The sequence below is a fragment of the Mandrillus leucophaeus genome, unplaced genomic scaffold, assembly GCF_000951045.1.
Source record: "Mandrillus leucophaeus isolate KB7577 unplaced genomic scaffold, Mleu.le_1.0 Scaffold159, whole genome shotgun sequence".
NCBI classification, from domain to species: domain Eukaryota; kingdom Metazoa; phylum Chordata; class Mammalia; order Primates; family Cercopithecidae; genus Mandrillus; species Mandrillus leucophaeus.
Window position 1 is genome coordinate 5,182,005 of NW_012101576.1, and position 71,272 is coordinate 5,253,276.

Sequence of the window (71,272 nt, forward strand, 5' to 3'; positions counted from 1 at the left end):
AGTGGCTGCCATCTTGCACAATACAGGTCCATATGACCTTATCCGGCTTTATCACGTTGCTTCTGTATCTATCTCCTGTTACTCTTTTCAACTTCCACTTTGCTCCAGCATCACTGGCCTCCTGCTGTTGTTTAGGTATACTAGGCATTTCCTGTTTTAGGGCCTTTGTACCTCCAGTTCCCTCTGTTTGGAATGCTTTTCCCCGATAGCCCTGTGGTTAAATCTCTTACTTCTTTTGGGTCTGTGCTCAGATGTTACCTTCTCAGTGGGTCCACCAAGCCCCCAGCATTCTCTAGCCTTCCTTGCATCCTGTTCATGTAGTGTTTTTTTACCAGCTGGCGTACTATTTATTTCTATTAGTGTGTTTTCTGTCTCTCCCCACTGGAATATGTGCTCCATGAGAGAAGGGATTTTTGTGAGTTTTGTCCCCTGCTATATTTCGGAGCATGGAACAGTGCCTGACATACGTATATAAGAGATGGTCATTTGTTGAAGAATTAAGTGAAATTAGCTATTAAGAATGATTATTTTTCAGTAAGAACATTGCAATTGAGCATAATTTATTATTTCAGGATAGCTCGGTGTCATTTGCAACTAGAAGTTCTGTTTGGAATCAGGATATTTTAAAAGAGACCTCACAATGCTATGCAGATGCCCATGGCAGAAATGCATCCTGGATTATACTTACGAAATCTTGATACTTGTTTTTTAGTCACATCCACCATGTTCTGCAAAGGTTTTTGTTGAAATCCAGCTAATATATTTCAGTCAGTCTTGATATCAATCAGTTGTTCTTAAAAACTCATTGCAAAATTTAATAATTTTATATGTTGAATTTAATAAATGGGTTCACGACCCCGGAAATACTTCATTTTGGGTGATTTTAAAACAAGTTTTGATGTTCTATTTTGAGTGTGTGTAGATAATGAGATTTTAAAGATGACATCCTTACACTGATATTGGCAACACTATCATATAATGGCAGAAATGATTTCCAATTGCCCGTTTTAAAAGAACAATGGCTTTCTTACCCATTAAAAAAAATCAACCTTCACCATAAAGATACAGGGTAAGTATTTATTTGTTTGCTTAAAAATATCCATTAAGTAGCATTCTACTTACTGACACTCATTGCAGAAGAGGTCAGCACATTTTAGTACTCTTGTTTTCTGGTTTAAAAAAGTATAATTCCTCTTTTTTTTTTTTTTTTTTTTTTTTTTGAGACAGAGTTTCACTCTGTTGCACAGGCTAGAGTGCAGTGGCACAATGATAGCTCACTGCAGCCTCAAACTCCTATGCTCAAGCAATCCTCAGCCCCGCTAGTAGTGAGAACTACGAATGTGCTCCGTGATGCCCAGCTGATTTTTAAATTTTTGTAGAGACGGGGTTCTTGCTGTGTTTCTCAGGCTGGTCTTGAACTCCTGGTGTCAAGAGATCCTTCTGTTTTTGGCCTCCCAAAGCACTGGGACTATAGGTGTGAGTCACCATACCTGGCCTGATTCTTCTCTAAGTTGAGCAACTCTTTTAGATATTTTTACCACAAGATAATTAGTGACACTGTGGTCAGATGACGTTCAGGTCTCACCGTCTTATTACAAAGGACTGTTGTTTATTGTATTGAAGATGGTATCTTTAATTTTGCTTCACTGGGCAGATGTAAACTGTACTAAATCAACAGGCAACTGGGGGTGTCACTGTCTACCCTTCTGCATTTGGATCTCCTACTCAGACACAAGGATGCCTCTGGTACCTTAAATGACAGCAACCACCCAACACACAAATTGAAGGAGTGTGTCAGTGTCAATTCCTATATTAAATAATACTAAAATTTAATTTTTTGTGTTTCAGTAAAGTGTAAATATTCTAATATTTTCTTCTTCATCCTAGTGGATCTTCTTATACATGCCACATTAGAGGTGATTGCTCTGATTATTTCTTCTATAGTAACCTTGCCTCCCTAACAACCTTTAATTGACATAAAGGTTGAGTCTTGTCTTTTCTGTTGTTTATAGTACCTGACAGTGCTGAGTTTCACTGATATTCGTTGACTGAATAGTGCTGAGGAGTATCCCATTCTCTGACCTCAGCACCATAAGGTCGTATTTCTTGGACAACAAAGTCCAGTAGCAGATTTCTTTGGTGGCTGCTAGAGCCATTTCGTTAACAGTATTGAAAGCTTTTGTGATATTAGAGAAACAGCTCTGTGGTCCTGTTGCCGTTAGCTGTGCATCCTTCTGCATCTGACAGGTTGAAAGGATGGTGGCAGCTCTAGTCACTGCCATGCTGTCATTTAGGAAGTAGATGGTCGTGTACAGATGCTCCAGAAATGAACTGGCAGAGATTGCTAGAAGAGATGGCCATGGTATCTAGAGCAGCCAGCTCTCCTCTTCATGAGAGAGTATGTCTTTGATGCATTGTTTCATGTCTTCCATCAGTTTACATGCTGAAAATATTGGTGCAGATGTCTGAGATGTAAGCTTCTCCTCCACCTGGATAGTCCAGGAGGTATGTCAGCTGGACACATCTACTTGGTGTTGTTTTTCTAACTGCCCTGACTGGATGCACAATTTGAGAGATCAGCAGCTGGGATGAGAACTGCAGGCTGTGGCTGAGGAACAGAGGCCCCGTGCTGTCTTTACTGCAACAGAAACGTCTCCCAAGGTCCCCTGGACCCTGCATTGCTGAGTCAGGCTTGCCCTGGTGTGCTAGTCTTGCTGCTTGGACCACTGGTGAGCCCATCAGCATTCATGGATTGATGTGCATTTGCTTAGGCTGGCCTCTGTGAAAGATTCTGTCTTTTTCTCTTTTTGGATGTAGTGGGGTGGGGACGGAGAAGGAATGAGTGAGGTAGACAGATACCTTCACCTAAAATAGAGTATAAATGTGACACAAATGAAGTGTAAGATAGTGTTGTATTAGCCATAAATGGGATTGGGAGCTGGAGGATGTCTCTGGGAACACAAGGAAGATCTCATTCCACTTGTTTATGGCTGTATCCTCAGAGCCTAGCATGATGCTTGGACCCATCAAGTGCTCAGTAAATAGGTGTTTGTTAATAAGTAAGGATTCAAGGATGAGAGGACTTCACCTGAAAGTTCATGCCAGACCACAAAACTGAAGAAGGAAATGGCTTGTTGGCAGAAGGAGGTTGGGATGCTCAGAGAGTGTAAGTGGCAGAGGAGGGGCTGTGTGTTGGAGAGGTAGAGGTGGTCTTGCGAGGCCCTTGATCAACTTTCTAAGAATTTGGTTTTGGTGGCTCTTAACTTATTTTCCTGCCAGTTCATATTAGAAATTGCATGGATGCTATAATCTCTCCAGGAGAAAAAAATAGTAAGAGCCCACAATCTGGCATACACCATCAGAGGATTCACAGATCCCAAGTTACAAAAACCTGCTGTAGGGGATGGGTGCAGCGGCTCACGCCTGTAATCCCAGCACTTTGGGAGGCTGAAGTGGGTTGATCACCTGAGGTCAGGAGTTCGAGACCAGTCTGGCCAACATGGTGAAACTCTATCTCTACTAAAAATACGAAATTAGCTGGACATGGTGGCGTGTGCCTGTAATCCCAGCTACTCGGGGGGCTGAGGCAGGAGAATTGCTTGAACCCAGGAAGCGGAGGTTGCAGTGAGCCGAGATTGCACCATTGCACTCCAGCCTGGGCAAAAAAGAGCAAAAGTGCATCTCAAAAACAAAACAACAACAACAACAACAAACAAACAAAAAACCTGCTATAGGCTGGTGAGCCGTCAAATGCTCACTGAACTCTTATGATGGTGATAAGATGCTTTTTCTCCTGGAGTCTTTGGTACTTGCCCAAGTGCACTGAGTGGGCATTCTGGGTTTAGAGGGTGCTGATAAGCAGCAAGCACGACAGTGGTCCCGAGGAGCTTGGGAAAGCAGTGGGGAATGGGAGTGTGCACATTGACACAAATGGAGAGGTCCAGTGTTTGCTCCACTTAACAGGGGACAAAAATACCTGTTCTATTACTTGGAAAAAAATAGAAAAAAATTAACCTTTACAACTTACTGATTCAAACTATTGAATGTTTATGCTAAGTTTTTTTTCTGTGACATGTTTTCCAACTTAGATACCCACCCAAACCATAATGATGGATTCAGAGAGGCAGCATGTTACATTTGTGGGAATGGTGAGTGTGGAAAGGAGTCATTAGAGTTTTATATTACCATGGCATAGGGTTTGGAGAATTCCTTAGCTGTCCTGACCCTTCAGGGAGGGCTGTCTGGAGGAGGAGGCATTTCACAGGCCTCTTGGAAAAGCAGGAAGACTGGACTGAGGAAGGTTTAACATTGGATTTCTTTTTCCTGACATTAAATAGATTCCCATAAAATGTGTCTCTGTACCATCAGTTTCAAAAAACAAAAAAAGGCCGGGCACGGTGGCTCACGCCTGTAATCCCAGCACTTTGGGAGGCTGAGGTGGGCGGATCATGAAGTCAAGAAATCAAGACCATCCTGGCCAACGTGGTGAAACCCCGTCTCTACTAAAAAAATAAAAAAATTAGCAGGGTGTGGTGGCACGTGCCTGTAGTCCCAGCTACTCGGGAGGCTGAGGCAGGAGAGTCACATGAACCCGGGAGGCAGAGGTGGCACTGAGCCGAGATGGCGCCACTGCACTCCAGGCTGGCAACAGAGCGAGACTCCGTCTCAAAAAAAAAAAAAGATAAAAAACTTCCCATCCTCCAGGCTTTTGTAGTGCATCTGATACATAGCTAGGCTGTTTGGAGGGGAAAAAAACCAATGTGGGCAGCACAGTGTTGGCATTTCTGCCTTTGTGTGTTATAGGTAAGTTCCTTCAGTGGAAGGTGAGGTTGAGGAGTGGTAAGGCAATGCTTGATCCCAGTGAATGATGGTGACAATCAGCCCTGCACTGGCTTGTGCTTAGGTGCTTGGCCAGCACCAGGAGGCATCACTGCGGGTGTTGGGGGAGCTCCTGCGCCTTGAGAGAGATGGGGCCGACCGGGCTCTCTGAGGCAGCCACAGCTTGTGCATATTGCAGAGAAAGGACTGGGCAACTGAGGTTCCACTTTCCTCACCTCACTCATGGGCTTAGCAGGAATTTGTTTTGTAGGGAGGTTAGTCTGTAAGGGAATTTTAAAAGTTCTTTCAAGAAGAGCCTCTTCCGTTTCCTGCAGAGTAATGTTCAAAGTGCAGGTCCAGAGGCCATAATGGGTGAGATCAATTTAGCAGGTTGAGACCAGCCTTTAAAATATATATATAATGGAAAATATTAGATTGCATAGTACGTAGTAAAGATGAGTATTATTTCATGAAACTTTGTTTCAGTTTTATATATATATAGAGAGAGACATGTAGTTAAGTGCACATATATGCCTGTGCTGGGCTGCTGTGTAGCATTGATTTCCCACTATGAATCAGGGTCCAGAAAGTTTGAGAAACATTGTCCTGGAAGGATTTCTCTGCTCTTAGTGTAAACAGTGGGTTCCAGCCACTTCCCCAGAGGCCATCTCTATGGAGACAGATGTGGTGACAGGGCTCTTTTTAAAGAGCAGTCAGAGTCAGCTTCTGACAGTGTGATCCTAGGCTTGTCTGCAGCTGCTCACCCATGCCTGGTGCTTCCTGCTGCAGAGGAGCTAGGGAGAAAGACCGGGAAAACCTCAGCCAGGTTTAGGAGCAAAAGTCGCCTTCCCTGTCTTGTCACCAGGGTATGATTCCCTAGAATGCAGCAGCATATCCAGCCCCTTCGGTCTTCTCTTGGTTCCTGGCTTTATTAACTGTTTCTTTACCTTAGAAAGATTTTATCTTTTAGCAGCAAATTTCCTTCTTCCACACATACCAAAGCCATGGCAGGAAGAGGAAGGCCATCCCGACTGTGGTTTTGTCCTTACATTCTCTGTTTCTCAGGTTCGTTGCCTAGGGAGGGTGGAGTCCTGGCGATCTGGGGGCGGGGAGTAGGATTCGTGGTGGATCAGAATGAACTTGCTGTCACCTCAGTGATTCTACTTACATCTGTGATTCTCTGGCTCCATCTTTCCCCCCGGAGGAGAAGAGCCTTTCTTGGGTCATAGTTGCCTCTCCTTCCACCAGCTGCACTGACCGACCTGCAGAGTGTTGACCCACTTGTCGTACCTCAAATAGAGGTTTAAATTAGGGCCTTTAATCTGTAAGAGGCTTACAGCTTGTTGGGTGGCCAGCTGCTCTGGACTCCCATGTGGGCAGAGCTGGGTTTTTCCTGACTCTTTTGGGGTTTAGGGAATCATGGGGGTCAGTGACTTTCTCGCAGGTTCTGGGACTAGGTGGGCAGGATCTCTTGTGATGGAGTTGGGTGGTGGTGTGTCCTTGTAATGACAGAATGGGGAGCTGGGCCAGCAACTTGGGTGCTGGGCCTGCTTCTCTTGGACACTGAGCCTGGATTCTTGCTGATGTGCAGTTAGCTTTGCTGGCTCTACATGTGTTTTCATTTCACAGATATTCATTAATCCAGAGTTGTGTGCCCAGCATGGTGCTAGGTGTCACAGGGAGCACACAGAAGCATGAGAATCAGGCCCTCCTCCCAAGTTGCTTATTGTCCTTTTGAGGCTATGAGGCTAGTCCATATCAAAGCATTCACTCATACTATAGACAGAAAGGCAGGAGGGGAAGTATTATTGGAGAGACCTCAGGGCTTTCTCACCTGAGAAGGGAGAGAGCCCTGGGGTGGTCAGAGCTGGGCCCTGAGTGGTGGGATTTAGGATGATGGGAAGAGGGGAGGGCTTGGAAGACAGAAGAAACAGCAAACAGCAGAAGGGGGAATGGATGAGTGTCCTCCTGAGAGGACTGTGGAGATGGCCATGAAGCCTCTTCTTGCCCACTTCCTGAGATAGTCGTGGTTTAGTGCTAGAGACCCTTATTCCTTGGGCAATGTAGACCCAGCTCTATGGGTTCCCTGTTTTTTTCTTCTCTTCCTCCTCATTATTATAACAACAGACAATAATAATGATTCCTAGCTTTCAGGGAGCACATTTTGTATACCACGTTCTGTGTGCTTTACATGGATTGTCTCATTACAGGTACAGGAACCTTAGAGGTAGATGTTCTGTATCATTATGTGCACCTTACAGTTGGTGCAGCTGAGGTGTAGAGAGGTTAAATAACTTGCCCTTCGTGGGTGACATAGCAAGGCAGTGGTTGGGTGAGGAGTCTACCAGGGTATCCTGAAAGGCGGAACTCAGTGACAGCAGAAGGGCATGCTTTTAACCCACTACTTCCCACTCTTGTCTGAATATTAGAATCACCTGGGAATCTTTCAGAATTTCCAAAGCCCAGGCTGATTACATCAGAGTCTCTTGGGGTGCTGGGACACAGGCATCAGTTTTTGAAGCTTCCCAGGTGATTCTAATGTGCATCCAAATTTAAGGACCACTACTTTAACCTTCTGTGTTTTAGAGCCTTTGAATATTTGACTGAGTACATTTTTTACCTCCAAGATTCTCCAAAGCACTGCAGAGGGACCTTCCTCCAGTCCTACCCTGAGGATGTCTGTCTGTCCACTCACCATGCCATATAGTATCTGAGGGAGTAGGACCCCTGCCACCCCACAGCTTCTGTGACTCCCAAAGAGTGAAACCTAGGTGGTGTGGGGTGGTCTTCCTGGGATCAGTGGCCCTTCTCACTCTGCATGCCACCTTGAGGGCAGAGCCTCCATCAGAGCCCTGGAGACCTCCGACTGGTTTCTCACATCTTCTGCTCCCTGGGGCCCCTGACTTCGGCGGGGAAGGGAGAGGGTCACATGAGGGCAGATCTCTTCTGGACAAGTCCCATTCCTCTGTGTCTGTCCCTGACTGAACCTGAAATGGACACGAAGAGCAGAGTCGTTTGGGTGGCTGGGAACAGCACTAAATTTAGCAAAACTGTAGCTGGTGGGGGGCCGGCCCAGAGTGAGCCAAACCCAGCCCTGAGTGGACTAGATTTATAGTCAGTAACACAGTCAGCATCATCTCTGCTTGGGAAAGTGTGTGGTTACACAGGATCTTCCGATTTCCAAATCCCGGAAGCTTGTCAGCCTGTCCCGCAGGCCTCCCTGACTCTGCCCCTTGAAGACTTGGCTCCACCCCCACCACTGATGCTGCCCTTGGACTTAGTCTTCCATCCATCTGTCTGTCTCTCCCTTTTGTGTCTGGAATTTCCACTTCAGTACCTTGACCTTCTTTTATGCCTCTTGGCCAATGCTGCCAGCCTTGACTCCCAAGGCCCTGGAAGGCAAGACCCTAGCATTGGTAGATTTTCTTTAGAGTATCTGGCACCAAGGACACCTTTCAGTCAAGGTGGACAAGTGGAGGAAAGCGGGGAGCTGGGATGGTTAGTCAAACAAGTGTTGAGGGACTGAGATGTACTTTCCCTCCTCCCAGAAACTTAGCCAGGTAGATCGTATTTGTATACCCAACAACTGAAGTGCATTGTCATGGGAACAAAGTGGCTGTGAGACTCTTGGACAGTTGGGAGTTTCTCTTTGGTTGGCTGAGTCTCTGTCCTGGTGTCGATGTATCTTGGAAGAGGTGGGTTTTGTGGGATTAAAGAGTGGACGTCGGTGGGTGACGGGACATCTTTCCCTGCTGGCTCCCTCTCCCACTCCTCAGATCTGATGGTGGTGACTTGTCTGGAGGAGCTTCTGTTTCCTTAATCCCTGGGAGATAATGACCAGGCTAACTTTACTCAACTCTTTCCAGAGTGGGTGATTACACTATGAGGCCAGGACTGGGATCATGCCTATGAGTGTGAAGTCTTCAGGGCTCTAGCAGCCACTGGAAATTTAGCCTTGGATTTTGCTGATTGGGAACTGTGTCATCTCCTTGGTCTCCTTGGTTTTCACTTCCTTCACCCAGGACTGGGATCAAACATGATTTGTTAGTATAGGGCAGTGGGTCTCAACTAGGGGCAATTCTGTACTCCCTAGCCCTGGCTCCCAGGGGACATTTGGCAATGTCCAGAGACATTTTTTGGTTGTCATAACTGGGGAGCAGGAAGGCTGTTACTGGCATCTGGTGTGTAGAAAACAGGTATCCTGCTAAATATTATACAATGCACAGAACAACTGTCCCTACAACAGAGTTGTTGGTCCAAAATATCAGTTGTGCTGAGGTTGAGAAACCTTGGTACAGGGGGACAGTTTTGTAGAAATGGCCATGAGAGGTCGTTTCATCCAGCTCTTTGCTTCTATTGGAAATAACTTGAAACTAGGAACTATTGAGTCATTGCCTTCTCCCTTCATCGCTTGCTCCCCTCTCTTCTCAGTGTTTATGGGGGAACCTTGGTAGTGAAATACTTTAGCATCTAACAATATTGTCTTCAGGAAGTTGTTTCCAAGCCATCGCTAAAGCTGCTGTGGTACAGTTTCCCGTAGAATCCCCCTGTAAGCACACATGTATCCCAAGTCATCTGGGTGGCTTTGTGCAGCTGTGTCTCTGGTGTACCTAAGTAAACCTATGATTTAGGTGTTGGTACCTTTAAGATGAACTGTAAGGGCAACCAGGAAGCCATTCCAAGCAGGCATCATGTGGGAATGATCAGAGTCTAGCCTGGAGCTGTTTTCCTTCTCTTTCTCTCTGTAGCTAAATGTTTGTTCTGCCTTGCAGAACTGAGTTCTGCTTGCTCAAGTTCTCTTAAATTCAGGAAACACATACTCATTGCCCTGGAGAACATGATGTTATTTCCCAGGTAAAAGACCCAACCTGTGGCCAGATGCCTGAACAGCCTGGTGCATCTCTCATCTGCCAACACCATTTTTCTACAGTTGACAGGGCTGCTTGAAGGCCAGAATGGGGAAATGAGAAGTCTCCCAAAGTGAGGACCTTTGCTTGCTCTAGATACTGAAGGGAGGGTCACTGTGTGTGGATTCCAGAATGTGCTGACTTTTAAAAATTCACGACAAGTTTCAAGGTTCTCTCCATGTGACCCCACCACCTGGACTCTCTAATCATCATGTCAGAGGGTGAAGGTGTGACTGACACTTTATGATTCAGGGAAAGAAGAGGGTAGTGGGAGCGGTGGGAGAGAAGATTAGCAGGGAGAGGGACAGATACTCTCATTGGGTGCATTTGACATCCTTGCCTCCAGTTTGCTTCTCAGCGTTGTTCCCCTGGCCACAAAACTCTCACTCAAACCAAACAGTTTAGGAAGATCATTCTGCTTAGGAAGAGAGTAAATAACATTTTACAAATGACTTTGGGGTTGTCTGGGTTTTTTTCTTTTTAAAAATGTCTCCCTTTGCTAGTGGAAGTCACTGGGGAATGGATGATATGGCAAGTGCTTGCTGTTCTTGGAGTTCAGGTTCACTGCTCCCCTTCTCATGCACGGGACTGAGATGGTACTTGTGGGCTCAGGAGCCAGGTTCTAGATTACTGCTGTCTTAGCTGGCAACTAGGGCAGTTGAAACCAAAAGCCTCAGAAGTCCTGTTCAATGAGGGTAAATATTTGAATGGATTGAACAGATGAGTGTGTGTATATTTAGAAACTCACACCCAGTAGAGAAAGAACCTCTGGGTAAGCCCGGCTTGCTCATCCCTGCTGCAGGTCAGAGCACACCCAAGGTTACATCCTCTTATTCCATGATCGGCTGAAGTCACTTCCTTATGTACCCAAGGCTGCCCACGCCCAGCTACTGTTTCCTGAGCCCGGTCAGGAAGTGCAGATCACTCCTCTCATAACCTCTTGGTAGCTTATAGTCATCAGCAGCATTCTGGATTCTTTTGCCTGTGTCTGAGTCTCCACAGTTCAGCTGCCATGTTGCTCCCAGATCCTGAGCTGGTCTTTGAGTCCGCGGCTTCTGCTTGGACTTCCTGGCTTCCAGGCCCAGAGTTACTTCAGGGCTCTGGCAGCCACTGGAAATTTAAGCCTTGGATTTTGCTGGTTGGGAACTGTCTCGTCTTCTCCGTCTTCTTGGTTTTCACTCCCTTCACCCCTCGCCCAACCACTTCTGTCTCATTAAAAATCTTGTTTCTTATAAAAGTTACTTTATATTTCAGCATGGGTTTATAAAACCTGAAGACATTTTCAGACACAGTCTCACAGAACATAAAGCTTGACAAATTAATTTGGAGTTTTGAAAACATGCTTATTTTTTATGGTATTGAAGCTTTGTAGAGTAACATTTTTGCCATTTATTAAAATGCAATAGGAAAATGCTCAGAAATGTGTGTGTCCTTCAGATTTTGTGAGCAGAGAGTGTAGGCACTAAAATTCATTGGTGTTGAGGCAACAACCCGTTTGGATAAAAGTCCATTTCCTCCTAGCTTTTTTCTCGTTAGCTTTTTTTTTTTTTGGTAGTAGTATTATTATTTTTTAAGAGATAGGGTCTTGCCCTGCTGCCCAGGCTGGAGTGCCATGATGCCATTATAGCTCACTGCAGCCTCCGACTCCATAGATATGGGATCTCTCTATGTTGCCCAGGCTGGTCTTGGACTCCTGGCCTCAAGCAGTCCTCCCACCCCGACCTCCCAGAGCACTGGGATTACAGGTGAGAGCCACTGCACCTGGCCCTTTTTCAAAAAATTAATATTGTTATTGACGTATAACTGCATGCACAAAAGTGAGTGAATCATAAGTGTTCAGCACAAAGTGTACATATCCTGTCACCAGTGCCCAGATCAGGAAAAGAAACAGAACATTACCAAACCAAACCCCACAGAAAATACTTTGCATTTTTTTCTAGTTACAAACCACCCCTTCCAAGGGTAACCACTATTTGAATGCTACAATCACAGATTAGTTTTGCCTGCTCTTCAACTTCATATAAATGAAATCACACAGTATGTTCTTTTTTGGAGTCTGGTTTCTTTCACTCATCATTTTCCTTGTGGCATTCATCCATGTTCTGTGCTATTGTAGTTTTCCATTCTCATGACTGTGTAGTATTCCATATTAATAGACGACAGTTTATTATTTGTATACCATTGATGGATATTTGGGCTGTGTGCAGATTTTGACTATTACAAACAGTGCCAGTGTAAATATGAATGTCTTGGTGAATGGATATGTACACACATACCTGAATGTATGTATACATACATATACATACTTGTGTATATACATATATATTTCTGTTGGGTGTAAACTTAGAAGTAGAGTTGCTGGATCATAGTTTTAATAGTAGTGCCAAAGCAGTTGTAACAGTTATACTCACACTAGCAAAGTAGGCAAGTTCTGGTTGCTCCAAATTTTTGCCAATATTTGATATTATCTTCCTTTTTCATTGTACTTATTCTGGTGGGTATGTAGTAATACTTACTGTAGTCTGAATGTGCATTTTGATGATAGTGGCCATTTGTGTGTCCTCTTTGCAAAATGCCTTTTCAGATCATTTGCTCATTTTTCTGTTGGGTCGCCTGTCTTAATGGTTTGTAGGAAGTACTTTATATATTGTTGGATATATGTATTATGAAGATTTTCACTCCTCAGTAGCTTTGGGTGTCCATTTCTTTAGTGATATTCCTGTTTAACTCACGTGAACATATTAGAATTGTATATAGTGCTTTGCACAGGAATTTTGTATTCTTTGTTAGCTATGTTGAAGTTGGGGCTACATGCTATCACTACTCATCTACAAAGGTACTCGGGATACTGGTTATATAGGCTGGAGCAGGGACCCTTGAAGTTCCTGACATATTAAGTGCTGGCATCTTTGGGGTTACATCAAAATAAAAACTGCTAATATCCAAGTGTTTACTGTGTGCCATAGAGTGTTCCAAGCATTTTACATGGGCTAGCTCATTTATTCCTCATATAAGCTTATCAGTTAAGTGCTATTATTATTCCCATTTTCGAGTGAGGAAACTGAAACTCAGAGAAATCTTGTAATCGCCCAGGGTCACACAACTGAGATTCCAGTTGCAGAGGCCATACTCTTAACCATTGTACCACACAGAAAGTTGCATTTCCCTACACTACTGTTTTATTATAGTGCTGGATTAGTGGCTGGCACATAGTAATTGCACATGGTAAATACATGTTACATGAAATAATTTGACAGTGGTGAGTTACATAGGTCTTCGTTAAATGGGGAAATTTGCCCTGGCAATGGCATATGTTGATATTGGAAGCAGCTGTGTTTCATCCTTATGTATCTCTTACCTGGAGCAGTGCCTGTCTTGGAGTAAGTATCATAGTGAACATTTTGGAGTGAATGAATCAATCACAGGCAGATTGTGGACCCTGTTTAGCAGATGGAGTGAGCTCAGAGGACACTACAGGAACCAGGGCCAAGGCAAAGCCATGGTCGGGGCCATGGTCATGGCCCAGGGAGAATTCACAGTTTGGCTAGCAGCATCCCAGTTGTACAGCCACAAGGCAGCCCAGTTTGTAGTAGCAGAATAGGGTCCAATGTCAGCAGGCGAGGCTGTCCCAGTTACAGGCAGTCAGGTCAGAAGAGGTCCCAGCAGGAGTGCAGGGCTGGCAGGATTCAAGGTCAGGTAATCCAAAGTCACAAGGTTGCAAGCAGTAAAAGTTCAGGCTGGCTGGCAAGAGAGCCAAGGAGCTCCTGGAGGGAGCTGTCGCCCGGACTGGGCTCCCCTCCTGAATGAGGCCTTTCTTCTTAGGCTGCTCAGAGTGCCTGAGAGGAATACACCAGACCTCAGGCCGGGCTGGGGAGGGTGAACCGGAGACTTATCCTGGGCCAGAGCCAGAAGGAGCCTTCATGAATGTCTTGTCAAACTCTTCATTTGGTGGGTGAGGAAATCAAAGTTTAAATGAGAGGTTATTCAGCAAGTGGTAGAGCCAACGCTGAAATCAGGCACTGTAGAGTTTTTCCCACTTCCTCGTATTTTCTATCAAAAATGAAGAGGTAATGGGAATTGGGAGAATTATTGAATATGGGGGAAAAGGAGGAATTGAATATGGGGGAAAAGGAGGAATTCCAGGAGGACTGCACAGGCCTGGAAACGGGTAATATGGGTGATGGGAATTGGAAGGAAACTGCTTAGATGATAACTGAGATACTGACTCTAGAATGTAAATTCCATGATGACAAAATCTTTTTCATTTTAATTGAAGCATAACATACAGAAAAGTGCACAGAAGGCAAGGACTTAACGTTTTTTTACTGTGCTAAAAAACACGTAGCATAAAATTCATCATCTTACCCATTTGTAATTGTACAATTCAGTTGTATTAAGTTCCTTCATAGTGTTGTGCAACCATCACCACCATCTGTCTCCAGGACTCTCTTCATCTTACATAACTGAACTCTGTACCCATTCAACTGCCTTTTCTTCTCCCCACAGCCCCTGGCAACCACCATTCTATTTTCTGTCTTTATGAATTTGGCTACTCTTAAAACTGCATGTAAGTGGAATTATATAGTATTTGTCTTTTTGGGACCGGTTTATTCCACTCAGCATAATGTCCTCAAGGTTCATCTGTGTTGTAGTATGTGTCAGAATTTCCTCCCTCTCAAGGATGAATAATATTCCACTGTATTTTGTTCATCGCTTCATCCATTGATGAACCCTTGGGATGAGGACTTTTACATGGCTTGCTCACCAGTGACTAGAACAGATCCTGGCTTTAAAAGTAACTCAACAGGTAATAGTTGAATGAATTTTAGTTATGTGGAACGCAAGGTGATAGTGGGATACCCAAGTGGGCTGTCCAACAGGCATTCCTGGATGTCTCAGGACTAAAGGTTGGAATCGCCTTCATGGGCAAGGGGTAAAGACAGTGGTGTGAAGGTGCTCCCAGGGACAGGGGTTGAACAGTAGGAGCAGGGGCCTGGGGCTAGCACAGGTGGGACCAGAGTCATGACAGATGCAGGAAAGGTGGTCTCAGGACAGTGGTACAGGCCAGAACATGAGATCAGGGGAAATGTATCCAGTACAGCCAGAGCTATTAAGTGCAAGGCAGTAATCAAGGCACTAGGACTAGCACCATGCATGAGGCAGAAGTAAAGATTCACCAGCACAAATCGTTCTAAGGCCTCGTGGAAGTGGAAGTCTTGAACTTGAGTGTGGACTTGAAATACAATTGGACTCTGCACTATAAAGAGGAGAGAGAAGGACACCACAAGTGAGAAAGCATTGAGAAAAGGAGCTTGGTGGAAAGAATGGGAGGGTACAGGGCACGAAAGGAGACCAGAAAGATGAGGCAGTGGACTTGCAGGGGAAGTGGGAGACAGGGTCGGCACTTCTTTTATTTCCTTCCCTTTAAAGTTGATCAAGAGTTGACAGTTGGGAAGCTTGAGCAATCTACATCTAAACACTACATCTAGTGTCACTCCTACTTAAAATTACTGGACACCAGAGAATCCCCAGGCGAGCTGATTACCCTGTATGTATGGTAGAATAGTCTAACATGGTTGCACGTGACAGATGCACTTGACTTAAATATGAGTGTGGCGATTTATCAGTCACATGCTGAAAAATCAAGAGCCTCTAAGTCAATTTAACCAGTATTCACTGGGCGGCAGCTGAGAGCCCTGCTTAACAGTAGATGCTGGGATAGAGAGACAAAAAGGTGAGATTAAGAAGTAAGAGTTGAGCCTGGGCTGTACCTAGACTTACCTGAGTTTTAGAGACCTTCCTTTCCACAGATATTGGACCGAAAACTGAGAAAGTGGATGCATTGTCTGCTCCCATCTTAGTCTCTGCAGCTTCCTACACAATTGCTGGGCTCCCAGTGCTCTGCTCTGGGGCCAGGCAAAAGTCTGTACTCTCATGCATACGCACTTCTGAAAAAGCGGCTTGGTAACTTCTTAGGTACACCCACGAGGTTGGCCCCAGATCTCAAGGAAATCCTCAGAAATGATTTTGAAAGATGATATCCAGCTAACTCCCCCAAATTCAGGATCCCTAGAAGCTATTTATCTCCAGGAGATTGCCTAGAGTATTCCTACAGGATGTAAATGAAGGATGCACGCACGTGGAGCATGAGTATTCTATACAGGGAACCAGTCAGATGCTACCCACCAGTGCCAGAACGAAGTCAGAGAGCATGGGGCCAGAGAGGCCAGAGACCCTACCTGCTTCTGAATAATGGGGTGTCCCTGCCAGAGCTAGGAAGTGTGAGGTGTCACCCTACCAGCCTCCAGCTCTGAGGTGCTAAACGGGAATTCAGGACCCTAAAGGAAGCTTTGAGTCTCTGGGCTTGTGCCTGTTGTATCTCTGGCACCACTGTTTACCTCTGTCCCACAATAGGTTACCTTAGCATCCGGCTTAGCCTGATCTTAGCATCTAAGAGACCAGGTTTCAGCGAACCTTATGTATAAGCAATAATGTAGTGATGATGCTAACTTTATTAAGTGTTTAGTGTGTCCTAGGTGCTGCTCTGTTTTCTATGTATTCACTCATTTAAACCTCACAGTAACTCTGAGATAACTGTTGTATTTGACAAATGAGGAAACTGAGTCACAGAGAGCTATAATATCTTTCCTGAGATCACTCAGCTAGTAATAAGCAGAGACAGAAAGTGGACCGGTCTTGCTCCAGAGCCTGCATTCTTAGGGAAACGGCTCCAGTGGGATGTGTAGGAGCCACCAGAGGCCAGAGCAGAGAGGTCAGCTGCTGACCAATCACACTCCTAGATCCAGTTTCTCCCTGTCAGAGCCAGCTGCCCCCACTGCTTCAGGGAGGGGACTGTGGCTCTGTTGTTTTACCCAGGTTTGCCAGGAGGATTAGCCTCTTCCTTGTGTCAAAACAAGCCAAGCAGGAAAAAAAACCAACAAACAACTCATAACTTGCAGCAGAAAAAGCCCTGCAGTCTCTCCAGCAGGAGGGGAGAGCTTAGCTGGGGGGGCCTGAAGGTCCCAGCTTACGACCTGGTCTTACGCATATATTGCTGAGAAGGGCCTTGAGGTCCCCTCGTTTCACAGTCAGGATGCTGAGGCCTGGCTCAGCATAATGCCCAGTCTCCACAGCAGCCTGCCTTCTCTGCTCTCTTGCTATACCCTGTGAAATTTAATAGTGTCCCAGGCTGCTCATGGGAAGCCTGGAGGCCTACAGTCTTTCCCTCAGTTCTGCTATGAGCTAGGTCTGGGATCTTGGGCCACTCCAGTTTCCCATATGTAGGAGAACAAACTTGAATTTGAGCAGAGTTTCCAAATAAATAAATAAATATGTGTGTGTGTGTGTGTGTGTGTGTGTGTGTGTGTATTTTACTGCAGTGGAACACTTTCTTCAAACAAGGTATTAAGGATAGGTACAGAATGTGGAACAGTTAAAAGCAGAAGTATACATTTTCCAAAAAATGGAAAAAGGGTAGTCAGACTTCTCTATGAATTCCTCCCAGAGCCTGCAGGGTTTTGCTGCATGCACTCCTGCCCCTGGGGTTGCCTTTGTGCCGTCGTTTTTCAGAACCCCCCTCAGCTTCCACCTCCTTCTTGGAGCATCTGCCTGCAGTGACTTCTGCCCCTTTCTGTTCCTGTTATATTTATTTATTAGCTTTTTCAATCACTGGCCTCCCCTATACTGCCTAGTGATGGGCTTAAAAAATTTATAACACAATATTTATATATATTGTGTATATAATTAGCATATACTTATATATTTACATATATGTGTATGTATGTATATGTATGTATACGCCACACATGCATACACATACACCCTTTAAAGAGAGACCATGTCTGTATGTCCCCCAGTGCCTGGTACATAATAGATCCCTAATAAAGATTTTTTTAAATTTTTTATTTGCTCACATGCTCTTGCTCAGATAATAAAGGTTTTTGATCATGGGGATTATCTTCCATGTCCTCCCACATATTTTGCCAGGTCAGTGCTCAGTAAATAGTAGTGTTAGGTGATTGTACAATATGGTTTATTTTGTTCCCATGAAGTCCTGGATTTGAATTTTGGTTCTGCCATATACTAGCTTTATGTCTATAGGAAATATACTTAATTTTTCTTATTTATAAGGTAGAAATGATAATGCTTCTATTCCACAGGTATTTATTGGGTGCCTGCTATATTCCAGGCACCATTCTAGGCTCTGGGAATTCTGCAGTTTATAAAACAGGCAGGAGTTCCTGTCCTCATGGAGTTTATATCCAGCCAGTTTTCAGGAAGAGCAGCACAGTGTTGCTGGAACAAGAGGAGGAGGAATGAGTCCCTTCTGCCTGGTCAGTGGTAGAACTGCAGCTTGGCTGGAGGCTGCCTCTGGTGGCCTGTATGGTGCCCAGGAACTCCCTGGGTAGTGTAGGATTTCTACTGTGAGATGAAGAGAAGAGGAGAAAAGACCCCTTGGGTTGGACTGAAGGGACAGTGAGCTCCTCTGAGCCATATTGCTATGCCTGACCCTGAGGCTGTACGATAATCCAGCGCCTGCAGTGGGAAGGAGGAACAGCACCAGGTGGAGATGCCCCTGTCTAGAGACTGGGTCACAATGCCCTGTGCCCTCCTGCGATGTGAATGTGCCAGCATCCTGCTCCTGTTCCCCTGTGGTATAGTGAAGACTTGCCTGGCATGGACATAGAGGCATCCTGGGCTGTCAGGGATGCATGGAATCTTCTAGCCATGCCAACACTTACAGCCATGCAGGGACAGAAAAAAGAAGCCATTCCAGACACTTCCGAGGTCCCTTCCTCAGCTTGTGCTAGAGGCAGGACGGTGGAGCTGCTGAGCCCTCAGTAGTATAGAGTTCAGTCCTCCGACTATGTGGCCTGGGCATAGATGTTGAGTGGATCTGCTGTGAATTTGAGTTTCCATCCCCTCACACTGTGACACTTGGCTGTTGCTCATGCACATCTCCCCTTCTGCTTGCCTCTTTCTTAGAAGGAAAGAGGGCAGCCTTGGGTGATTTTGTTGTTGTTGTTGTTGTTGTTGTTTGAGACAGAGTCTTGTTCTGTCACCCAGGCTGGAGTGCAGTGGTGCGATGTAGGCTCGCTGCAACTTCTGCCTCCCAGGTTCAAGCGATTCTCCTGCCTCAGCCTCCCAAGTAGCTGGGATTATAGGCACCCGCCATTGTGCCCAGCTAATTTTTGTATTTTTAGTAGAGACAGGGTTTCACCATGTTGGTCAGGCTGGTCTTGAACTCCTGACCTCAGGTCATCCACCCACCTTGGCCTCCCAGAGTGCTGGGATATACCTCCTGCTTTAAGTATATCTTCCATGTAGGAAGCATTCGCTTCCAGGATGGCCTCTTGGGAAAATAGAGAGAAGCTGCCTTGGCTATGGCCATCCTGGATTTGGCTTTATCCGTGGCTGTGGCCATCTCTGACTGCCCTACTGGACTGCAGCACCCACTCCCGGAGATGCTCACTGTCCATAGAAGCCTGTCGCTTCCTTAGGGTGAGTCTGAGTAAGTTTTACTTGACCTTTGCTATGCTTCAGTTTCCTCATCTATAAAATGGGGCTGATAATAATCGTACTTACCTGATAGGGTTATTGAAAGGATGAAAGCGAGCATGTAAAAGGCTGAAAAGAGGGTCTTGCTGATAGGAAGTGCTCTGTATCTGTTGTTCCTGTATTACTTTCACATTGGCGTGTTTGAGTTGCCCTATGACCACAAGCTCACTGTGGGCAGGATATATTTTAAGTATTTCTATAGTCTCAGTGCCCAGCCCAGTGCCTGGTACATGGTAGGTATTTAGAAAATGTGTTGAAATAGCTGTGACCTCTGGATTTAGGCTGAGCTGAGAGGGAGGACTCACCATACGCAGAAGCCCATAGAAAGGAGGCATATAGAAGGGGCAGTGAGGCAGGATCAGAAGGTACAGGACATGGGAGGATAGCGAATCCTGAGGTTGAAGGGGCAGATTGGAACCAGATGCTACAGGATGCTGAGGCTATGTGCTAGGGAGCCATGGGCAGCTTTAGAGCAGGGGAGGCATATGATGGTTCAGAATTTCAGAGAAGATACTGATGGCAACATCTAGACAGGATTGGAGAAGAGAGCCTGAAGCTAGCAGAGTGGCCAGTTGGGAGTCTGTTGGGAACACACAGCTGGGAGTCACAAGCTGCGTGGGCAGCAGCGTCCTATCTGCTGTCCTCCCCCTCCCTCCTCAGCTCAGCGCCACAGGGATCCAGGCCAGCACGTTGTGACCTTCCCCCGTCCAGCCCTGACTGTTCCCAGCCCTGGTACTTGTCTATTTGCATCCTACTCATTCTGACACACCTTTCGTAGGTTGCCAGGTTACCGCAGCCCTGTGCTGTGTAAGTCCTTGTGCCTCAGCTTCTATGCCACTTAATTCCCCCCTCACTCTCCGCCCTCTGTGTGTGTGTGTGTTTATTATTTTTATCTCGAAGTGGGAAACAGGGAGGCTCCTGGAAGTAGGCCATGCCCTTTTATGTGGTCTTCTCATCAAGGACATGCATGTTCCCAAGCCCCGGGAGCAGAGACCCAGAGCCCTGGGAAGGAGTGGTGGTTGCTGCAGAATGCAGAGAAAACACAGACCCCTGCCCTTGGGAGCCACAGCTGTGCTCAGGCTGGCACAGGGCACAGGCTGGCGGCCATTTTATTTATGTCTACAGACTGTAGCTCCGACCCTTCCTCTCTCTTCCTTTTGAGTCCTGGAATGTGTTTCTCAGAGTTGGACACTGCTTCCTTCTAGTTGCTGTGGTTGGGAGCTTGGCTTTGTCCTGTGATTCTTGTCTTTGTCCTGTGATTCTTGCCCATAGCTGTTTGTGAGGTACAGTGGCTGGGATATCAGGAAGTTGCTCCTAGTCAACCTGTATTAAGTACTTACTACATACAGTTTTGTATCTCATGTCCACTATAATAGGCACACAGCGAGTTAAGGAGATGCTATAATCCCTGCCTGGACAGTGGAGAGTAATAAAAATCACAGCCATTTATTGAGTGTTTACTATGTGTTGGGCATCATGCTAAGTACTTTGCATACATTATCTTATTTAATCCCCACGGTAACCATGTGTCATGCTTGTTAGTAGCGCTACTTTAGTGATACAAGATGATGTTAATTAACTTGCCTCAGGTCACACAGCCAGTGTGAGTCTTTCTGACTCCCACATTCCCACTCTTCCACTCTCAATGCCAATGCTGTGTTTTCTCTCAACCGGTAGGTACCCAAAAGACAGGATTTAGCCTTTGGGAGTCCTGGGTTCAATTTGTTACTCTGCTGCTTACTGGCTAAGTGATCCTGGCTGAGTCTCCTAGCTTTCCTCATGTTCTCCTCCGTAAAATGGGAATAATCGCATATACTTCACTAGGCTTTGATGGGGAATGAAGTAAGTTAATTTGTTACAAAAGCACTTTGTAAGCTAGAAGGGGTTAAAACTTACATTCCACCTCATTTAAATGAGTCAGTAGTAAAAACTTGTTTAAAAAATACTTATGTACAAAAAAGTCACATGTATTGGGCCTTTTTCTTTTCCTAAGGAAACCTGGTTAGCCCCGCCTTTTATGCCAGGGATGGTCAAGTGTGACAATGGAGAGTAGTTCATCTGCCAAGGACAGGCATTGGGAGGAGGTCTCGTCAGAGGGGAAAGGATGTCATCCGCATGTACAGCACAGCGGTTAAGAGACAGGGCTCTGAGTCTAGTTACCAGCTGTGCCTCCTCATATAGGCTCCCCAGTTCCTATCCGTGGAGTGGAAGTGACAACAGTGCCAGCTTCATCCCACTGTTGTGGAATGCTGAATGAGCTATGAGGCAGCACGGGGCCAATCACCAGGCCTGACAACATGGCAGGTTTGTGGAATGTGGAAGTTGATGTTCGTGATGAGGAGGATGCTACCTGGGCAGATAAAGGCAAGGGACATGCTAATTGGGGGCCTTGGCCTTATTTGAAGGCTCTCCCAGAGGGGGACAAGGAGAACATACAGGTCTGGTGGGACTGAGGGCTGAGATCCCAGGGCAGCCTTGGGAGGAAGCCAGAGCCCTGTAAACGGGCTCTCAGCCAGATGGAGGGTCTAGTTCTATTCCTCGTCTCCCAAAGCTGGGGGTCAGTGGTGGTCAGGGCTGTGGGGCCCAACAAGGACTACAGGGAGGTAGCCTCTGTCCCTGGTCCTTCTGTAGGCCCCAGGGAGATGGCTGAGTCCTGGAGGCCAGCTGGCCAGCTTCCATTCTGTGCCTGAGCAGGTTACAAATCACCGGGAGGAGGGACGCATTCCACGGTGAAGCTCAACTTTATCATCTTGGCCAAGGAGCAAAGTTTACTCAGAAAGAGTTCCTGCCATTTTTTAACTTGTTACTTGGTTCTGCATGTGAGACAGAAAAAGGAGACGGGGGAGCCAAGTGTTGGGATGGGTGTGGGAAGGAGGTTAAATGTTGAGATTGGCTTGCTGGAACACATTTCTTATACAAAGGTATGACGACTCTGGGGATAGCCTACAGGTAGGCAGGAAGTGGCCAGTCAGTTGTATCTCAGCGTTGTATGATTCCAAAAACGAGGGGTAAGCTTGGTATTTCGAATGTTCAGAAGTAGGCCTTACAGAAGTTGTGCTGTGTTTCCTTCCTGTGTTCATCGGCCTATTTGCCCAGCGGACGGTTACTGAACGTGGATGTGCGCCATGTGGTAGTGTAAAGGGCTGTAAGACGCAGTCCAGGCCCGTGAGAAGCTTCCTAGCAGTGAGGCTGTTTTATAACTGTTCCCAAATCATGTTAGCTCTGGAAGCTATTTCAGGAACGCCTTTGGTTATGAACCGTATCTTATATTTAATTTTGATTCTCTTTTCCCTCCTGTCCTGGATTCAGTAGCAGCATCCACACTGTGTGCCTGGCTGTGTCGTAGGTGTTGGAAGTACTTAGAAGAATTAGGAGGTATTTGGTAAAAGCTTGTTAATTAACTAGAGTGGGGACCTAGAACCATCTCCAAAGAACTTTTGACTTTCTCTTGTGCAGTCAAGACTTTTCATGTCTCAAAAGGACCCTGAGCTTCCGTCTGGAGTGCATCAGAATCTGTGAAATGCCTGGAGCTAGGCCATAACGTAGAGGGTTTGTCCCCCTCTTTTCCTTGGTTGGTGTATGTTCTTAATAACAGAGTTTTAGCCCACCGCAGGAGGCACCTAAAGGCATGCAAAGCTCCACCTCTCCACCTACCTCCTAGGGCCCTGAGTGGCACTCCTCTGCTCCTTTCCTTTCTTCTTCTGTTACCGTATCAGGTAAGGCCACTTTCTACCCTTAGTTGAAATTTACAGTTGGTAGCCATGGGGAACCATTAGAGTCTCTGGTCTTTGATTCCCTGGGAGAGGGTGGGTCTGACAGTGGCCTTCCCACCTGTGTGATGGGACAGCTGATTTCTGTCTCCTTTGTTCTCAGCCTCACATGGGGTCACAGGGAAAAGGAAAACACATAAAAGATCCCCAGGGCTCAGATTTGGGGTTGCACTGTTTTTAGTCCAGAGCCAGCTGTCCTTGGCATCCGTCAGGCAGAGGGGTGAGGTGATTGCTGGTGTTTGTGACACCACAGGTTGAGTGTCCCTTTGATATTTGCTTGGGGACCCTTTCCAGAAGCTGCAGTTACAAGAGCACATTCTTGTTTGATACATTTAGATCAAAGGAAGGAGAGTAGGAGAAACCTCAGAGGACCTGTGTGGGTGGGCAGGGAAGGGATTCATATCAAGTGAGCCCGTTTCCAGTCTGTTTGTTGGGGATTTAGGGGTCGTCATGTTGACAGGCCTAATCTAGTCCAATCAGCCAATCAGCAAGTATTGATTGAGTGCTGCTAGAAGTATCGCTTTAGGAAGAATGAAAAAAGAATTTTGAAGCTTGCCTGGACCCTTTCTTTAAAAAGTTCAGACTCTAATTGGAGGCACCAGATGAGCCACGTGTGACATGAGACATAACAGCATATTATCATGGCTCTAAATTGTAACAAGGGGTTAAAGTGTTGGCATTTGGAGAAGGAAGAACAATTGTGGCAAACGTGGGGCCTGCAGGATTGCTGTCTATCTCATCTGGGAAAGAGTGAAAGATATAGGTAGCCATATTGCTTAGTCTAGTAGAGACCATGGGTCTCGGACTCTTGTCCAATATCGAGAGTACCAAAGCACCGAGAACTTGCTGGAGTTTGGCCATGTGGAAAGAATCCATCCAGCTAGCTCTCAAAAAAAGGAGCAGGTGAGTGTTGGGATTGATTCCCAGCTAAGGGAAATTGAGCAGATTAATGGAGATAATATATGTGAAATGGCTTAGTGTGTGTCATACAGAAATAATTCAACAAAGGCTTATTGGCAGATTCCTAAGCTCAAGAATGAGAGGGCCTGAAGAAGGCACATAGCAAGGTTTTAATTATTGTGTGTATGGGAGGGCTGGGTTGGAAGTGGAGGGGCAGGGGCAGCTGCAGGGGTGGCCTAAGCAAGACAGGGAGTGAGGACTCCTGAGGGAGGAAGAAGGTTCTGTGGGAGATCAGAGCTGGCTGTCCTTTGGCCTTCTTAGGCCACTTTTGGAGGGATGCTCCGGTTCCTGATCTCAATTAGGAGGGAAAATGTCAAACTAGTTCAAGTACAGAGCAGAGCTGATAAGACTGTGTGCCCCAGAGAGGTAGAGATTTTGGTGAGAGGGGGTTTGCTAGGTACAGTATTGTGTGTTTAAAGCACTGTCAAGTGATGTGGGTGTCAGACTTACCCTGTGCTACCTCAGGGGCAGCCCTGGGGCCAGTGGGCAGCTGTGACAGGGAGGCAGATGTTGGTGCTGGGAGCTGGATACCTGTCTTGCTTTATGAGCTGTGAAGGATGTGAGGGAGAGAAGATGGGTGACCCTGTCAGGTCACCAGCTCCTTCCATGGGTCCGATAGTGTTTATACATGAGCGAATGGCTGCCATGCAGGGATGGATGCTAATAATGAAAACAGTAGCCATAACTTCCCTTACTGAATACTAGTTGGGTACCAGGCACTGTTGCTAAGTGCTTTACTGGAATAGACTCTAATCTTCACAGCAACACTGTGAAGAGGTATGATGAGCTTATCAGCCCTACTTTATAGATGACAGAATTTAGGCAAGACATGGAATAACCCACCCAAAATCCCACACCTTGGACACTAACCCAAGGCGGACTCTTCTTGTCTCGGTAGAAGGTGAGGCCAGATGACATCGAGGGTGTCTTACACCCCCAGGGTTCTAAGGCCCTGTCTTGTGGCTCATCCTGGGCTGTTTGGATGGGATTGAGAGAGTCTGTGGGTTTGGGGCAGGAACAGTGGTTACAACTCTCGGGATGACCTGACTGTGGATACTGGTGCTGCCCTCGAGGTCAGTGATAGGGCTCCATGAACAGGGTTCTCCCACTGGCTGTTAGGAAAAGGCCTCTCTAGGGAAGTGGGCTGGGTCATCCCAGCTATCTCAGCATCTCAGTTCCTCCTGTCCTCCTTCCTCTACCCTTATGGTGACTTAGGGCTCTCAGAAGCTCCAGTGGTAATTTTTTCATGTCAGCATACCCAGAAATTTACATATATATTTTTTGAGACAGTCTCACTCTGTTACCCAGGCTGGAGTACAATGGCATAGTCTTGGCTCACTGCAGTCTCTACCTCCCAGGTTCAAGCGACTCTCCTGCCTCAGCCTCCCAAGTAGCTGGGATTACAGGCGTGTGCCACCATGCTCAGCTAACTTTTGTATTTTTAGTAGAGACAGGATTTCACCATGTCGGTCAGGCTGGTCTTGAACTCCTGGCCTCAAGTGATTTGCCTGCCTTCGCTTCTTTTGGCCTCCCAAAGTGCTGGAATTACAGGCGTGAGCCACTGCACCTGGCCCCAGAAACTTCCTGATTGTGTCATGAGTGCACTCAGCCTGTAGGTCTCTCCTCAACCCTCACTTAGCTCTGCCTCCCAAGAAAGGTGTAGAGCAAGTGATGTCCAAGTGCCTGGGCCTCCAGGGCCAGCAGGACTTGAGCTGTCTTGTTTGGGGGGCCAGGGTGGGATTAAGGAGCCAGCTCTCCTCCTAGCGTCTTGCTTTCCTAGTTTACCAACCTCTGCTGACCAAGGGAGTTCCTGCCAGCCAAGGGCGGAGCTCCTTAAAAAGTGCCTCGCACTGTACCTGACACATGGACCCCACATTTTTTTTTTAATAAATCAATGGCCGTTCTTTCTGTTGGACCTGCCTGCTTTCTAAATACTCACCGTGGCCTCTGAAGGTTTTGAAGTTTTCAGAGGGAGAGTGACGGGGTGCTCTTCTCACCTCCAAAGTATATGTCGTTGCAGAAATCATCTAAGTATGATCTTCTGTCTTCCAAGGCAGAGCTGTTGTTGCTGTGCTGCTTTTGGACATAGAACTGAGGCCAATGTCAAATTCTAGTCTGAGAATAATGGCTGTCCAGTGGTCCCAGGGAGTTTCAGAGAGCTGAACCCTCTAAAAGAGTGTAATTCCAACACCTACCTTCAGTAAATAAACCACAGGACTGCCTCCCACCCGCAAAGATTCTGGTCAGCACCCCCTCCCAGTGCAGAGGAAGTATTCACATCATCAAAGGTTTTGTGGAACCTTACTTTTGGTATGGTTTCATATTGTGAAAACAATATGAAAACGTATCTCAAATATTAACTGTTATGTTTTAGACAGTCCCCAGCTCCTCTCCCACCCCTGAGTGAGAGCCTTGGCCCTGGAAGGTTTGTCCCTGCTCCTGCCTAGGCTGGCACTTTGCTGAAAGCTCGGACCTGCACCCAGGCCATGCACAATGGCCCCGATCTCTTTCCTCCTCTGTCCTAGGCTGCAGGTACAGACGTGCCCCTGCTTGGGGGATAAGGCAGTATGGAAATGAAAGTTCAAGTCAGAAGTGTTTGGGGAATCCCCTGCCCCACTTGTGTTTATGATTCCTGCTGTCTAGATCTGACTCAGTTAAGCAGAGCAGAAGTTTGTTCTGAGGCAGGAAAGAGACTCCATTTTTAAGTCACATGGTGCTAAACCCATGTGGTCACACAGAGGTCAGCACAGCCCCATAAGTCATCAGAGGCCTAGGTTCTTCATACCCTAGAGACATCTCCTCCTGCCCACAAGAGCAGCAGCAGCATCATCTGAGGGCACCAGCCTGTGCCTGGAGGGAGTTTGGCCAAGACCCCCCAATCCCATCCACATCTGGCGTGTGACATAGGCTACAGGTTCCACTGTTGAGGAATGGAGTAATGTTCTCCTCAAGTCCCTCTCACATGGCCCAACCATACTCTATCTCTCTGGAAATTATTTCCATCCATTGGCAGGGCCAAGAGCAGCCAGCCAAGAGGCACATTGGGTTACTCCCTCAGTCCCAAGAAGACTTTGTCCCCCTGTATTTTAGGCAGCAGGAGCTGTGACCAGTGGTTAGCAGAGTGGCCATGTTCACTGAGCCGCAGTCCATGGTCAGGGTAGCAGGTGCCAGTGCCATTGCCAGTCTGGGTTTTGTTTATGGCTGAGTTGTGAGCCCTCTGGGGTGGGAGTTTAGATTTAATGATTAGCAGCCTAAGACAAGGTAGATGTTTTGGCCTGTTTAACTTTCCCAGGAGGTGATGGGAGCCAGTTTGGGCAGGAAGTTTTGGAGCCTGGATTTCTGGCCTGAGAGACAGACTGTGTCTGCCCAGGAAAAAGCATCTACTTACAAACAGAGCATCCTAGTCACAATATCTGCCATTGGAGGCCTGACCTTCCCCCATGCAAACATGCCCCTCTCTATTCAGCCCTTGGGCGTATTTCACACGGGAGTCCCTGTTGGTGCTGGGGTTCACTTCCATTTGTGCTGTGAATTCAGCACTCAACTTGGCCTTTGCTTGTCTTCCTTTACCCTGCGGGCTCGGGGAGCCCCACGTTCTTGGCCAGCGTCTGCCAGGCCACTCACTCTCTGCTGCCTGGCTCTGGCTCCCCGTCTGTGGCGGCATTCTGAGTGTGTGTCTGCATTTCACCTCTGCCAGCACCTACCCTCCAGCACAGGCTGTCCCCAGCCCTTGCCTCTCGGATTTTCACTTGGCACCAGGCACTGCATTGTGTCCTTGGAGTGTTCGTTGTCACTGCTGGGCCTTGTTTCGCTTCAGCTCAGTGACTCAGGTAGAAGTGCCATGGTCTCTTGGGTTGGGGGAAAGCTCCTCAGTGTCTCTGGGGTAGTTCTTCCAGGAGACTGGCACAGTGTGGTCTTCATGGCTGAGGGCTTACCACGCCGCGATTGCTATTGCTGATCTGCAACTATTAATGGCACTGCTCCTTAGGAGCCTTTTCCCCATGAATACCATCAGACTTCTACTCTACGAGTACCATTTCTGTCCCCACCCAACCATCGAGCACATTCTCATACTTTTTGATTATATATGCTTAGATTTGTGTGTTTTTGTTTCTTCTTGAAGTTGCTTGATGTTGGAATTTCATCTCTTCCTTACCAGGTATTGAACTATCCCAGTAATTTAGCTTTTACTTGGCTTCTCCAACCTTTTTTCTCTAAGCTCCTTATCTGTCTTGGGCCTACCACTTGAACACACTTGATCTTGTCTACTTACCTTGTCAATATGGAGCTAGGTATGGTTGTGTCTGGTTAGTACTTGGATGGAAGACCTGAGAATGCTAGGTATTCTAAGTCTTTTGAGGTGTAGGTAGGCTTTTTCTTATACCAAATGAAAAATCTTTATGTCGCCGTTGTCATTCTCATCATCACAGTGAAGGCTGGGATTAATTGAACACTTATTTTGTGTTGGCCCTTGTGCTGAATTACTTCTGTATCTCATATCCTCTCCAAGAAAATTCCTATGAAGTATAAATGAAGCTGAAACTAGGAACTTAGAAAGGTTAAGTAAGTTGTTCAGGTTTATATAACTAGTCAAGAGGCTGCACTAGAATTTAGATTCAAATCTATCTCATTTTAGAGTTAGAGTTTTTAACCACTATATGTAATATTTTTGTTTGGTAGTAAGTACTCTATAAATGTTGGTTGAATGGCAAGATTGCTCTAACAGTCCAGCTGTTCTCCATGGTGTCACTAATGATGATGATGATAGCACACAGCATTTTTTGAACACTTGCAGTGGTAAGCTCTGTACTAAAAGATATGCATCAGTTAACCCATTTAATCTTACAGCTCAATGAGGAAGATTACCCCCATTTTGCTGATTAGGAAACTGAGGCCAGAAAGGCCATGGTAACTTGCCCAAGGTGACACAGCTGAATAGTATTCGGGGAATTGGATGCAAGCTGTCTCCTAAACTGTGTGAGTCTGTACTCTTTTTTTTTTTTTTGAGACGGAGTCTGGCTCTGTTGCCCAGGCTGGAGTGCAGTGGCGCCATCTTGGCTCACTGCAAGCTCTGCCTCCTGGTTCACGCCATTCTCCTGCCTCAGCCTCCTGAGTAACTGGGACTACAGGCGCCCGCCACCATACCTGGCTAATTTTTCTATTTTTAGTAGAGACGGGGTTTCACCGTGTTAGCCAGGATGGTCTTGATCTCCTGACCTTGTGATCCGCCCGCCTCGGCCTCCCAAAGTGCTGGGATTACAGGCATGAGCCACCATGCCTGGCCAAGTCTGTACTCTTAATCACTATGTTGCTCTCCACAAAAAAATAAGGCTGATTTTTATGTTTCTGTGCATTTCTTCTTGCTGTCCCCTTCCTTAGCTTGTGATGCTATTTCTTTACCAATTCTTGCTCATCCTATTCATTCTGAGAAGCCCAGGCTAGAGTTCTCTTCTCAGACTATGGATATCCACATCGAGCTGGCTTCTCACAATTGGCCCCTCAGTTGTATATTTTCCTAGACTTTACTTGTAGACATGTTAAAATCACCAGATTTACAATTAGTGATCTACACTGTAATAACAGACCTATTTGTCTGTCTTATTCCTACCAAAGATATGGAACAGGGAGCTCAGAAACAGACCTATATGTATCTGGACACCTGATTTATGATGAAAAGGGCACTGCTGGGCAGTGGGGAATGGATGGTTATTTTAATAAACAGTGCTGGTTCAACTGGATATCCACAGGAAAGAAATGAATCTTGATCATATACAAAAATAAATTCCAGAGCGATCATCAATCTAAATGTTAAAATTAAAACAAAACAAAACTTCATCTACAAGATAACATAGAATATCTTTATAACTTTGGGGTATCTTTATAACTTTGGGGTAGCCATACATTTCTTAAGACACAGAAAACACTAACTCTAAGGGAAAAGATTGATAAGTTGGATGTCATTAAAATGAGGAACTTCTGATCATCAAATGACATCAATAAAAGAGAGTGAAGGCAATCAGAGAGGAGAAGATATACTCAGTACCTATACCTGGCAAGTGGATTCATATCCAGAATATATAAATAATTCCAACAAATCTATCAGTAAAAGAATCTCTTCCCCCAACTAGACAGAAAAAAGTTCCATACTTAACAATTGTGAGTTGTATGCAGTTTTCTTCTCCCAGTGCCAGGTTCTAACCAATATGTCCTGGATCACTGGCACAGCCTGGTGGCTGGCCTTGGGAACTGACTGATCTGGTGGCTCTTGGCATTCTTTTGTGTTTGTACTGTGGGCCCTTCCTTTCCCATGTGCTTTTTCACTTGCTATTGGTTTGGCCACAAGAGGCTCCGGTCTCATGAATGCCTGTGTCTCTTCCTCTTTTCCTTTGGCTTGTTAACTTTTGATCAGCTATTTCAAGAATATTTCTCTCTGGCTTCTTCCCCCTGCCCTTCCTTTTTAATTTCCCTTTTTGTACCTTCTTGTTTAGCCTAAAAACTTCTGGTTGTAAAAACCATCCTAAAATGTCTCCAAGTCTTTGGGGGAGTAGGCTTGTTCTCTGGGGCTCCAGAGGCAGAGTGGAGACCTGAAGGCTAGTATTTCCCTGCAGAGAGATTTGATCTGAGTTGTGTTCTACTTGTCTGACCCCCCAAAGGTGTGGTGGGAGTTACTGAATCAAGTGGGGGCTAGACCATGACTTGGTCACGGGAGTGTTTGTGGAGGGTACTGTGCCTTGGATGGGCAGCTGGATTATGATAAGCCCTTCCAATCTTATCACCAAAGCCCTGGATGGACCTTTTGTGGATGTCCAGAGAAGCGCTCTCAACTGGGAGACACAGCCAGTATATCAGCATGACTTTTCTGCCTGGCTGGCAGGTCAGGATGCACACATATTATTAGTACTTCAGTTAAATCACATATACTTGGAAGTCATTTTGATACACCTCTCCACCTGCAGCCCTCAGGGTAGGACTAGTTGACAGCCATTTACCAGAAGGTTTAAATTTTCCTTATTTTCCTCTATGCTTATTATTTTCCTCAAATGGCAGATGTGTGAGGTAAAGTTTTCCTCTTTGGGTATGTTCTTTATTTTATTTAATTCTTCACTCTGGCAATGCTTGCTCTTTTTTTTCATTGCAAATGTATTGTATTTTAGACACATTTACAACCAGGAGAACAAACTGGAAGCTCTGTAGGTATGTTCTGACCGTTAAAATATCTTGACAGTGTTAAAAAAAAAAATCGGGAGTTTAACATAAAGCTAGTTTTCTGCCTTGCCCTGAAAACCTGGATGATCTGGACTCTTTGGGTCTCTATTCCCAGATGGTCCCCAGGAAGCACAGCTGGGAGGGTGGCCCATCGGGAGTGGCGGGGTCCCTCCAATGGGCACATCCGCCCCCCCCCCACCCCCCAGCCCAGGCCACTGCACTCCTTCGTTACCTGCCTGGCCCCTGAAGACACTGGAGTTGATGACTTCCTGGAGTGGATAAAATGGGCTTTTGTGAGCTAGCCTGAGAACCAAGCAGTATGTTTGATATTATTTCATTGCAAAAGTGGATCTCAGCTTTTAAAGTAAGCAGATGTTTTAAATATCAGCAATGCAAATTTGGGAATACTTAGCCTCAGCTGGAATATGTGTGTTCTCCATGATGGCCTGTATCTGATGCTTTTCCTGTACTGTATATTGGCTTAGCACTTAGTAGGTACTTAATAAATGATTTACCTCAGGGGGTAGCCAAGTGCCTGTTGTTCGCCAGCTCCTAGGGAGTGAACAGAAATGCCATCTTGCTGTGGACTGGGCCTGTCAGTTCCGCCTGAGACTGGATCGCTGCAGATTTATCTAGAACATCCACTCTAGCTCTAGGTAACAGAAATTGGAATGTGTCCTCTGCACAGCTTCCCTGTCTGGAGAGCGAGGTAAAGACCTAGACCCCGTCAAGTCGGACCTAAAGAGGAAACAGGACAGGGAGGCCGGCATGAAGCCGGCATGAAGACTGCTTTTCTGGCTGTTGCCTGCCGAACTGGAGTTTGTGGCCGGTACACAGTGCTTGCATTCCACACCCTGAACAAGGGCGGGTCAAAGTTCAGCTCATTCCGTTTAAAGAAAAAAATTCTTTGTCTTTGACATTTCGAAGTTTTGACCCAGATCAGTCAGAGGCCACGGAATGCTCATGAAGTCTGGAGAGTTTGTTTAGTTCCTGAGCCCGGTAGCTGCCGAGGAGCCAAAGAGAGCCGGCGACCTGTTGGGCTTGAGCTGAAGCCTTGCCTTTTCAAGTTTGCGCTGGCCCGGCCTTCCCAGGCCTCCAAGGGTGAGTAGAAGGAGCCAGCACCTTTTCCTCACTCTGAAGTTATCTTTACCCCCTGAAATCAAACACTGCATGCAGCACCCTGTAAAATTGCTTCCTTGTAGGCTCGAGCGTGCTTGCTAAGTAAACATCCTCCCATGTTTTTGGAACTGAATTCATTTCTACTTCCTGGTCATCCCATTCGGGTTTTTCTGTTCTCGGTGCCTCATAGAATCAAGTTAATAGAAGAAAGACCTAGAATTGGACAGAGGTACCTAAAATGTTTTAATCCTGCCTCCTCTAGCCTCCTCATATAACTGGCTGTTTTCCACTGTACTCAAGGTTCCCTCTTTTGGCTTAAAGCCCCCCTCCCTCTGTCTCTGTACAGGAAAAGCCTCTTCCTTCTTTCTTGCCTATTAAATTCTCCGCTCCTTAAAACCACTCCACGTATGTCCATGTCATTTTATTCAAACCGGAGCGAAACCAAAAACCCTAGTGTTCTTCCAGTCATCAAAGCTGTATCAACGGGGTCATGGGAAGGAAAAGATTTAGAGGGGAAATGAAACGAAACAAAGCCTTGCTGAATGTAGTGTTGTCATAGTTTTTTGCGAGTCATAGTTGGTCCACGCCGCACCCCTGAGATGGGGACTTATCTTTGCAAGGACTCAGCTTAGTTTTGCTGCGGTCATAGACTACAGTCGGCCTCTCTACAAATTCTGTGGCTTTGTAGGTTCCTCCTCTGACCCTGCCTCGCTTTCACTTCGTCTCTCATGACTTATTTGCCTCTTCTCTCACTTCCACCCACCCGTAACATCCCCATCGCCATGGCAGTGAGCAGCCACGTCACTCACCAAGTTCATGGGGTGATGGGCCAGCTCTGTACCAAGCCTACTTCCCTCTAGTTCTCCCTCCTGAAGGAGGAGGCTCCCTGGCAGAGCTCAGAGCCCTTTGTTTATTTGATCCTGGGCTCTTGGATAAATCAGGAATGTCCTGACATGAACTTAGGCATGTTTTTCTTCCATGGAGAAGGAAACTACGGCAAATGGGATTTAAGTAACCAGAGGGCCATTCTGGGGGACTTGCTTTAGTGTCATCAAGGCCACCTTCCTTTGGTCGTCAGACCAGTAGGTAACTTCTTTATTGGCATGCTCAACCTTGGATCCCAGAAGGTGTGAATTTGAAGCACTTTTCCCCCTGCTGGGAGCCTGGCACAGATACTCTGGTCTTCTTTTAAAATTGTGTAGTGCCATGCTTGTCTTCCAAGTGGTCCTTCTTTCTGCCAGATGAAACTTTGGCCCAGAGTAGTTGCTTGAAGAAGGCTGCCTGGGAAGCAGATATGAGATAAGGTGGCTGCCTGGCCTCACATTCTCATTCATCTTCCTGGAAGTGGCAAGGTTCTTGATGTCATAGACTTCATGAGTCACCTGACCCAGGACCTGAATATATCACTCACTTCTGGTCAAGTCTAGGCTCATATGATACAACTGGTTGTCAGGAACCTTTCTGCATTATTTGGATGTAGCAGTGTGGGAACCTGACACTCCCTTGGTCTCTCTGGGTATGTAGGGTCTAATGGCTTAGTATCTCAGTTGTTCTTGGAAGCATTTTTGGGTCTGGGGGGAGGGGCAGGAAAATGTTGGGGGCTCTTTGCTTGCCACAGTGGAGACCTGTGAGTATCCAAAAACAACCCCACTCGATCTTTAGAGCATTGGTGGACCTCCCTTCCCTGGAAGTTTCCAGGAGTGTGGACATCCATGCATGAACATTTTAGAGGGGTTGGGGGTCATCCAGTGGATGCTGATCTTGCTTGACTACCCATGCTGGAGAGGAGAACCCAGTCATTGGCCACTTCAGGTCCAGGCTTGGCTATTGCTCTGTTTTGCTGTTTTTCATGTTGTCAGATCTTCTTGGGAACAAATGACTCAGCAAACCTGAATCTCTGAGACTTTATGGCCTAAGTACCTTTTGAAAAGTAATTGAACGTATCTACCTAGGCCCTAAAATTTTGAGCCCAGGAAGGATGGAGATCCAGACTGGTTTTACTCTGGATTCTTCAGGCTGCAGTTCAATTTGGTTTTTCAAATTCCTGCCCTGATAGAAGGATCTCATTTGTGGGGTAGGCAGGCAATGTTTTAATTACGCTTTTTGTCCTTAAGAAATTCCAGGGAGAAAAAAGTCCTGGTTTGTGGCCAGAAAGGCAAAAAACAACAGAAATCAGCTATGACTGTAATCCTGGACTTGTCTGTGGCACAAAGAGTTAATGGGACAGTGGTCAGGGTGAGGAACATTTTTTCTCAGGGCTGGAGAAGCCCATATGGCTCAAGAAAAGATTTTGCAACATTTAGTACGGGGCAGCCCTGTCTGGGCGCTGGGGGCTGCCACTCAAAGAGTTAAGCTAGTCTTATGCCTGGGAAGGCGTCAGGGAAGGAGTGAGCCTGCAAGGACAGGGACCTCTATGCCCCAGAGCAGTGAGGTGCAGAAGGGGTGGAGTGGGAGGGGGTGAGCTGAAAAGTGTGGCCAAGGAAGCAAAGTGTAGGCCCAACTTTTTTTGCCTTGTTTGACCAGCCTTGGCACTGCCCTCCGGCTCTCCAGGGGAAAAGCTGCAGTTCTGCTCTTGCAACACAAGGAGCAGACTGGAGAATTTAGATCTGCGTCACAGAGCTCAGAGAGAGAGAGAGAGAGAGAGGGAGAGAGTGAGAGAGCGAGCGAGCAAGCAAGCTCCGTCGATAGGTCTGCTAGCAACAGCCGTGCTGCAGCAGAGAGAGAGAGAGAAATCAAGAAACAAGTCATAGCAACACCGGGCACCAGGTTCTGCCAGCTCACTTGCTGAGCGTTCAGAGATCTGTCGGGGCCAGAGGCCTCTGGGTAGCCTAGGCTAAGGAGATGACACGCAAGGTGGCACGGGCGGTTCCCGCGGGGAGGAGGTGGGGTGGTGGTGGGGGGCAGGGGTGGGAGCAAGAGGTTGCGGGGCGACAGTGGAAGGTTTGATGGGACCAAATTCTGGAACATTCGGGACTGCGGCACCTTACGGCGGGACCGAGATTTGGGTCTGCGCAGGCGACGATGGGTGGTCCGACGGGCTTCAGGACTTGATGGCGTAACCCCCTTCTTCCCCCACGTATGTATTTGCTGGGATCAGGGGCGCTGTCTCTGTGTATGTGGGTGCTCTGTCTTTCTCACCTTCTTTCTCGATTTTTGCTATTTATTTCTCTGAGGGAGGGTTTCTTCCCACTTTAATTTCTTTTCCCTAGTGTCAGCTGCTCAAGCCTGACCAGGGTAGAGGAGAGAGGAGTGAACCATCCCCTGCTTCCCACCTGACCTCCCAGCCTTTACCCTATTTCCTTCTAGTGGACAGACAGACTGGTTCTCCAAGTTGTTTGGGTGTCAGCGTCCATCTGTCTGTCCGTGCAGGTCTTGTGTGGAAGGTAGGGGAGTGAGAAGTGCCAAAAGGAAGACAGAGGGACAGTTTTTTCCCAGGGGTTGTCTTATTGGAAGGTCTGGCCCTGGGAATCTGAGGCTGGTGGGGAGCCGAGTGGCCAGGGTGGGGTGTGGGCTGGGAGAAGTGGGGTAAAGCTGGTAGGTTTGTCACTGCGTAGTTGGGAAAAGTGGGGAATGGTGACGCAGTCACTGTTGCATCTGGTTAGGAGCTCTATGGGGACAGGTAGTGAGACTCCTGGGGTCCCTGTGGCCAGCTGAGAGGGGTTAAGGATGAGCTGAGAAGGGAAGCTAGCATTTAGAGATTAAATGTCATCCTTTTGGCGTTGGAAAGTTGTTTACCTTGCGCTCTCTGTGTCTCCATGTTGGCTCCCTTCCAGTTCACATGTGATGGCCTTCCCTGTACTGCTGCATCATTAACTAAGTGACTGAGCTGGCCTTCCATTGGCCAGGGGAGGGCTCTCCCTCCAGACACTTCCTCTGATTGGTGGGTGGGCCAATGGCAGGTGAAAAGCTTTTTTTGATTGGCTCAGGGCAGGGTATCAAATCTGAATTTGCATTTCACTTGCTTAAAGGGGAGCGGGGAGAAGCCCAGCAGCTTTCTAAAATCTCTTTAGGGGTGTGCGTAGGCTCCTGTGTCTATGCCTGCTTTTGACTGCCCAGTTGAAGCCTCTTCCTATGCCTTTTAAAATTTCACGCACTATAAGGAGGAAGAGCTCGGGGCTCCCAAAACTTTTTATTTAGAGGGAAGAATCCTAGGGAGATGGGTATGCAGAGGGTTGACCAAATTGGAAAAAAAAATTTATTCTGTAGTTTGGTGTTGGAAAAGGGAATTTTCCAATCAGCCACACCTCGGTGTTGCGGCAAAATAATTCTTGGCTCCCCTGGAAACGCATGGGCAAGGTAGGGCAGAGCTGCTGCTGCTGATACTGCCACCACCCTGGGCTTCCTGCTGACTCTGGGCTACTCCCTGGGGACAACAGATTTGCATTGACGTCCGGGGCTGTCCAGAGGCCCTTAAGAGCCAGTTGTGAGCTGAGCCCAGTATGGGAAAGATCTGCCTTCTGGAAGCTACTGCTACGTGGTGCTTGGAAAGGTGAGGATGGGGGACTGACCCCAGGAAACTGCTTGGAAACTGCGTATTTGGTGGGATTTCCAGAAAAGTCAGCGGGAGACGGGAGGTTTGGAGGCCCCGGGTTAGAAAGGTTTGTCAGTCTAGGGAATGAGGAGAATCAGAATAAAACTAGGGCAGCAGGCTGTTCGCCTTTGGTTGGGGGAGGGAGGCCTCGAAAAATCAGGGTCCCGGCTCTCTAACCTGTCTTTGTCGCAGGTCTCACATTTGTGGGGAGGGGGTTTACCAAGACCTGCGCCATGCGCAGTGGCCCCCACCCGTGACTGCGCATCTGGAAGCGCAGTGCGCCCTGGGTCTCTGGCCTAGGACGAGCACCGCCCTTCTTATTACATAACTGAGGGCATGGCACGCGCCTTCTCGGCCCTTCCTTGCAACCCTACCTTCTTGCTCCCCAGGGCCCATAGAGCTGGGGAGGGTCTGACTGGGGAGCAGTGAAGGTCTCCAATCCCTGGGAGGGCTAACTCTTGTCTAGTTACTGGCAGGAGCTAAGCTTGAGGACAAAAGTGGTGGTTTTCTAGCCTCATCTTGGGGAAGAGGCTACAGAACATCCTTCGGAGTGCCCCATACCACCTATGACCCCTAGGGCCTCTCTGGTGGAGGGAGTGGCACCCTTCTTTCACTCATGTCCCGTCTGATTTTTGAGAGGATGTTTCTGAAGGAAAAGACGTGATGATTGTGGGGGACTTGGTTGGAAGGTAGTTTTGACAGTTTACTCCCCTTGTCACTGGCTTCCCCTCCTTTTCCTGGGTGGGTTTATGATCTTTCTGGACTCCTCTGATGAGCTGCCATTTTGGAGCCATTTCTGCTGGTCTCCGACATGGTGGCGTTGGTTTTTCTGTCCTGCTGTGCCAGTTCCGCAGAGTGGGCGGGGGGGCGGGGGCTATGACGGAGGAGGGGAAGGGGGGGCAAAAGCACAGCAGAGGCGGGCACAGTGGTGGCTGCCGCAGTGAAGGTGGCTCCAGGGGCAGAGCCACCCAGTCCCACCCTTGGACACAGTCCTGGGTGGGGATTCAGGTGGAAGGCATCTGGGTAGGGGTTCACCACCTGGGCCTGGCTTTGCCAGAGTGTGGGTTTCCCATGTCCTCATCAGCCTGATGCTTGGAGTAGTTCGGAAAAGCCGAGTGTCTGAATGAGAGTGGAGGCAGAGGCTCAGCAGCTCATCTCAGACGTGTCAGACCCGTGGTTTGTGTTCCCCAAATAGGCTCTGTCTCCAGCAGCCTCCCTGTGGGGACAGGGAAGTGAGGTACATGGCAGCGTTGAGGATCTGTTCGGATGGTCCTGTCTGCTTACTGTTTGTCTTCTGTTTCTCCTTCATGACCCCTGCCAGTGCCATGGTTCCAGCTGTAGTCCTCTTGTGAGGCTCCCCGCTGCCCATTCCCCCTCTCTCCAGGCCCTTCTGCGTGCAGCGGCCATCTTGTCTTTCTTGCTCAGAAACTTAAAATGGTTTCTCATCATTCCCAGAGTAAAATTCCTTCCCTTTAGCGTGATGCTCAATGCTATCCGTAACTGGCCTTAGGTTTTCCTGTACAGCCTTACTTCTCTCAGTTTCTCTTGGTGGACCACAGGTTCCAACAAAACCAGGCAACTTCCTTTTCTTGCTTTTCCTATCTGTTTTCAACAGTGATGTTTTCCATGCCTCCTCTCCTCTGCATCCACCTGTGGGAGTCTCACTTTCTCCATGGACCTCTCCTGATTTCCTTTGCAAGAAGCAGTTCTCATAACCACCCTTGCCCCTTCGGCCAAACTTCAAGATAGTCTGTCCCTTTTTATGGTACTTTTGTTGGGTTGTTATTCTTTGTGTATAAGTCTTATGTCACCTATCAAATTGGGAGCTCCAGGAGGGAGTCTAGAGAAAGGAGAAGGAAAACAAATACCTATTTGGTGCCTTCTGTTTGACCGATACCATGTTAGACACTTTCCCTGCAGTTACTTCATTTATTTCTTTCCATAGCCCTGTGAGGAGCATCCCATGGCTACTAAGTGGTCTGGTCATGACTAGAACCCTGGTCTTCCAAAGCCTTTACATTTTTCCTCTCTGAATTCTTGGTGTTTACAAGATGCCTGTTATGAAGTAGATCCCCAAAATGTGCCTATTTAAGGAATTTTGTAAGTCCCTAATGCTCTGAGGGAGTTTGCTCAGTCTTGTGTCCATGGTCTGGGTCCCTTAGCTGTTCCTTGACACTGTCATTAACTTTCTCCTCTTCCTTTGCGGGCAGGTTCACTCAAGATGATGGCTTTTTTCTTGTAGCTGAAATTGATGGATTAACTGACTCAGTTATCCTGGTTGCCTTCCTCGTGCAAGAGGAGGAAGAGGTGGAGTGGGATATAGCATCTTCAAAGCCAGAATAAGCTCCAGAATTAGGGAGCAGGGAGCAGAGACACTGGACTTTGACAGACCTAGGTTTTCATTGTGATCCTGCTGCTGCTTAGCTGAGTGACTTTAGACAAGTCATATGATTTCTCTTAAGTTTTCATGTCCTGGTTCAGTGAGATGGAGCTACTACAACTGTTATACAGAAATGTCTAATATACTGGCAGCAGATAGGTTCCCATCCCTGCCCAGTGGTTTATCAGGGACTTAAAATGAGAGTGTAGCAGAGGGCTAGAGAAGAAATGGGGGAGACAGGAGCTCCTGTGCCCTAAGTAGTGTCACAGCAGGGGCGCGGAGGAGGTAACCTAGGCATTGCGCACCTCAAGCCTGCAAGGAGGTACTGTCCTCCACCTAGCGTAAATACCCCTTTACTTCTGCATCAGGAACATGCTGTGGCATGGAGTGGTGGGGGCTGGCGACAGCAGAGGGAGGGTCAGTGAGCTTTCCCGGGAGTCTTTTGATGCCAGTTAGTTTCCCTTTCTGAATCTCAGCAGTGGCTGCCTGCTTCCTGATGATGCTGCGTCCCATGGGAGGGGAGCTGGGCACCCTGAAGCCCCTCGTTACCGATTCGGGGTCCGCGGAGCAGAAAGTGACGACAGCCAGTGAGTCGTCAGTCGACGGCAATGGGGACCCTGGTGACGGCTGCTTTGTTGTTTTTTTCCTCTTTGGAAGATGACTCAGTGTATCGGGAGCCGGGAGATGGAGCTCTCAGCAGAGTGGCCAGGATGTTCTGTCAACATGAAAGCTGCAAAAACAGCTCGGGGCTCTGAGCTGATCCTTAGCCTGGGGTCATTTTTCAGGGAGGGCTGGACAGAGAAGGCGGCCACTGCCCGGGCATCAGGATGGGGGCGACACCAGGTAACTCAGCAGGGCTCTGGGAACCCTTGTATTTTAGAGTCTGAAAAGAAAATAATAGCTGTGTGTGTTATTAGATGAGCTTGGCAAATAGGGTCACTTTTTGAGTTCTTCCCACTAGTCCCAGATGACAGACATCGTCCTAGGGCCCAGAAAGTCCTCTGGGATTTTTCACCGTAGTTCTGTTTGTGATGGTCTTGGTGGTCATTGCCTTGAATGAAGGGCTATTCGCTTCTTGGGGTTGGGGTGGGCCAGGCCGACATCAGTGAATGCGGGCGCACCTATACCCCCGGAGAAGTGGCTGTGGTGGGGCTGTGGCGTCTTCAGAGTCCTCTGCCGGGCGGCGTTTCAAGATGGCGGCTCCGCGTCGCCGTCACTAAGCTAAAGGCCGGCTCTTGGGCAGCCTCCGTCAGCCTCCCCTTTCCATATTGACCCAAATCAGAGCTTCCCTTCTCCGCTTCATCATCTTCATTTTCTTCTTAGGTGAAACAGTGGGCCTTGAGTTCTTGACCCTTTTAATTTTGTTTGCGTCATCATGGCGGCTGTGGGTTCTAGGCTTTTCTCGATACCGCAACCTTGCGCTATAGGCGCGTGATCCCCGCGCCCCGCCCCGCCCCGCCCCGCCTTCTTGCGACGGAGAGCGAAGATGCACCTCTACTGCCACTGAATGCCGGCCCAGCCGTCCTCCTCTTTCTCTCCTCTACCACCGCAGTGGGAGCATGGGGCAGAGGGGCAAACAATTGTGTATGAGGATGAGGGACAGCCTGGCCCGCGTCCCCTCCCTCCTTTCGCTGGGTACTATTTTTCAGTCTCATGCTTTCCCATGGATGATGCTAGCAGTGACATTTGCCACTGAGCACCTCCTCTTCTCTCCAAGGACCTCCCAGGGTGACTCATTTGGGATCTCTGGTAGGAGTGGCTCCTGGGCCTTGGGAGCCAGAGCGGGGCAGGGAGATGTGACGGAGGTCACATGAGAGAGTTAAGCCGGGCAGGGAATGGGAACTAGCCATCTCCACTCAGAGTGCAAAGGCAGACACAGCCCTTTCATGTCATGTTTTGCACCTGAGTAGAGAGCAGCTTACCCTAAAAAGATTGTTTATGTATATGGACGTTGGAACCTTTCCTGTCTCATTTTCTTTGTCCCAAGCTGTGTATATGATAAGAGCCTGGATTTCGGGCTTCAGGCAGCTCTATGGTCCCTCAGGTTCGTTTTCTGAAAGAGGTGGTAAACAGGTCCTCCTTCATCAGATCCTGTATCCGCTGTCACTGGCCTTTCCCCAGGACATAGGTCCCATGTCATTTTGCCCAACATTGTCTTGCTTCTTTCATTGGCTGGTGGACAGCAGCTGAGGGTCATGAACCCAGAGCCACATACTAACCCCAGATGGGACTCTGGTTGGAATCTGCTCAATTCATTGCCTGGTTGGCTCTCTGAGCTGAGCCCACCTGTCTTCCTTTCTCTTCTTCCTCACAGAGGACTCAGGAGAGCGCAGCTTGCTCTGTGAGTGGGTGACAACCTCTTGGCGACTCAGGCTCAGCTGAGGATGGTGCCAGTGTGCCGGAGACAGCCATCATACTGCCGGATAGAGTGGCTCACTTGCATGTATTTGGAACAAAAAAAGGAGATGCCTGGCAGCCCCGCTCTCTGCAGTAAGTATTCATCTGCATTCTTTTACATTCCTTTATTTCTTCGAACATCAGAAATGGATAGATGTTTATTGAGCCCAGCCACCTGCTATGCCTTCTCCATTCTTCTCCCACACACCCCGCCCTTAGTCCTCCAGAAGAGAGGACTAGATTGATTTTCTCATGCTACTGGATAGCTGCAGAGAAGCTAGAATTTGCTGTTCAGCCCCCACACATCCCCCTCACATTTGGGAGCAGTTGATTTTCCCTAAAACAGAGCCAACCGCCTGTGTCCCTCAGTGCGGAGTGTTAATGGGCTGCCTGGAAGGACCCTGTGTGCCCTCACGGCCCCCAGCCGGGAAATGAGGCTCCCCATTGGCTGGCAGCGGGAGGATGGTCCTTGCCAGCACCTAGCATGGTTCTCTGCCAAGTTCTAGCTCCACATCTCCAGGCTGGTAGGAACCTAGACTATATATAGCATTGTGCTAAGCAATTCTTATCAGACATGTCTGCCCTCCCCTGTGGGAGTGGAGCACTTCTATCAGAGAACCAGAACCTAGAGAGCATGAGCCATCTCCAAGGGCCTTTTATTCTGGGAAGGGGTGTGTGTGTGTGTGTGTGTGTGTGTGTATGTGTGTGTGTATGTATGTGTGTATCTGTGTCTGTCTGTCTGGTTCAGAGCTGCTTACTTTCCTCCTGTGTTTCAGATGCTGATAGATTGAAAGGTCATGCTAGATGAAGGTGCTGATGTGGGATGAGGGCCAGGAGGGGCTGATAGCTCTCCAATGAATATTGAGCTTAGAGGGAGAGAAGCTAGGGGCATGTGACATGGCTGAAGGTACAGTTGTGCCCTACATCAAAGACCAGCCTCCGCTTTCTCTTCCTGGTTTCCTGTTTGCCATGCTTTGCCCAAGGATGTCTTTTGACCTCTCTCTTCCTTCTTTCGGACCTCTTGCATTCCCTGCCTTCCTCTACCACTTCCTCCTCCCTTTGATTTTCTTTAGGATATATGAGGGCAAACACAGTGATTGGCATCCTGGATCTGTGTCTACTCTTCATCCTTACCCCTGTTTGGGGTTTCTGGAGATCTGGCTCCAGTTGGGCAGAGAGGGCTCAGCTGTCCTCTGGAGGAGTTTTGGTGGTGGGTGAGCATGTTGTGCTGGCTGGTTCAGGGCAGGGTGGGTTGGATATTCCCCTCTTTCCTCTCATAGGTGCTGTTGAGCCACCAATTTTTGTGGTTTTGTGACCACAAGTGCTGACTGATGTCACATGACTCCAGTCTTGTCAGTGAATCATCACCAGGCTGCTTACTGGAAACTGGATGCAGCAAGGAAATAGGATTTAACCACTCTCTACCTCCCAGGTAAGTCCAGTGTGGGCTGCTCCCTCCAGCCTTCCCCATTCTCCTTCCTTCCCATGAACACCATTTTCTTATTCCGTTGGGGAATCCTCAGACGTCTCCATTCAGAATCTCCCAAACAATTGTTCTCTTTTTTGCATTCTCCTCCTTCTGGCTTTTCTGTGAATGGGGTTAGTAACCAGCACAGGGTTGGGGGCAGGATGGGCAGCTGAAGTGGTCGGGCTGTGCGGACGTGTGGGAGATAGCTGGGTAGTGTTGCTGGGTGTGGCAGTTGGCAGAGCATTTGGGCCTCCCACAGTAACTGAATAGAAACTCTCCTTGGCTCCAGCATCCAGCAAGAGGTTCTGGGTTTAACCCCTCTGTAATCCTGGGAGCCTTCCTGGTGCCTGGGGATTCTCTCCCCTGTATAGTCTCAGTGGATAGCCTGTCTTAACTCTAGATACATTTTGCCTTGATGGGGCTTAGTCTAGGTTGGTGGTCTAGAGTTTGGACTGGGCTGAGCAGTGAGCTTTGGGACTCTCCCCAGTTCTGGGGTTTCCTTCTATGAGCCATTTTCTTCCTCTACGCTTTCCTTCCCTTTACATTAAAAAAAAAAAAAAAAAAAAAAAAAAAAAAAAAACCCTGGTCCAGTAAGCCATTGCAAAGCATCTCTAGGAAGTTGACAAAGAAATGCTTTTTTTCTGCCTCACTTGTTGCCGGTCACAATAATAGCAGTGGTGATTAAAAATGAAAAATGATGATGGCCTGCAGAATTGGGGAGGTCAGTGGCATCATTGATACATTTCACAAAGCAGACTCTTGGTGCCCGCACATCACTTGGAAGTCTCTCTCCTATCGAGTAGATGACTACAGCATTCTTGGCCAGTAAAGCCAGTTGAAATTAGCCAACAGCAGATTGGTCTGGGCTCTAAAGATAAAAGGAATTATGCTGGGTAATTTTCGGAGGTACCTATGGGATCCTACCTCTGGCCACACAGTGGTCGCCTCTCTCTGCTCATATGTTTCGGTGGGGATGGGGGGTTCGTCTTCCTAAGCTGCTCCCGTTGCTATGCTTCCTGTTATTTTTTATTCTCCTCTGTCCATTTGAGATGAGTCTCTAGGTTGGCTGTGAGCAGCCTGAGGGATCCAGGGCTGTTGGGAAGAATCTGGTGTCTCTTCCTTCAAGGACCCTGACAGTTCTCAGCCCTCCAGCAGTACTGCAGTGAGGGATGGCAGGGGGTGTTGGAGTGGAGAGATATCGACTTGGGTGCAGCTGGGGAGACTGAAAGGAGAGAGCCAAGTCCCTCAAGAAGTATTGGCTAGAGTCTGGCCAGCCCTGGCCGCTGGCTGTGCTTGGGAGTCTCAGCCCTCACATGTGCAGTGCGTCCCGGGGCATAGCTCTTCGTGACCCCCACTCCCACAAATAGCCCTGTCCTTGGTTAGATTGGGAAAACCAGGGTGGGAAGTAAAGGGGAGGTTGGTTTTGCTCCTGGTCATGCAGTTATCTCTGTGGCCTCTGATGTTTCCAGAATTGGGATTGGTGTTTCCCTGCTGATTTTCCTATTTTTGTCCCTCATCTGGTTCTTTTCCTCCTTGCTCACCAGCCTGGGTTCTACACACATGACATGGGGCATTGTGTGTTGCCAATGAGGATAGCAGAACAGTTGGTATCCCCTGAGAGAGGGGCCGACATATCTGGCACTTTTTTCTTGACCTTTGAATTTCTGAGGTCTGGGAGCCAGGAGGCAGCATGGGGCCTTTCCATCTGGGATCCAGCAGAGGTTAACAGAGCTGGTGGCTCTGGAGCCAAGGTGGTATGGCTTGGCTGGGAGTTGTGAGGGAGAGGCCCTGCCAGGGGCCCTGATTGGTCAGCACCTTCTCTATTCCATTGAATCCTGGTCTGGTCAGCTCTGTGAATTGTTTAATGCATATCTTGGCTCTGTCCCCCGGCTCGAGTGTCCCTAAGGCTGCAGCTACAGCTTTAGAGAGGATCTGTACCTTGTGCTGGTCACTTTTTTGGGCATGTTACCTCCCTCTGAGATATGTAAGAGATACCACCGTTTCCTACCAGCTGGCTGTCTGTGGGAGGCCTTCATTTTGCTTTGCTTTTCTGAGACTTGGAGTGACTGTGAGGAAAGCATGGACTGAGTTTGCTTTCTTGCTGGCTCCTTCCCCAAGAACTGCTCGTGGACTGATAAAGCCAGAGAACACCTCCAGGGCCCCATGGCCTGTGCAGAGCCCGGTGCCGTAGTGTCAAGCCTGTGGGGATGGATTGGGGATATGGAGGCAGATAGAGCCACGTGGGAAGGTGGTATGTGTGGTTAGATCACAGGAGCAAGTCCAGGAGAGTGTGGGAGGACAAGTCCAGTGCTCAGCGAGGGCTGCCTATCGTGGCCCAGGATGGATGTGTACATCTCCTGTGAAGGATTTGCATCTGAGTGTCTGATACTGAAGGCAGGATGGTGCCCCGATCAGGGTCTGTAATGAGGCATGAAGTTATGAGATGGGCATCAGAGTTTTTGGTCCAAGGGAAACTGACCTTTTTTAAGGACCCTCCTCTCCTTATCTGATTTCATCCTCAGAACAACCATATGACATAGGGGTCACTTCCCTTTTATAGTTAAAGAAACTGATTAAGTGACTTAACCCAAGGTTATGTATTTGGTAAGTGAGGTTATTGAGATTTAAATGCATGCACTTCTTATTCCAAAGCCTCTACGTTCTCCTTACTCTTTTGGGCTGAAGTCAGACATTTTTGTGAACTAAGATCCTCAGAGGACTGATGTGAACTAGAGCGAAAAGGCAGACACCCAGAGGAACTTTCCAGTCACTGGGGACAGTTGTGCCACATTCCTTTTGGGGGAGGCAGGGCAGACGCAAATGCCCTTTGGTAGCCATGGACAGGCACAGCTGAGTAAGGCCAGTACATGGCGTCTGCTGCTGTGTATGGAGCCTCTGCTATATGCCAGGGGCCGTGCCAGGCGCTGTAGATGCAGAACTCAACAAAGTCAAGTTTCCGCTTTCCTGGGGCATACATTCTAGTGTGGAGAGACACAGCTAATAATGACTTTTAAAAAGAATTCAAAAATGTACAGGATAGACATCTATGGAGATTGTGTGGGGATGAAAAGGGGGACCCCCACACACATAAGGAGGAGAATCCAGATGATGGTCAGAGGAATCTAGAGACTTAGGAGCTCAGCCACCTGCAGCCACATCAATTGAGCTTTCCTTCAGGGAGTTAGGACCGGCACAAACTGACCCCCTCTTTTTTCCTAGGGAAATCCATCCAAGGTCCCCATAGCTTACAGGAACTTGTCATGAGTCAGGGATCAAGGTGGGGTAGATGTCAAGCCTTTGGTCTCCAGCAGACCGGTTCTCTCCTGTCTGCCACGGTTGCCGTTGGCTTTCCGCCTCATGCCCTCCTAGGCATCAGCTGACTTCTTTTCTCGGGCTGGCCACTGTGCCCTATACTTGCCATGCAACACAGGGAAACATGCAGGTTAGATCTTTGCCGAGCCACTGGTCAAATGTTCCTGCAGGGGACTGGTTCTGAACTCAGCCTGTCCTGCCAGGACAAGCCGTTCCCAGAGTTAATGGTCTCGGGATAGGGAAGGGATGGGCACCAGGCATAGAGAAGTGACCTGTGCCAGATGCTTGGTTGAGCTCTGTGTCTTGAGAGGCAGAGGCAGGTTGGTGGTGCTGGGGACAGGGCAGGCATGTGTCATGTGTTCAGCGCATGTAGCTCCAGGGCTCGGGACTTGTTTACTTGGTGGAAGAGACAGCGGACCTGCGAGTCAGGCCATGTGATTCTTCGCTCCTTGGCTGATCGTGGACAGCTGACCCATCAGACTGCACACACTGCCATCTGCTGCCAGAGGTCTGAAGTTGCACAGAGATGAGGTAGTGTAGTTGGGGGTGCTCAGGGAGGAGGAGGGTCAGGAAAGTGGGGTTTGTATTGCTCTGTGTTGAGGAGTCAGCAGACCTTGATTCTGGTCCTAGCTCTTGTTGGTAAAAACTCACTCACTTTCGTCCTTTCACCTCCAGTTTCATTATCTGTGAAATGAGGGGATGGAATCAGAATCTCTTTGGAGGTTCCAGCTTTATCCTGGGGCCTCCCTGAATGTTCATGGAGATCTTCCTTAGCCAGTAATTCAAGATGAGGAAAACTAGGCCCAGGTTTCCACAAGAGAAGGGGAGGGATCTTGATGACCTGTCTCAAAGCAGCTGAAGAGGTACGGTTAGAATTAGGGTGGGTGGGTGGGAGGAGGTAGATTTTAAAGAACCTCCCAGAAGTGGAAGCAGAGGGCTGGAGGTTTCGCGAAGGTGTTGATGAGGATCCACCGGGTGGCAGGGGACATGGCTACGGGCTTCTCCTGGGAGGCTTGTTGGAGATGGGGTTATGTGGGAGCTGCTGGGGGGCTTGCTCTCCTGCTCTAGGAGAGATGCTCCATCCTGTCTGGCCCTAAACCCTGGAGAGAGAATGCAGCTGTGGGTTGAGGGAGAGTCTGCGCCCCTTGCTTTCAGGAAGTTTTCCTTTATATTTAGCCTTCTCTTTTCACGTGTGTTTTGAGGCCCTCGACTAAAAAATTAAATTTAATTTAAAAAAAAAACAATGAAAAAAAATTTAAAAATATCTCGGAGCCACTGGTTCCATTTTTGCTTTTTAGTCTTGAGTCACGCTTAAAAAGATAGCAAAATAAAACACATGCAGGGAAGCCAAAAGTCCCAGGCCCAGCCAGACTGGGGCTAGGAGTGGCTGGGACTCTGGCCTAGCTTCTCCACGGCAGTGTTACTCCCAGACATACACCACTTCTGCAAGGCTGTGTGGGTAGGAGCCCCTGGGGCTGAGGGGGCACATCATGCAATCTGCTAAGCAGAATGTAGAGTTTTAAAATAGCTACATTTCTCCAAGACACTATCTGCTTGCCGCTTTGTGGGATGTTTACCTGGGATTAATAATAGCTGAGTGCCACCCCACTGCCAGTATGGAATAGCAAACAGCGATCTGGGCTAGGACTCAGGCAAGAGAGGAATTGAGTAATAACCATCATGTCAGCTCATAGTTCTTTTCACACTTGCTGGCTCATTTGGTCCTCACACAGCCCTGAGAGGGTAGGTGGTCTTATCCTTGTCGTTGGTAAAACTCAGCCAGAGAGTCCATCCTGCCAAGATCTAACTGCTTGTAGCTGCTTCTCGCGGGTCTCCCATTCAGGTCCTCTGACTTCAGCTGTCATTTTCTTGGGGTTCTGACTAGTGGGTCAGCGACAGGAGTAGGGGAGTGGAGTCTTTGGCAGTTTCCTTAATTTCTGAAGGCCTTAGAGGGCCTAGAAATTCCTTTTCTATATGTTGAATGGGAAATGAAACCTCAGCATGTCCAGGTCCTCCAACTCTCTGATTCTTCAGACTTCTTGGAGCTCTTGTGAGAACTGGCTTGCACTTCTTGGCTGGGAAGTCAGCCACTCACCATGTGTTCTTGGAGAGGTTTCCTGTATTTGGAAGCTTCTGGAATATGTGATGCATCAAACCACTGTGACACATCTGTATGGCACCTCATGCCTATGCACACAGGCATGCATCTGCTGAGTGCAGCTCACTTAGAGATGAGGCCCAGTGTGGGGTCTTTGAGATTTTTTCAACACATTTGTAAGAGATGCCCTGAGCCTTGCCCAGCATGCATGTTGTGTGTATGCTACCTGTTTGCTGGCTAATGTACAGCAGCTGCTGGAAGCCTTGGCTAATGTACAATGTAAAGTAAGGGACTACAAAGACTGGCTTCAGCTCTGAGTGTCGCCTTCATGATTGACTTGAAAAAGTAGGGCTTACCCACAGAGAGAAAGGTGGGTAAGAGAACTCATGGGTGTCAGTTTTCCTTAAAGGCAGAGCATAACCCCCCAGTCTTTATAAGGGCTGCTAAGGCAGAGTATTGGACAGCAGGACTGCTTGGCCAGTTAGCCCTCTGAGTGACCTTTGTTTAAATAGACCTGGAATTTGTATGAAGGGGGAAATAATGGTTTATCTTTATTTACAGCTGATTTAGCCACGATGGTTTAGACTTTTTCTGGGGATATTCCTTTAGGGCGATTGAGGCTGGACAGGGCAGCATGCATATGTGTCTCTGAATGTCCGTCCTTTTGTATTTCCGGAATACATCCTTGGCTCATACAGAAACCCTGTGATGGGGAATCCACAGCGGAATTGTTTTAGTGGATAAAGCCTTCTGTAGCTTCATGTGTGAAGATTTGTCATGTTGGACCCATGTTGGACCCAGTTCATTCTGTTCACTTGAAGGATGGAAAAGAGAATGGGCAGAATTTCAGCAAGGAGAGTGATTTGGGCTAGACTTCTGAGAGAACTGTGCATCACCTCTGCTGAGGGTTCCTGAGGAAAGATGAAGCTTCTTTATTTGAGGTAGGAGACTGGGTGTCCTCCACAGGATCCTCCCAGTCCAGAGTCTGTGGCACTTTGAGATGGTCCCTGGAACAGCATGAGGTCTGGGTGCCAGGATCTAGAGCAGGCATTTCTCTCCATCTTTCCCATCTGCCTTCAAGACAGGCCCAAGCTGGATGGAATTGAGGGGATACATGGGCAGGGTACACCAGTGTAGGCATCCAGCCTGGAACTTTGACCTTGTTTCTCTTTGCAGAGAGAACTTCTGGCACTGATCTTAAGGAACTGGTGTTACTTGCATATAAAAAAAGAGAAAGTCATGTTGTCCCTCATCTTTTCCAGGAAAGAGCCCTGAGCTGCTCTAATCCTATGATGCGGAGGGAGGAGGGCCATGTAGAGGACGCAGGGCCAGACATAGTTTGCTGGGAAGAAGGTAGGAGGTGGGAGAGGAACATCCCAGGGCAGGCCCACAACTCTGGGAGCCACGTTGCATGCTATACTAAAGACACAGGGATGTGTTCAAATGGGCCTACTATTTAGAGGTAACCCAGAGTCTGAAATAAATCAGTTAGTGGCTAAATGAGAGTTGTATTAAATGTGGAAAATCATATATTCTTTTGTGTCATCACCACCTACAGATTTAGCATCAAAAGTCCTGAAAGGCTGAGGATGGTGAAATGAGCCCTGTCTGTAAGATCATGCTTATTATATATTGACTTTTTGTCTCTCTTCGTTCCTATTTCCCACTCTTTCTTATTCCTTAGGTCTACATGAGTATTTATTTATGCATGCAGTTGTGTTATTTCCTTGGGGTACAGTTCTTCCAGTGTCATTGGCATCAATGAATGTGTGACTTTGATTTCAAATGTAAACAAACCACTGGCTTACAGCAGGCACCAGCCATCTCTGAGACAAGGGCTCCGGCAGCTGCCTGCAGACGCCCTTCCCCCGTAGCCCTGTACTGTTTCGGCCGGATGCCTGAGATGAGAGTCAAGGGTGTCCTTGCAGGGACCTGCTCGACCCCACGTCATGTGTCCTGCTTGGTGGGTGGTGCTCACACATGCATCTTCCAATCTTATTAGCTGGTACTGCTTTTCACCTTGACCCGAGGAGTGGTGTTGGAAGTTTGAGACTGTACGTACCCTGCTAGGGGGCCAGAGATGACAAGCCCAGACAGAGAAGAAGGGAATGCAGGCTCCTGGCCACTAGCCTCTCTCAAGACAGGTGGACTTTGTGTTAAGCGAACTCATTTAATCTTTTGGGCCTAATAGAAGTGATTTGTATTTTCTCTCCTTCTCTCTTTTCCCTCCTCTCTGTCACTCACCCTCCCCCCACTCCCCAGCCTCCAAAGAATTTAATCTGCTGGACAACAAACAATACTGTTATAAAACTTTGAAAACAAGAGGGCGCGGCCTCCCTGACAAGGAGAAGGGCATGCTGGGTAACGGCCCGAGGGAGCGTGCCAGGCCTGAGATGGAGTCGGGCGAGAGCCCAGTTGGCTGGGTACCTGGGCGCCTGCCCCTGCATAGCCCACTAGCCGCACCATCCCCAGGCCAGAGGGGAAGGAACCGAAACAAAAGGGGGGGCAGAGAAACGCTTGAAAAGGGAAGTTGCACATGTTCCCCTCTCTCTGATCTGATGGGAATGCACTAGACTGTGAAACTTCCTCCTCCACCTCTTCTCCCGAGCCCCTCCCTCCCTCTTACCCTCCTTCCTCCTCTCTCCTCCCTCCTTTCTCCTCTTTCCTCCTCCTCCCTTCTGCTACTCACTATTCTTGAGCCTGGCAGACAGAGGTCCTGATAGCAGAATGAGGCTGGAATAGCACCATAGGTGCAGCTACCAGCTGGGCCAGCCAAAGGAGAAGGAGAGAAAGTGGGCTCGCAGTTGGCTTTGGACTCCAACCTACCCTCTGTCTGGCCCAGCCTCCTTCCCTTCTATTAGGGAAGTGGAACCACGTCATGTCACAGGGTGTGCCCAGTCCATGTGTGTGGACCAGGTGTGTGCCCAGGTACTGGGGAGAACTGCCAGCCAGAGGTTAGTTCAGGAAGCACCCTGGGTTTCCTGGTGCCCCCCTCGGGCTGTGCTCTGCTCTGGGGAAGGTGTTTGACTTGTTGAAATGCTCTCTCCTTTGAGATGCTGTGCTCTCCCTCCAGGGAGAAGCAGAGGCTGTGCTGCAGAGGCTGGGGCATGCCTCTGGAGGAGCTCTTGGGAACAGGAACGTGCTTCTCCCAGCGAGAGCAGCCATGCCGTCTTGTGAATGTGGTGCCTGGTAGGATACTGCGTCTGTTAGTTACTTCTTCTTGGTGGCTGAAGGAGGAGGTCACCAGCTCTGCCTTGGGGAGGTGCGGAAGCTGGGCTTTGGGGCGTCTCCTTCCCTACCTCCAGAGTTAGATTTCACCTGAGACTGTGGTTTCACTTTTGAGTCCATCTTCACTGAGTCAAGCAGATAACTTAGGAATGACCAGGGAGCAGCGTTGGTTTGCCTTTGGATCTGCATTGGTTTGGACCCGAGAACTCTGTGGTGGCCATTGTGTTTGTGTAATAGACCATTGGTATGCTCATTTTTCCTCTCGCGGAAAGCACTAGCTTCCTTGAAAGCAGTTCAGGGCCATGCCTATCCTTCTGTGCCAGAGCTGAGCCCTTCTACTGGGGGGATGTGGAGACACCCGAGCCCCAGTCTTCATTCCACTCCTCCTCCTCCCCTTTGCCCTCCACTGTCTTTTGCTGTCCCCCCAGCTTATCCCAGGGGCAGGGTAACCTTGGTGCATCCTCCTATCCAGCCAGCAATCCCGACCAGGGGCCCTGTGCCTGGACTGAGTCTAGGCTTTTTGTCAGTAGTGTTAAGGGATGGACGGAAAACTGAACTTTTAGGAGTGCAGCTGCCTAGGAACATAGACCTCCATACCTCTGACCTAGGGGAAACCAGAAAAACTGATACTGGGTCCACCATAGGCTTGGAAGGCTGTAATTCTTGCGTTGTTACCTGAGTAGCAGTTTGAGGGGCACTGTGGGTTTGGAGGATGTGATTCCCACACTGGGGCTCAGGGCCTGAGAAATGCAGTGGTCCCTGGGTTCTGAGTCCTCCTTTGAAGGCCACCCTGCCAGAAAGGAAGAGCCTAATGGAGGTTTCTGGGGACTTTGGGCCAGCCAGTAACTCCATGCTCCCTCTTGCCCACCCTTGGCCCCTCATGTGTTTACCCTTCCTTTTATCACCCTTCCCTCTGATTCACAGCCGCCACCCCGGCAGCTAAAGACAAAATGTCCAGGCTGCTGCCTAGAATGACAGGAAGCTGGGCTGCCCTTTCAGTTTATACATGCAATGGCCTGGGACTGTCTCTTGAGGGCAAGACATTCCCCTTTTACAAAAGAGCCTTCCCCAGGCCCCTCTCTCACCAAGATGAGCTCTTCCTTACTGCCAGGAGCCCTGAAATCAGCATTCCCAGAGGAAAGAAGATGGCCATCTGGGCTTGGCTTCCGGCTCCCCCCATCTGGCTGGAACACACATCAGTCACGTAAGTAGCTGTGACTCAGCACCCAGCGCTGCCTTGGCAGAACCTTCCCACGTTCTGGATTTGCACACAGTGTGGTAGCGCAGCACAAGCAAGCAGGGTTAGGCAACTGGGGGCCAGTGTCTGTTTGTTCAGTGGGTTTGCTTGTAGATTTCAGAAACGAGAATTCCTTCACCTTCCCATTTTCCTCCAGTGTTATTTTTTACGTACCATGCTAGGCTTTAAAGACAAAGCATCATTTACAGAATGAAGCAGAAGCTGTCTTTGCATCTCCAAACTGTTTTTAACCAACAGCCTATAGATTGTATTTAACCCTCAGATGTGTTTGGCCTGCACGGGTTTTGGTTTTGGTTTTGGTTTTGGTTTGAGACAGGGTTTCACTCTGTAGCCCAGGCTGGAGTACAGTGGCACAGTATCAGCTTGCTGCAACCTCTGCCTGCCAGGCTCAAGCAGTTCTCATGCCTCAGCCTCCTGAGTAGCTGGGACTACAGGTGTGTGCCATCACACCTGGCTAGGGTTATTTTAATGTATCTGATTTTGCATGCATTTAGACAAAGTACGGCCACTCCAGGACACTGTATTTCTGCTGCCTGCTGTTACCACTTCTCTGTCTCAGGTTTCCTGCCTGAGCCCTCTGAGCAGCCTACCTCAGCCTCCTCTCTTTACATGTGAAGACACTGAAGCCCATTCAGGGCAAGTGGCAGGTCCCTGTTCTCAGAGTTGGGGCCAAGCAGGTATTAAAACCATTGTGTTCTGATTCTCTGTGTGCCCAGGCAGATGAATGCCCTGGTGTGAGGTGGAGAAACCTCCAGGTAGAATGTGGGGACAGAAATGGACCAGGCTGGAGTATAGCTCCCACACCTTTTCCCTGCATGGCAGCACTCACAAGACTGACATACCCACCCTTCTGGGTGGGTGGTTTTCCTCCCCAGACAGCCATGCCAGCCCTTTCACCCTCGGCCAGTTTGTTTGGAGTCATTAGGCTGAGGTGGGTAAAACCCGTCACCCTCCTTGGATGGCAGCAGGCCGGGGTTTTCACGGGCTGCCGCCTTACAGGTCTAGGTGGCCTTCAGGCATGGTACCAAGGAGAGCAAGCCCCTTCCAGCCCTTGTCAAACTAACTGGCTGCTTCCTAGCAGGGAACAGCCACCAGCTTGCTTCAGCGAAGAGTCATTGCTCAGCTAACTCTGAGAGGAGAAAACTGGTTCTGTTGGGAGGGCTGAGACCTGAAGGACCCTTTTTAACCAGTGGAATTGGAAAGGCAGAGGATTTCAATACTAACGTGATTTTTTCTCCACTTCTTTTAGAGTGTTTAATTAAAGTGATGCATTGTTAATGACTTCTTATCTCTTCTTCCAGAGAGTTAAGAGTTAAATTTTAGAATCCAGGAGTGGGGACCCAGACTCTGGCTTCTGTTAATTCCCTCAGTGGCAGTGGCCCCCTGCTATGCACAGCCCCTCTGCTGGACTCCGAATGGTCCCTTACGGGTAGCAGGAGAGACGTTAAATAATCACACTGATGACCAAGTGAGATAAGTGGCTACTGAAGGAAAGAACTTGAGGCTGGCGAGGACCACTTAACCTTCTAGCAAGCTGGGCTAGACTCAGGGAGGCTTTCCTGAGCTGAGGGGAGGATGACTGAAGTTCCCTGGAGTGGTGGGGGGTGGAGGCGGGGCTGAGGGGTGGTAGCCAAGGGAGGGTGAAGGAGAGTATTCCAGAAGAGACAACAACTTAAGCAGGGCCTTGCGATGGAGGGAGGTGCTTTCTGATCACCGCGGAACACCTGTGTGAGGGCTTATAGGAGGGGGTTTGTGGATACTGGTAACTAGAAGTTGATAAGGAAGAGTGGCTAAAATGAAAAGCGGAAAAGTGAGAATCTCATCAAATCCCCTCATTTTACAGGATTTGGACTCCCAGTAATAACTGTCCTTAAACACTGACTCCTGACCTTACAACCAGGCTGTTACCTGGTTAACAAGTCCCAGGTGTTGGCTGCAGTTGTCATCAGTGAGAGCCCTTGTGTGCATATCTGCCCCTGCTCTCCCACCTGTGACTGAGGCTGGCAAGTCCCACCATGGGCCGTAGAGCCTAGCGCTGGTGACAGAATCGCTTGTTGCAGGTTCATCTTTGGCGTCTTTCCCACAGCCACAGCCATGCTGGGGAAAGACAGCAGAGGAGCTAGAGGAGCAGGAGAACAAAGCAAGCTGCCCCAGACCACCCAGCCTTCGCAGAACCCAGATCGTGCTCCTGTCTCCACCTAAGTATAACGTGTTATGTAGTCAGTATGATCCCAATCAGTGCAGAAGTATCACCTAGGAATTTCCTGCCCCACCCACCCTGTTTTGTTCTTAATGAAGTTCAAGAACAAAATGAGATGATAGTCAAGTTATGGAGCAGGCTGCAGTGGGTACAAGGGCGGAAACGCAGTCTTTGGAGTTAGACCTGGGATCTGCATTTATTGGTTGTGTGACTGCAGACAAGTTATTTAGCCTCATTAAGGATGAATTTCTTCTGCAAAAATTGGGATAATATCTGCCCCATACGACTGTTGTGAGAATTAAATATCACAACTTTTGATGTTCAAATTCTATTTCTTACTTCTCCTTCTAGCAACACATACTGTTAGTGCCAGGAACCATAAAAATTATAAGCCTGTATCTGGAGGCCGGAATAATTGGTAGGGAACCTAAAATACACAGTTTCTACCCTGTCTCTTTTCTCTTGGTTATGGTATCAGAGGAAATACACGTATTTTCTTAGCTTCAGACAACCAAAAAAGATGATGCCGTAAGGAGATGGGAAATCTAATTTGGAATACAGTGTGCAAATCTTACTTTCAAGCAGATTTTGAAAATAAAACTCAATTCTTATGTTAGAGGATTATCTGCTTAATACAATTATAGGGTACCAGTTTAAGTCACATCAGAGGTTAAATAAGATTGCAGATTAACGGGGTCATATTTGAATGTTCTGATACTTACGTAAGAGGTGGGAAGGAGGAACGCATGCTCTTCTCAAATAAGAGACATAGAAGAGTTGCCCTGGCCCAGGTGAAAACTCACCTTTGTGTAGCAGCTGGAGCTTCACTCCACAGGCAGATAAGGTGCTTGTGTCCTGATGAAGTAAGAGAATATATCTGGAAACACTTTGTATACTGTGAAATACTATACAAATGCAGGGCAGTATGAATGTAAGTATTAATGTATTTTAATGATAATTTTGGCTATTTCATCATATATAATAACTTATGGTGACTGATATGAAGTTAAGTAGAATTAACCTAGAATTAATGAGTTTTGTATTGCTCTCATCTATTTGAAGCATCAGCTGTGACTTTCATGTTGCTTTGCGCAGCACTGTGTAACCTCCTTTGTGCCTTTCCCATGGAGCACTGTGTCATATCACAAGTAGAACTGCAAGAAGACATTTCTCCTCAGGGCAGAGGCTGGGTCTTCCGATTGAATCTCCCTTCTTTCTTCATTGAGATCCTCTTCTTCTGGAAGCTGGTTTCACATGGTGGCTTAGATTTTTCCATCTTTGTATCTAGCACCATTTGAAATCAGTGTTTTAGGAGTAAGAATTGCAGCACAGCCAAGGGTGGACTGCAGAGGAACTGCTGCTCATGGGACTGGCTCCTCTCCTCCTGCCACTTGAGTCTGTTCGAGAAGTCCAGGGAAGAACTTGAAGAGCAAAATACACTCTTGAGTTTGTTGGGTTTTGGGAGAAGTGACAGTAGGGAAGGGGGTTGTGTTTAAAATAAACACAGTGGCTTGAGCAGGGGCAGAGGTTGTGATGCTATTTCTGTTGACTCCTAGCAGCCGTTACCAGCATGAATGTGTTGGTAGGGCCTTTGAGTGTGGCAGTTGTCATACTCTGTTGGATAACAATGTATTGGGTATCGGTTGTCATGGGGCAGGGGAGAGGGCAGTACACCTGGAGGACCATTTTGTCCACATCAGCACCGTCAGTCTGCTCTTAGAGGATGCCCTGGAGTATTCCCCGTCAGTTGCGGGGCACCCGAAATCAGACTTGCCACCTGGACTGTCGAGGTGCAGACCCTGGGAGCACCACTGGCCCATCTCTTACACAGGCTGACCGATTTCTCCTGGTGTTCAGAGTCTGTTTTTGTCTAGCACCATTTGAAATCGGTTATGATGTAGGGGGAAAAGCAGCAGCCTCGAAGTCTTATGCCAAGTCTGGGCAGCAGCAGCCTGTGGTTTCCTGGAAGATGGATGGGCAGAGAATGGGGAAGGAAGATCATGTTTTTCCCTACTAACTTCTTTAACTGCATGTACGATACGTTATTGCAGAGGTAAGAGATAGTTTAATGGATTTTAAAAAACAAATTACTATAATTTATCTGATGTTCTCAGTTGCATTTTGCTGAAATGTAGTACTGCACTAAATTCTATAAATTGATTGCTGTTGAATTATCTTTCTGTTGAGAAGAGTCTATTCATGCATCCTGACCTTAATAAATACTATGTTCAGTTGATCATGTCTGTGTTTTTCATCTATTATTTCCCATTCATAATTCTGTGACGATAAGAAGTGGGTCCTGAAAAATTAATTTGCTATGCAGATCTTGCCTACTTCATAAAGAATTCAAAGTAGGTTACAGCCAGACAGACATTAAAAATGAAACCCATTAAGTCAAGAATGAAATTCTGTGAGCCAAGAAATGAAATGAGAGAACAGATTAGGGAAGAGAAGAAATGTTGAAGATCAAGGCTGAGGGATGCTCCCTACTGAATGGGAAAATTGTTCTTGGTTCCCCATGGGCTGTAGACACAGCCCTTCTGCCAGCAACTGTTCCTGCAAGGAACTTGTGCTCAACTGAACATACTGTCACATGGTTCCTTGGAGGGGCACAGACTGATTTCACTTGTTTTATAAAAGATTGAGTGATACTTTTGACTGTTAGTTTATGTCAACACTTGAAAACAAGGTGAGCCAGTTTTTTTTGTTTCTGTTTTTGTTTGTTTCTTTGTTTTAGACGGAGTCTCACCCTGTCACCTAGGCTGGAATGCAATGGCATGATCTCTGCTCACAGCAACCTCCGCCTCCCAGGTTCAGGCAGTTCTCCTGCCTCAGCCTTCCGAGTAGCTGGGATTACAGGCATGCGCCTCCATGCCCAGCTAATTTTTGTATTTTTAGTAGAGACGGAGTTTCACAATGTTGGCCAGGCTGGTCTCGAATCCTGACCCCGTGATCTACCCGCCCTAGCCTCCCAAAGTGCTGGGATTACAAGTGTGAGCCACCGCACTGGGCCCAGTGAGCCAGTTTTGTAAAGCTATTCAGAGATCAGCCAGATTTGACTTGATAGGGGATCAAGCTTGTAGGATTTTCAGGAAGGCAGGCTGTGGCCCCTTGATCAGGCTTTTTGCACAGAAGGTGCATGACTATGAACTACCTGCAGTACAACTCTTTTAAAGCCAGTGGCTTGCAGTAAATCATGGCAAATCAGCCACCTAGGAAGCCATTTCTAAGCCCAACCCCCTGCCACAGTCTTCCCCCAGATGGCTGCCCTGCCCAGTGGGCTGAGAGTGGGGGGCGGAAGTAGCATTTGCTGGCAACACTTGCCAGTACATGTGTTGCACCCCCTCACTGCAGCTGCAGTGCTATTTCAGGCTGTTGATGGAAGAACCCATGTTCTAATCCCCAGGATGTGGTGGTGGGAAGACCCTAAGTGGTGGTGTTAAGACCCTAAGTTATGTTGTTTTATTCACTTCCCACCGAGATAGGCTACAATAGTATTAAATACCTATAGGTTAGACATCTTTGGGGTCTGTTGTACTACCTACCAATTAAACAGTTTTTGATCCACCCACCACACTCAAAGCTCCAGCCTAGGTGTTGCAAATACAAACAAGTAAAACAGATTTTTGCTTTCAGGAGGCCCTGATTCCAGTCCTCAAATGAGTAAGTGCAAAATCGAATTCAGCATCAAAGCACAAAAACAATGTTTTGAGACGTCTTTTCTATAAAAGCAGTTTATGTTATACTCACTGAATGCTTAAATAGTGCCACATTGCTAAGTCATGAGAAGCAAAATGTAACTGGGATGCCTCTCAAACAGGATTGTTTTGTTTTATTCATTTGGATGCAGACAGCTCTTTACCTAAAATTGCCATTCTGAGGTGTTTTTGCACAATCAGTTAGTAATTATGTAGAATGTTTCTTCCAGAGATAACATCTTGAATCAGGTTTATGAAGCCATGCTATCAACCTAGGTAGAAAATGCTTTGTAGCACATGGGTCCTGCTTATCTAAATTTTACCAGATTTTTTAACCATAAATTTATAAGCGGGTCTTGGTGAATATATAATGAAAAAAATTATTGAGTGGGGAGGCTTATCAGACTGACAGCACCTTCAAGCCTCATGCAAGTTGGACTGGCAAATCCCACCTGTGGAAGTAAACACTAATGAGTCCTTCATAAACATGGATGAGACAAGTCAAATATTTGGCCAATTCAGGTGAAACAGAAATAAGTCTAGAACTGGATAATTCTTTGTGTAAGATACTGACCCAGACCTTCACTTTGAGAAGCTGGCGTGTAGGTTCCGGAGAGTACCTGGCAGACTAGTGTGTCCATACATCGATGGAACTTGAGAGTTTTCCTTGAACACAAAAGTTGTACTTTTGAGTTTATTCTAGTATGATGGTGCCCTACCCTATCTTCCTGTTCAGTTCACCCAAAGAGTCTTTAAATTAGTGTTCCCTGGGTCCCATCCCTACAATCTCGGGTTTTGCTGGTCTGGGAATGGGCCTGGACATCACTGTTGTTTTAAAGTTGAGAGCCTCTCTTCTGTGGTCTTGTTCCTAAAATGCTTTACTACTTAGTGTGGTCTGAGGGCCCCCAGCACTGGTGTGTTAGTTTCCTGTGGCTCCCCTAAAAAATTACCACAAACCTGGTGTCTTAAAACAACACACATGTATTCGTACAGTTACAGATGTCAGAAGCCTGCAATCAGCTCACTGGACTGCAAGGGCCGCCCTCCCTCTCAGAAGCGCCAGGAGAGAGCAGGTTTTCTGGTCTTCTTCAGCTGCTAGAGCTGCGTTCTTTGGCTTGCACCCCCTTCCTCCATCTTCCAAACCAGCAGGGCAGCCTTGTGCTTCAGCGGCCACATGGTCTTCTGGCACAGTCAAATCTCCCCCTGCCTCCCTCTTAGAAGGACCCTTGTGATTATATTTAGGGCCCCACCTGGATAATCCAGGATAATCTCCCTATTTCAATTTTCTTAATCTCATCTGTACAGACCCTTTTGCCATATAAAGTAACATTCACAGGTTCCAGGTCTTAGGACCTGGATATCTTTAGAGGCCGTTAATATAGCCCACTACAAACAGCAGTTCTTAGGAACTCATTAGAAATGCAGACCTCAGGCCCCAACCGATCGATACCTTTTGAATCTTCTGATTCTAATTTCTGTTAAGAAGATCACCATGTAACCAGCTAGCACACTAAGATTTCAGAAGCATGATGCTATGGGAACCTAACCAAAGAATTCTCTAATCACTGAGTCCCAACTTAAATACAAATTTACAGACTATTTTTCCTAGGAACTCTTTCAGGTGAAGTATGTTAATCAGAAGATAGATAATTTTCCTGAACGCCATTCTGAAGTGCTTCTCCAAGCATTTGTTTCTGAATTCTCTCTCAATGAAGCCACAAGCCCCAAACGCCAGGATAGTGGGGCTCCAGTTTACAGTAGTTTAGCACAGGGTTTGCCACTGCACCATATTATAATAGTGTGGGTTTTTAAAAAGCTACATGAGAGACGTAAATCTTATAAAAGAAGGTGGAGTCTCCTAACATCAGTTTTACTACCTCTGTACAGGTTTCCCTGGGTTATGTACTTTCAAGTCAGGAATCAGGACGGGTGGCTTTTTCAAATGTTACCTATACTTGTGGCAATTGGTTTACATTCTGCTGGTATGTGAGAGGGAAGGAAAAATTGTTTATTGACCACAGATCCACAATATTATACTTGTCCTATACTTAAGCAATAAGGGACAGCATTTAAAACTCTTTTAAAAATGTTAATTTTGGCTTGGCGTGGTGGCTGATGCCTGTAACCCCAGTAATTTGGAACACTGAGGCAGGCAGATTGCTTGAGGCCAGGAGTTCAAGACTAGCTTGGGCAAGATGCGAAAGCCGTTGGGGAAGCTAAGTTGGGAGGATCCCTTGAACCCAGGAGGTTGAGGCTGCAGTGAGCTGTGATTGAGCCACTGAGCTCCAGCCTGGGTGACAGAGCGAGATCCTGTGTCAAATAAAAAATAATTTTGATCTCACAGAAGAAGAAGTGGGCTAGTCTTATACCATATCCCAAATGAAGTTTAAAATGTCTTCTGGGGAATCACAGCAATGACTGAAACTTCTGAAAAGTGACTAAGTTTGAGCTGGTAAGGAAGGGATTGCCAAATGCCGTAACAGTCCACAGGAGGGCAGCAGTGCTCCGATTTACAAAGGATCAGTCACATTAGTGTAACCTTTTCTGAGTGAGCCTGGATATTCTGATGAGAACAGTGTAGTCCAGGAAAAAAAAAAATCCGTATGTACAATCACTCAATTTTGAATCATTTCTGGAAGTTATTAGACTCCATGTTAAATCCTACTCAAGTACAAGTATGCAAAATTTAAAAATACGCAGAAAAGCTCATTCGTGGTTAAAATGTTAGCTGAAAGACATTACTAAGTTTTAGAATAACACAGAGTTGCCTGTTTCCCACAAACCCTAAAATCTAACACCACAAATTCATATTCCTTCTAATCTCAAGTCCCTTCAGCATTCTTCCGGATTTATTGTTAGTTACCTTACAAAGTAACTAACTCTCCCCATGTATTTTATGCCAATTTAAAAAATACATTACAGTCTCAAGGTCACGTAAGATTTTCTAAAATGCTCTATTCATAGTCAGTATAATTTTCAGGCCGGGTGCAGTGGCTTACGCCTGTAATCCCAGCACTTTGGGAGGCCGAGGTGGGCGGATCACCTGAGGTCGGGAGTTCAAGACCAGCCAGATCAACATGGAGAAATCCCATCTCTACTAAAAATACAAAATTAGCCAGATGTGGTGGCGCATGCCTATCATCCCAGCTACTCAGGAGGCTGAGTCAGGAGAATCGCTTGAACCCGGGAGGCAGAGGTTGCAGTGAGCCAAGATCGTGCCATTGCACTCCAGCCTCAAAAAATATATATACATATATATGTATATATACACATATATATACATATATATGTATATATACACATATATATACATATACATATATAATTTTCACCTAGTGTTTTATTAAAGATTGTTTCAGTATTTTTATATTTGACAGATAGCCTTGTTCAGTTAGCCAAACGACAAAACCTTAAGTCTTCAATGAAATTTTCTGATTTAATAGGCTGAATTAAGAAAGCCATAATTTTCTTCTATAAGCCTTTAACTTCTATCTTTACAAGTTTATATAGAAAAATTGACTGTGGGGCTTGAGATTTACTAATGCATGGGTTTTCAACCTTAGATGCACATTGGAATCATTTAGGATGCTTGAAAATCCCTACAGCCAAACCACATCCCAGATCAATTACACTGGAAATATCTAGGGATGGGACCCAGGTGTCCGTAAATCTCCCCCAGTGATTGCAATGTGCAGCCACGGTTGAGAAACACTGAAGCCTGCTCTGAGAAATTTAGCAATCCGACTGAAATCTGCAGAGAAAGCAACAATGATTTTTGCAGAAACAACCAAATCCTACTAGTTACATAAATTTTATATTTTGTTGGGACTTGGGTTTTTATTTAGCTCTACATATGCGTTCATGGGATGTAGAAGATATATCTTCTACTGGACACATGTATACATAGATGCTTAAATGTGGCTATCCCAAGGTTAGGTAATAATAAAGACTATAAGAGCTGGGCAGAAATCAGGCACAGTTTCATGAAGGGTAATATCTGAGCTGGGCCTTGGAAGATGCATAGGATCTCAACAGGACAGTGTGTTTCAAGCTACAGTGAACTAGGAATACAGCAGAAAGCACAGGGGAAATGGTCAGGCTTGACTAAGAGTAGGTTATTTGAAGAAGGGCGATAGAAAAGGCTTGGGGAAGAAAGTTGGGATTTAATTGTAAAAGATCTTCAAGTATCAGGCTAAGAAATGTGGACTTCATCCAGTAGGTAATGTGATGTCACTGGATACCTCTGTGCAGTATCTATGTGATGGGTTGGGAGTGGAGAAGCCTGGGGATACTTAAGGGTCTAAGCTAGGAGGGACAGGATGAATGGCGGTGGGAGTGGAATGGTTAGAAGACGGCCCCAATTAGAAACATACTTCGATTTGAGACAGAACCCAAATAACACATCATCATGAAACGTCTCCAAATGTACAATTTTATTTTAACAGATTTCAAGAGTCAATTTTTTAAAAAGTGAGCAATAAAGAACTTCTATAAGTGAGACTTCTCATTTTATAGCAAATATATTTTTGCAGCTTAAAAAATTTTCTTAAATTCATATACACTTCTTCCTGTCATTTAAACAAACTTCCAGAGAAAACTGATCTCCATATATTTAAGTAACAAATTTGACGAAATACATATTTATACATAGATCTCTAATATAAACATTAAATTTGAAAAATCAAATGTGAAGCAGAAACCGCTATACAAGTATATTGTATAATATTTATTTTATACATTAAAGTATTTGAATATACTTCAATTAGGTTTTTAAAAAACACCATTCCTTGCTTCTAAGTAATTGCGACATTTTTGAAAAGCATGTGACATGGGTATAAACTTCAACTCTGTGCTTACTTCAGAATTCTTGTTTGTTCTCCTCAAACTTTTATCTTCCTAAAGCATCTCGCCAGAGATTACAAAGGAAAGGAACATGTACAGAGCACTATAAACATGTCTTTGGACAATAAAACAGTATTTATTCTTCTACACTCGTGATTCTCCAATCATATCTTCCTGAAGGCAACGTTTCTTTGGCCCAGTTTGTGCAACTAAACATAAAATTTCAAAACACAACTTTTAACAGTGTGATCTGAATTGGGAGTGGCAGTCCCTGCTTTTCGCCCACTGGCTTCTTTGAAAGAAACTGCTTGGCTAAGGGACTCAGTAGAGGGCTGAGATCTGCCTGAGTATAAAGTGCTACCTGAGTTATATTTACTTTTTTTCATTCCTTGGTACAATCAACAGCAAATAGACAAAGGGAAGTTACCTTCTTGAGATACATGGCTTACTTTGTACTCTGCCTTTTAGGAGATGAGGTAAGACACATACATAGGTAAGAGGCTTCTACTAGCCAAGGCAATGTAAATGGACTAAGATTCTCACGTGACTTGAGGTTATCTGATGAATTTATTCTCTTCAAAACCACCTACTTTTAGATGGCATGTTTAACACCTCTCTTTATTTAAGGAGGGAAAGAAAAACACATGTAACCAGAATTCAGAGTGGGTTACTCAACCTAAGAGAACATATGGAGTTCTCTTTGGGAAAACCACAAGGCTACAGTGTTCACTTCACACCATGAAGTGGCACTCCTGTTACGGCTGTCAGAGTCCTCTCACTTCTTATGAAAGGATGCATCTGATTCTGAAATTACTGATATATGCGATCAGTTAGGGATGTTTTAAAAAGTGAAAACAAATGCCACACATACACTTTCTAGCTTTCTGAAATCACCAAACACATTACAAAAAATAGATAATTTACCCTATTAACTTTTAGAGAATTTTCCAATAATATTCTTGGTTAAGGAAGTCAAGCTTGTGCATATTCCCAATTTTCAGTGTTCTTGTTTTTAATGCACAAAAGCCAAAGTAGTATACACATATTCGTAAGGGCTTTTTACAACGAACGATATGTAAAATACATTCTATAGTTGGTGAAAGAATGAATCTTAAGAGTTGGCATTAATCTTTGAACAAAAAAGATTTCAAAGCCACTTTCTTTACAAAGAAAATATAATTTCATTTTGAACTATATTTCTTTAATTTTGCCAATTTTATAAAATACAGCACATCCCTGCTTTAATACAACCAGGCATGCTGTGCTGACTCGTCCGATAAATCTAAGTGTTATTTAAGGGAAAACAGGCAATCTGTTCATACCCAAATTCATAAAAGTTTCAAAGAAGCATCAAAGCATGCTACCTACATTCAAGCCACATTGGAATGTTAGTTAAGCCACAGTTGCATTCATGAGAGTGAAACTAGAGAATAACAACTGGGTATCTGAAGATTTTAATAGAGGTCAAAAGATGAACTAGCAAACGAGGTTGTGGAATCCACTCAGCCTCTCTGCTCTGCTGGAGCGGTTGATTTCATCTGGTAAGTGGCATATTCAGGTCCACCATCTGCTTTCCTGCAAACCAAGGTATAAAGATCGTGTCAAAGATAAATATAATTAAGTACAGAAATTAAATTCCAGAAGCCTATTCAGAAAATGAACAATTAAAAAAATACTTTATACTACTGAGTCGCTAGCCTGGGAAATAAATTATTCTTTTAAAATAATTTCAAATGTTCAACTGGTCTCACTGTAAAAAAAAAAAAAAAACCTTCCTTTGTCCCAGTCTTATATTTCTGATCCCCTCCAAAACAAGAAATAGAGCAGTAGCATACAAAGTACTTAGTAACTATGTCCTCATTTTGATGTAGGGTCCATGGGAAAGACTGGAGACAAACGCATGCTTTCCTGATCCCTCCATTTTAAAGCTGTAGCTCTGGCACAGAACCTTTAAAAAGATAGTGGTTTTAACTGTTCAAGTATGTGATGCCTCATCCACCCCTCACTGTCAAGAAAATCATGTATTCCACTAAGAGTCTCCTAAATAACAAAAGTTTATGTCACACTTTTAGTATAACAATAGACATCTTTGTAAAACCTATTATTCATTAGTCTAGTGCTGGCCAAAGATAGATGATGCCAGTCATACACGTAATTAAAAATTTTCCAGAAGCCACTTTTAAAAACACAAATAGAAAAACTAATTTTATTTTCTTTAACCCAGTATAACCAAAATATTGGGATGTATTTTACATTTTTTTGCGCTTAGTCTTTGAAATCCAGTGTGTGTTTGACACTTGCAGCATACCTGACATTGGGCTAGCCACTTTGGAAGTCCTTAGCAGTCACACATGGCTATTGAATACTGAATTGGACAGCACAGCTCTGGTCCCTCCCTGCCTTAGTAAATTGACTTTAATAGAAAAACGAAAACCAAATTTGAACCAGTCATTCTTTACTAGTATGTGTGCCACAGCAAACACATTGCCTTTCCAATGTCACAGCTAAGCATGTTAATTTTGGATACTTTAATAACCCATGTATGCCTAGTGTTCCATTATTGGAACACTAAGCATGTGGAATTTATCTCGTACTGCTCAAGGTCATCGCCAGGGTCTGACGGCAAAAATTTAAAAACTTGCAACCTCAGGCATAAATGGGTTTGTTCCTCTTTCTCGGGGAGGCCATCATTATGGTTCTCCACTGTGTCATTACTATACTTACAATATTGCAGTTCCCTAAGGACTGTTGTGATGACAGACTTAATGGTTTGGCCTGTCACTGAATTCTCCAAGACTACTATATTTTTCTTTTCTTTCCTTTTCTTTTTTTTGAGACAGACTCTTGCTCTGTCGCCCAGGCTGGAGTGCAGTGTGGTGTGATCTTGGCTCAATGCAACCTCTTCCTCCCAGGTTCAAGCAATTCATGTGCCTTAGCCTCCTGAGTAGCTGGGATTACAAGTATACACCACCATGCCCAGCTAACTTTTGTATTTTTAGTAGAGACAGGGTTTCACCATATTGGCCAATCTGGTCCGCCTGCCTCGGCCTCCCAAAGTGCTGGGATTATAGGTGTGAGCGACTGCACCCAGTCACCACTATATTTTTCTAAGTAAATATTTTTTTCCCATAGTAGTAGAATCTGTTTCTTTAAATACAATTTTAAATAGAAACCCAATCTATGCCAAAGATAAAAGGCATTAACATAAATTTAAAGAAACATTTATTGGCTATAACAATGAAACTATTTTGAAGATAGCAAAATATTAACTACTGCATTCATTCAATTATCTTCAAATGTTTACAGATACCCTGAAGCTCAGAGAGTCTAAAAACTATTTTCGTAGTTGGCTTTAGCCTCAAAAGTGTCCTAAGAGACTAAGAAAATACAGTAGGCTTCCCTTGTCCACGGTTTCACTTTGCATGGTTTCAGTTACCCATAATCAAATACAGTCAAAAAATATTAAATGGAAAATTACAGAACTATATTTTAGATTGTGTGCCATTCTCAGTATCATGATGAAATCTCACACTGTCCCACTCCGTCCCTCCCAGATATAAATCATCCCTTCGTCCAGCATACCCACGCTGTGGACACTATGTGCCTGTTATTCAATAGCTGTCTTCGTTATCAGATTGACTGTCACAGTATCACAGTACCTGTGGTTAGGTAACCCTTATTTTACTTACTGGCCCCAGAGCACAACAGTAGTGATGCTGGCATATTTTTATAATTGTTTGATATTAGTTATTGCTGTTAATCTCCTACTGTGCCTAATTTATAAATTAAACGATCATAGGTATATATGTACAAGAGAAAACAGTATATATAAGGTTTAGTACTATCCCAGGTTTCAGGCAACCACTAGAGATATCCCCCCATGGATAAGGAGGAACTACTGTATATAGGACTGGGTAGGCCCAGACTGCCAATTCTGGTTAGTATGTTTTATCTTTATGTTTATGCTTTCCCCGTGATCAAAGACACCACTTTGCTTTTAGTAAGAAATTGTCCTTCCAACTGGCCTTTGTAGATCCTGCTCTCAAACTTTTGATTATAACCTAGGGTAGGGCCTCACATTATAAGACGTGGGATGCGTATCTCCCTCTCTTCCCAGCTCTGCAGACACACATTCTAGCACAAACAGAGGAATAGTTCCAATTCAGTTCGAAGACAGAAGGTGGACAGGGTCCAAGGGGTTAAGGCAATACAATCCATTTGAGGACTTTTTTGTTTCCTTTTATATGCTAAAAATATCCCAGCCCAGGGAAACTGATAAAATATCTTTACAGAGTTATTTATATGTTGGAATTGAATAAATTTACAAAACTAAGTAAACTATATTTTGGTTTCTATAAAAGGGCATTTTTCTTCCTTGTACTTAAAATGAGTTGACTCTGTGGTTATTTCCCAGTGGGCTCACACATTCTTACTTTTGGATTCACAGCTGTTTCACAAGGTAGAAGTGAGACAGTCTGATAAAAGGACTAGGGGAACATAACTCTATTTAAAGCCTACGTCAAAGCAAAAGCCTGTCAGTACACATTATGTTTTCAAAGGGAATGGTATAAGAAAACATCAATAATGTAGCAAAGGGAACAGGAATGTAAATTTCCTCTTTGATATTTACTGCCAATATCTCTTTGCTCAGGTTATTGATATCTATATATCCACTGAATATTTTTCAAAAGCAAGGACATCTGAAAATAAACAACAGAAAACAAATACCTTTTAATGATAAAAGCAAACCTTTCTCTCATCTCTTCTTCTCAGAGAGAAGTAAATTTTACTTCTCTGTGGTTCTCATCAGTTAGGTATGTGCTGAACAGAGGAAGGGAAAAGGGCTGAATAAAGTAGTGACTTCAAACCAAAAAGAAACAAGAGTAGCATAACAAGTGGAATAAAATCCAGTGTAAGAGAATAGCAGGAAAGCTGAGAATTAGGTTCATAACTTAAGACATTCTCATTCTCACTGAAGGACTGGAAACATGAATTTTGTGCTAGAAGCTACTTGAACTTTGAAGTCATATAGATCATCCAGCAGATAAACAGACTGGAAATTCCTGTTTAATATGTTTATCTTTGAAGCTATTTTGCATGAAGTGAATCATGTCAAAATGTTTTCAAGGAATAACAGATTGTTGGGGAGAAATGGTACTGGTCTCTAGCACCCCTGAATTTTTTTTTTTTTTCAAGAGACAGCATCTCACTATGTTGCCCAGGCTGGTCTCAAACTCCTGAGCTCAAGCCATCGGCCTGCCTCAGCCTCACAAAGTTGCTGGGATTACAGGTGTGAGCCACCAAACCTGGCCTAACACCCTCAATTTTGAGGGAATACATTGAGTATGTATCAAATCCATGTAATATTATCTTAGAAATCAACTTTATGACGTCATGTATTTTCAGATTTCTCTGGACTTTTGCATTAAGAAGTTTCTTCTTGTGGCACATCTGTTTTCAACAGATGAGGGGATAGCCTTGCAAAACTTCATATTACATGGCGTCTCATATTTCTGAGATGGATCTAATTTTGTATAGATGCTTTCTAAACTAATTACAAAACATTTTTGTAGTTGCTCAAAAATTTTTGAAGGGTTAAATGCTCAAGAATTTGAGGGCCAACTAGAAAAACATTTAAGTTAATTTGATCCTTTTTTTTGCCCCATGTCACTATATGCCCCAATTACCTGAATTGACTGCTATTTTTAATAAAGTAATTGCGTCAGTCAATATTAATATAACATTAAAAGTCAGTTTAGGTTATACAAAATAATGAATACCATTAATGGAAAAAAGGAAAAACTATTTGTCACAGGTAATAAATATATACATTATGCAAATAACTTTCACTAACTTAGCCAAACTGTCACTTATCCAGGGATGCTTAGAGTTTTTAAAAAAAATGCATTTAAAAAAATCATTACAAGTAATGAAAATATTTATGTAAACAAAAGGCATCTCTTGTTCAGAAGCACAGTCATGCCATGCAATACAGGACTCAAGCAGTAGCAAAGACAGAGCTGTGGTTTCCAAGACTAAAAAGTATGGTAGAAGAATTAGTAAAGAAAGGAAATGTGAATGGAAAGGGAAGGGAAGGGGCATGTGGATGGGACTGTTTCGGACCCATCGGTATCCTATACTGTTCTTAGCTGAGAGCTACGAAACAGAAAAGTGGCAGAATAATCTTTTGGCCAGTTTTCATCAAGTAATGTAAATGATGTTGGATCGTCCAACATCTTAAAATGACTATTAACACTGTTTTTGCATTTTGAGGTGAAGGCTGCAGAAGAGTAATTATGTTCCCAAATCATCATAAATACCAGTTTACAACAAATACATTTTGGGCCAGGCCTTAACAGCAATTTGGGATTATTTGTCTCTGCTAGCCTGCCTCCAGTTACTCCCGAAGTGGAGAAGTAACTCCAGACATTTTATAGTCTTTATAAGAAGTTTCTAAGGCCACAACAGCCAATCTGGGGGGACAAGATTATGGACATTAAACAGTGCAAAGAAAATAATGGAAATCTTTATGTTTTTTAAGAGTTAAAAAAGGTAAGAAAAGCCAACTACTATGTATTACCCCATAGCCTTTTTTTAAGGATACATATGGATGAGGAATCTTAAAAACTTCAATTATCTTAAATATTAGAAACATTTGCCAGTAAGCTTCATAGTGTTTCTTCAGACTTCAACACATCAGTAGTGGCCAACACCCGGGTCAGTATAGTCCAGGCACAGCAGCAGCATCAGTACTGGGAGCTCACTAGACAGGCAGGGTCTCAGGCTCCACTCCAAACCCAATGAATCAGAATCTGTACTTTAACAGATTTCCAGGTGATTAATGTGCACATTAAAGTCAGAGAAGCATTGCTCTAGACTCTGAAGAAAGATAAACCACCCTCACATTCAATTCAGCTATCAAAATAACATGGCACTACAAAATAATAGATCCATAAAGAGAGCCCAGCTTTGGATTCGGCCATTACATATTATGCTGAATTTCCAGTCGAATATGTTCCTGTCATAAAAAGGGCAACATCTATTCTAAAAGATTCCCATGCAGTTTATATTTTAAAGTTCAAAGGCAATGATGAGTTTCCTCTCTCACATCATTTTTTGGACTATTTTTCCTCAAGTTGTGCTACTATTTACAGGATTAATTATGTTGCATTGGCTCAAGATACCATACCTTCCCAAAATATTTTAAAATTTTAATGATGGCAATTGTTGGTTGGACCCTATGCTGTAAAATAATGGGCTTTTAAAAAATCACTGGACAAATTAATTTTGGCATCTCAGTTCACTATTGCTACTGAACCTTTAATTTGGGAGTGTAATAGATAAGTATTTAGCTTTAAAAGACCCATTAAGGCCGGGTGCGGTGGCTCATGCCTGTAATCCCAGCACCTTGGGAGGCTGAGGTGGGCAGATTACCTGAGGTCAAGAGTTCAAGACCAGCCTGGCCAACATGGTGAAACCCCAGCTCTAGTTCAGGTACAACAAATTAGCCGGTGGTGGTGGC

The 71,272-nt window shown here is 46.1% G+C and overlaps 1 protein-coding gene and 1 long non-coding RNA gene across 10 annotated transcripts in view; one reads left to right on the top strand and one right to left on the bottom strand.

Moving 5' to 3' along the window:
• Positions 1-36,327: 36,327 nt before the first annotated feature.
• On the top strand, positions 36,328-57,449 carry LOC105536431. Of its 2 annotated transcripts, XR_001005589.1 has the most exons (6): positions 36,328-36,827; positions 39,907-40,092; positions 41,564-41,739; positions 42,927-43,078; positions 52,864-52,956; positions 56,306-57,449. It is a non-coding gene; the product is annotated as an uncharacterized LOC105536431 (long non-coding RNA). The 2 variants fall into 2 exon arrangements; XR_001005588.1 differs by lacking the exon at positions 39,907-40,092.
• Positions 57,450-63,319: 5,870 nt separating this feature from the next.
• CD46 (CD46 molecule, complement regulatory protein) overlaps positions 63,320-71,272 on the bottom strand; it is a 43,637-nt gene continuing 35,684 nt past the window's right edge. For 5 of the 8 annotated variants that reach the window (XM_011975851.1, XM_011975852.1, XM_011975849.1 and 2 more), the window contains one exon: positions 63,320-65,325. In XM_011975851.1, coding sequence (XP_011831241.1) covers positions 65,253-65,325 — 73 coding nt within the window. In that variant the 3' untranslated portion in view covers positions 63,320-65,252. Of the gene's footprint in view, positions 65,326-68,478; positions 68,572-71,272 lie in introns of all 8 variants that reach the window. The other 3 variants (XM_011975850.1, XM_011975848.1, XM_011975846.1) reach the window with 1 other exon arrangement.